We start from the raw sequence: 72,089 nt of genomic DNA on the forward strand, positions 1-72,089 counted from the left end.
CCTTACACCCCCAAACTCACCCCCACCGCAGTGTAACCCTTACACCCCCAAACTCACCTCCACCGCAGTGTAACCCTTACACCCCAAACTCACCCTCACCGCAGTGCAACCCTTACACCCCCAAACTCACCCCCACCGCAGTGTAACCCTTACACCCCCAAACTCACCTCCACCGCAGTGTAACCCTTAGACAGACAAACTCACCTCCACCGCAGTGTATCCCTTACACCCCCAAACTCACCTCCACCGCAGTGTAACCCTTAAACCACCAAACTCACCCCCACCGCAGTGTAACCCTTACACCCCCAAACTCACACTCACCGCAGTGTAACCCTTACATCCCCCAAACTCAACCTCCACCAGCAGTGTAACCCTTACACCCCCAAACTCACCCCCACCAGCAGTGAAACCTTACACCCCAAACTCACCTCCACCGCAGTGTAACCCTTACACCCCCAAACTCACCCCCACCGCAGTGTAACCCTTACACCCCAAACTCACCCCCACAGCAGTGTAACCCTTACACCTCCAAACTCACCCCACCACAGTGTAACCCTTACACCTCCAAACTCACCCCCACCGCCGCACAACCCTTACACCCCCAAACTCACCTCCACCGCAGTGTAACCCTTACTACCCCCAAACTCACCTCCACCGCAGTGTAACCCTTACACCCCAAACTCACCCCCACCGCAGTGTAACCCTTACACCCCCAAACTCACCTCCACTGCAGTGTAACCCTTACACCCCCAAACTCACCCCCACCGCAGTGTAACCCTTACACCCCCAAACTCACCCCACCGCAGTGTAACCCTTACACCCCCAAACTCACCTCCACCGCAGTGTAACCCTTACACCCCCAAACTCACCTCCACCGCAGTGTAACCCTTACACCCCCAAACTCACCCCACCGCAGTGTAACCCTTACACCCCCAAACTCACCCCCACCGCAGTGTAACCTTTATACCCCCAAACTCACCCCACCGCTGTGTAACCCTTACACCCCCAAACTCACCCCCACCGCAGTGTAACCCTTACACCCCCAAACTCACCTCCACCGCAGTGCAACCCTTACACCCCCAAACTCACCCCACCGCAGTGTAACCCTTACACCCCCAAACTCACCCTCCACCGCAGTGTAACCCTTACACCCCAAACTCACCCCACCGCAGTGTAACCCTTACACCCCCAAACTCACCTCCACCGCAGTGTAACCCTTACACCCCCAAACTCACCCCCACCGCAGTGTAACCCTTACACCCCCAAACTCACCTCCACCGCAGTGTAACCCTTACACCCCAAACTCACCTCCACCGCAGTGTAACCCTTACACCCCCAAACTCACCACCACCGCTGGGTAACCCTTACACCCCAAACTCACCTCCACCGCAGTGTAACCCTTACACCCCCAAACTCACCTCCACCGCAGTGTAACCCTTACACCCCAAACTCACCTCCACCGCAGTGTAACCCTTACACCCCCAAACTCACCCCCACCGCAGTGCAACCCTTACACCCCCAAACTCACCCCAACCGCAGTGTAACCCTTACACACCCAAACACACCTCCACCGCAGTGTAACCCTTACACCCCCAAACTCACCCTCCACCGAAGTGTAACCCTTACTCCCCCAAACTCACCCTCCACCGCAGTGTAACCCTTACACCCCCCAACTCACCTCCACCGCTGTGTAACCCTTACACCCCCAAACCCACCCCCACCGCAGTGTAACCTTACACACCCAAATTCAACTTCACCGCAGTGTAACCCTTACACCCCCAAACTCACCCCCACCGCAGTGTAACCCTTACACCCCCAAACTCACCCCCACCGCAGTGTAACCCTTACACCCCCAAACTCACCCCCACCGCAGTGTAACCCTTACACCCCCAAACTCACCCCACCGCAGTGTAACCCTTACACCCCCAAACTCACCCCCACCGCAGTGTAACCCTTACACCCCAAACTCACCCTCACCGCAGTGTAACCCTTACACCCCCAAACTCACCTCCACCGCAGTGTAACCCTTACACCCCCAAACTCACCTCCACCGCAGTGCAACCCTTACCCTCCGAAACTCACCTCCACCGCAGTGTAATCCTGACACCGCCAAACTCACCTCCACCGCAGTGTAACCCTTACACCCCAAACTCACCCTCACCGCAGTGTAACCCTTACACCCCAAACTCACCCCCACCGCAGTGTAACCCTTACACCCCCAAAATCATCCCACCGCAGTGTAACCCTTAAACCCCCCAAACTCACCTCCACCGCAGTGTAAACCTTACACCCCCAAACTCACCTCCACCGCAGTGTAACCCTTACACCCCCAAACTCACCCTCACCGCAGTGTAACCCTTACACCCCCAAACTCACCTCCACCGCAGTGTAACCCTTACACCCCCAAACTCACCTCCACCGCAGTGTAACCCTTACACCCCCAAACTCACCTCCACGCAGTGTAACCCTTACACCCCAAACTCACCTCACCGCAGTGAAACCTTACACCCCCAAACTCAACCCCACCGCAGTGTAACCCTTACACCCCCAAACTCACCCCCACCGCAGTGTAACCCTTACACCCCCAAACTCACCTCCACTGCAGTGTAACCCTTACACCCCCAAACTCACACCCACCACAGCGCAGCCCTTACACCCCCAAACTCACCTCCACCGCAGTGCAAACCTTACACCCCCAAACTCACCTCGACCGCAGTGTAACCCTTACACCCCCAAACTCACCTCCACCGCAGTGTAACCCTTACACCCCCAAACTCACCCCCACCGCAGTGTAACCCTTACACCCCAAACTCACCCCCAACGCAGTGTAACCCTTACACCCCCAAACTCACCCCCACCGCAGTGTAACCCTTACACCAGCAAACTCAACCCCAACGCAGTTTAACCCTTAAACCCCCAAACTCACCCCTACAGCAGTGTAATGACTACACCCCCAAACTCAACCCTTACAATCCCAAACTCACACCTACAGCAGTGTAACCCTTACACCCCCAAACTCACCTCCACCGCAGTGTAACCCTTACACCCCCAAACTCACCCCACCGCAGTGCAACCCTTACACCCCCAAACTCACCTCCACCGCAGTGTAACCCTTACACCCCCAAACTCACCTCCACCGCAGTGCAACCCTTACACCCCCAAACTCACCTCCACCGCAGTGTAACCCTTACACCCCAAACTCACCCCCACCGCAGTGTAACCCTTACACCCCCAAACTCACCTCCACCGCAGTGCAACCCTTACACCCCCAAACTCACCTCCACCGCAGTGTAACCCTTACAACCCCAAACTCACCCCCACCGCAGTGTAACCCTTACACCCCCAAACTCACCTCCACCGCAGTGTAACCCTTACAACCCCCAAACTCACCCGCACCGCAGTGTAACCCTTACACCCCCAAACTCACCTCCACGCAGTGTAACCCTTACACCCCCAAACTCACCCTCCACCGCAGTGTAACCCTTACCCCCCCAAACTCACCCTCACCGCAGTGTAACCCTTACACCCCCAAACACCCCCCACCGCAGTGTAACCCTTACACCCCCAAACTCACCCTCCACCGCAGTGTAACCCTTACACCCCCAAACTCACCCTCCACCGCAGTGTAACCCTTACACCCCAAACTCACCTCCACCGCAGTGTAACCCTTACACCCCCAAACTCACCTCCACCGCAGTGTAACCCTTACACCCCCAAACTCACCCTCACCGCAGTGTAACCCTTACACCCCAAACTCACCTCCACCGCAGTGTAACCCTTACACCCCCAAACTCACCCCCACCGCAGTGTAACCCTTACACCCCCAAACTCACCTCCACCGCAGTGTAACCCTTACACCCCCAAACTCACCTCCACCGCAGTGTAACCCTTACACCCCCAAACTCACCCTCACCGCAGTGTAACCCTTACACCCCCAAACTCACCCTCACCGCAGTGTAACCCTTACACCCCCAAACTCACCTCCTCCGCAGTGTAACCCTTACACCCCCAAACTCACCTCCACCGCAGTGTAACCCTTACACCCCCAAAATCACCTCCACCGCAGTGTAACCCTTACACCCCCAAACTCTCCTCCACTGCAGTGTAACCCTTACACCCCCAAACCCACCCTCACAGCAGTGTAACCCTTACACCCCCAAACTCACCTCCACCGCAGTGCAACCCTTACACCCCCAAACTCACCTCCACCGCAGTGTAACCCTTACACCCCCAAACTCACCCCCACCGCAGTGTAACCCTTACACCCCCAAACTCACCCCACCGCAGTGTAACCCTTACACCCCCAAACTCACCTCCACCGCAGTGTAACCCTTACACCCCCAAACTCACCCTCACCGCAGTGTAACCCTTACACCCCCAAACTCACCCCACCGCAGTGTAACCCTTACACCCCCAAACTCACCCCCACCGCAGTGTAACCCTTACACCCCCAAACTCACCCCCACCGCAGTGTAACCCTTACACCCCAAACTCACCCTCCACCGCAGTGTAACCCTTACACCCCAAACTCACCCCACCGCAGTGTAACCCTTACACCCCAAACTCACCTCCACCGCAGTGTAACCCTTACACCCCCAAACTCACCCCCACCGCAGTGTAACCCTTACACCCCCAAACTCACCCCCACCGCAGCGTAACCCTTACACCCCCAAACTCACCTCCACCGCAGTGTAACCCTTACACCCCCAAACTCACCCCCACGCAGTGTAACCCTTACACTCCCAAACTCACCCCCACCGCAGTGTAACCCTTACACCCCAAACTCACCTCCACTGCAGTGTAACCCTTACACCCCCAAACTCACCCCTCACCGCAGTGTAACCCCTTACACCCCCAAACTCACCCTCACCGCAGTGTAACCCTTACACCCCCAAACTCACCCTCACCGCAGTGTAACCCTTACACCCCCAAACTCACCCCCACCGCAGTGTAACCCTTACACCCGCACACCTACCCCCACCGAAGTGTAACCCTTACACCCCCAAACTCACCCTCTCCGCAGTGTAACCCTTACACCCCCAAACTCACCCCCACCGCAGTGTAACCCTTACACCCCCAAACTCACCCCCACCGCAGTGTAACCCTAACACCCCCAAATACACCTCCACTGCAGTGTAACCCTTACACCCCCAAACTCACTTCTACTGCAGTGTAACCCTGACACCCCCCAAACTCACGCCCACCGCAGTGTAACCCTTAAACCCCCAAACTCACGCCCACCGCAGTGTAACCCTTACACACCCCCAAACTCACCCCCACCGCAGTGTAACCCTTACACCCCCAAACTCACCTCCACCGCAGTGCAACCCTTACACCCCCAAACTCACCCCACCGCAGTGTAACCCTTACACCCCCAAACTCACCCCCACCGCAGTGTAACCCTTACACCCCCAAACTCACCCCCACTGCAGTGTAACCCTTGCACACTCAAATTCAACCTCACCGCAGTGTAACCCTTACACCCCCAAACTCACCCCCACGCAGTGTAACCCTTACACCCCCAAACTCACCTCCACCGCAGTGTAACCCTTACCACCCCAAACTCACCCTCACCGCAGTGTAACCCTTACACCCCCAAACTCACCCCACCACAGTGTAACCCTTACCCCCCAAACTCACCCCACCGCAGTGTAACCCTTACACCCCCAAACTCACCCCCACCGCAGTGTAACCCTTACACCCCCAAACTCACCCTCACCGCAGTGCAGAACTTACACCCCCAAACTCACCCCCACAGCAGTGTAACCCTTACACCCCCAAACTCACCCTCACCGCAGTGTAACCCTTACACCCCCAAACTCACCTCCACCGCAGTGTAACCCTTACACCCCCAAACTCACCTCCACCGCAGTGTAACCCTTACACCCCCAAACTCACCCCCACCGCAGTGTAACCCTTACACCCCAAACTCACCTCCACCGCAGTGTAACCCTTACACCCCCAAACTCACCTCCACCGCAGTGTAACCCTTACACCCCAAACTCACCCCCACCGCAGTGTACACCTTACACCCCCAAACTCACCTCCACCGCAGTGTAACCCTTACACCCCAAACTCACCCTCACCGCAGTGTAACCCTTACACCCCAAACTCACCCCCACCGCAGTGTAACCCTTACACCCCCAAACTCACCCCACCGCAGTGTAACCCTTACACCCCCAAACTCACCCCACCGCAGTGTAACCCTTACACCCCCAAACTCACCCCCACCGCAGTGTAACCCTTACACCCCCAAACTCACCTCCACCGCAGTGCAACCCTTACACCCCCAAACTCACCTCCACCGCAGTGTAACCCTTACACCCCAAACTCACCCCCACCGCAGTGTAACCCTTACACCCCCAAACTCACCCTCACAGCAGTGTAACCCTTACACCCCCAAACTCACCTCCACCGCAGTGTAACCCTTACACCCCCAAACTCACCCCACCGCAGTGTAACCCTTACACCCCCCAGTCAGCCCCACGGCAGTGAAACCCTTACTCCCCCAATTTCACCCCACCGCAGTGTAACCCTTACACCCCCAAACTCACCCCCACCGCAGTGTAACCCTTACACCCCCAAACTCACCCCCACCGCAGTGTAACCCTTACACCCCCAAACTCAACCCCACCGCAGTGTAAGCCTTACACGCCCAAACTCACCCCAACGCAGCGAACCCCTTACACCCCCAAACTCACCTCCACCGCAGTGTAACCCTTACACCCCCAAACTCACCCCTACAGCAGTGTAACCCTTACACCCCCAAACTCACCCCCACCGCAGTGTAACCCTTACACCCCCAAACTCACCTCCACCGCAGTGTAACCCTTACACCCCCAAACTCACCCCCACCGCAGTGTAACCCTTACACCCCCAAACTCACCCTCACCGCAGTGTAACCCTTACACCCCCAAACTCACCCCCACCGCAGTGTAACCCTTACACCCCCAAACTCACCCTCACCGCAGTGTAACCCTTACACCCCCAAACTCACCGCCACCGCAGTGTAACCCTTACACCCCCAAACTCACCTCCACCGCAGTGCACCCCTTACACCCCAAACTCACCCCCACCGCAGTGTAAGCCTTACACCCCCAAACTCACCCTCACCGCAGTTGAACCCTTACACCTCCAAACTCACCTCCACCGCAGTGTAAACCTTACACACCCAAACTCATCTCCACCGCAGTGTAACCCTTACAACCCCAAACCCACCTCCACCGCAGTGCACCCCTTACACCCCCAAACTCACCCCCACCGCAGTGTAACCCTTACACCCCAAAACTCACCTCCACCGCAGTGTAACCCTTACACCCCCAAACTCACCCCCACCGCAGTGTAACCCTTACACCCCCAAACTCACCTCCACCGCAGAGCACCCCTTACACCCCCAAACTCACCTCCACCGCAGTGTAACCCTTACACCCCCAAACTCACCTCCACCGCAGTGTAACCCTTACACCCCCAAACTCACACCCACCGCAGTGTAACCCTTACACCCCCAAACGCATCCCCACCGCAGTGTAACCCTTATACACCCAAACTCACCCCCACCGCAGTGCAGTCCTTACACCCCCAAAATCAACCCAACACAGTGTAACCCTTACGCACCAAACTCACGCCCACCGAAGTGTAAACCTTAAACCCCCAAACTCACCTCCACTGCAGTGTAACCCTTACACCCCCAAACTCACTTCTACTGCAGTGTAACCCTTACACCCCCAAACTCACCCCCACCGCAGTGTAACCCTTACACCCCGAAACTCACCCCCACTGCACTGTAACCCTTACACCCCAAACTGATCCCAAACGCAGTGTAACCCTTACACCCCAAAATCACACCCACCGCAGCGCACCCCTTACACGCCCAAACCAACCCCACCACAGTGTAACCCTTACACCCCCAAACTCACCTCCACCGCAGTGCAGCCCTTAAACCCCAAACTCACCCCACCGCAGTGTAACCCTTACACCCCCAACTCACCCCCACCGCAGTGTAACCCTTACACCCCCAAACTCACCACCCACCGCAGTGCTAAACCCTTACACCCCCAAACTCACCCCCACCGCAGTGTAACCCTTACACCCCCAAACTCACCTCCACCACAGGGTAAACCTTACACCCCCAAACTCACCCTCACCGCAGTGTAAACCTTACACCCCCAAACTCACCCCCACCGCAGTGTAACCCTTACACCCCCAAACTCACCCCCACCGCAGTGTAACCCTTACACCCCCAAACTCACCCCACCGCAGTGTAACCCTTACACCCCCAAACTCACCCCCACCGCAGTGTAACCCTTACACCCCCAAACTCACCTCCACCGCAGTGTAACCCTTACACCCCCAAACTCACCCCACCGCAGTGTAACCCTTACACCCCAAACTCACCCCCACCGCAGTGCAACCCTTACACCCCCAAACTCACCCCACCGCAGTGTAACCCTTACACTCCGAAATTCATCTCCACCACAGTGTAACCCTTAGACTCCCAAACTCACCCCCACCGCAGTGTAACCCTTACACCCCCAAACTCACCTCCACCGCAGTGTAACCCTTACACCCCCAAACTCACCCCCACCGCAGTGTAACCCTTACACCCCCAAACTCACCCTCACCGCAGTGTAACCTTACACCCCAAACTCACCCCCACAGCAGTGTAACCCTTACACCCCCAAACTCACCTCCACAGCAGTGTAACCCTTACACCCCCAAACTCACCCCCACTGCAGTGCAACCCTTACACCCCAAACTCACCCCCACCGCAGTGTAACCCTTACACCCCCAAACTCACCCTCACCGCAGTGCAACCCTTACACCCCCAAACTCACCTCCACCGCAGTGTAACCCTTACACCCCCAAACTCACCCTCACCGCAGTGTAACCCTTACACCCCCAAACTCACCCCACCACAGTGTAACCCTTACACCCCCAAACTCACCCCCACCGCAGTGTAACCCTTACACCCCAAACTCACCTCCACCGCAGTGAAACCCTAACAAGCCCAAACTCACCTCCACCACTGTGTAACCCTTGCACCCCAAACTCACCCTCACGGCAGTGTAACCCTTACACACCCAAATTCACCTTCACCGCAGTGCCACCCCTACCCCCCGAAACTCACCTCCACCGCAGTGTAACCCTTACACCCCCAAACTCACCTCCACCGCAGTGTAACCCTTACACCCCCAAACAAAAACCCACCGCAGTGTAACCCTTACACCCCCAAACTCACCTCCACCGCAGTGTAACCCTTACACCCCCAAACTCACCCCACCGCAGTGTAACCCTTACACCCCCAAACTCACCTCCACCGCAGTGCAACCCTTACACCCCCAAACTCACCTCCACCGCAGTGTAACCCTTACACCCCAAACTCACCCTCACCGCAGTGTAACCCTTACACCCCCAAACTCACCCCCACCGCAGTGTAACCCTTACACCCCAAACTCACCTCCACCGCAGTGTAACCCTTACACCCCCAAACTCACCTCCACCGCAGTGTAACCCTTACACCCCCAAACTCACCTCACCGCAGTGTAACCCTTACACCCCCAAACTCACCTCCACCGCAGTGTAACCCTTACACCCCCAAACTCACCTCCACCGCAGTGTAACCCTTACACCCCCAAACTCACACGCACCGCAGTGTAACCCTTACACCCCCAAACTCACACCCACCGCAGTGTAACCCTTACACCCCCAATGTCACCTCCACTGCATTGTAACCCTTACACACTCAAACTCACCCTCAACCGCAGTGTAACCCTTACACCCCCAAACTCACCCTCACCGCAGTGTAACCCTTACAACCCCAAACTCACCCCCACCGCAGTGTAACCCTTACACCCCCAAACTCAACCCCACCGCAGTGTAACCCTTACACCCCCAAACTCACCTCCACCGCAGTGTAACCCTTACACCCCCAAACTCACCCTCACCGCAGTGTAACCCTTACACCCCCAAAACTCACCCTCACCGCAGTGTAACCCTTACACCCCCAAACTCACCCTCACCGCAGTGTAACCCTTACACCCCCAAACTCACCCCCACCGCAGTGTAACCCTTACACACCAAACTCACCCTCACCGCAGTGTAACCCTTACACCCCAAACTCACCCTCACCCGCAGTGTAACCCTTACACTCCCAAACTCACCTCCACCGCAGTAACCCTTACACCCCCAAACTCACCCCCACCGCAGTGTAACCCTTACACCCCCAAACTCACCCACCGCAGTGTAACCCTTACACCCCAAACTCACCTCCACCGCAGTGTAACCCTTACACCCCCAAACTCACCCCACCGCAGTGTAACCCTTACACCCCCACCCACCAAAACCCTTACCCCCAAACTCACACCGCAGTGTAACCCTTACACCCCCAAACTCACCTCCACCGCAAACCCTTAAACCCCAAACTCACCCCACCGCAGTGTAACCCTTACACCCCCAAACTCACCCCCACCGCAGTGTAACCCTTACACCCCCAAACTCACCCCACCGCAGTGTAACCCTACACCCCCAAACTCACCCCCACCGCAGTGTAACCCTTACAACCCCAAACTCACCTACACCGCAGTGTAACCCTTACACCACCAAACTCTCCCTCACCGCAGTGTAACCCTTACACCACTAAGCTCACCTCCACCGCAGTGTAACCCTTACACCCCCAAACACACCCCCACCGCAGCGCACCCCTTACACCCCCAAACTCACCACCACCGCAGTGTAACCCTTACACCCCCAAACTCACCTCCACCGCAGTGCAACCCTTACACCCCCAAACTCACCCCCAATGCAGTGTAACCCTTACACCCCCAAACTCACCCTCACCGCAGTGTAACCCTTACACCCCCAAACTCACCCACACCGCAGTGTAACCCTTACAACCCCAAACTCACCTCCACCGCAGTGTAACCCTTACACCCCCAAACTCACCTCCACCGCAGTGTAACCCTTACACCCCCAAACTCACCTCCACCGCAGTGTAACCCTTACACCCCAAAAACTCACCCCCACCGCAGTGCAACCCTTACACCCCCAAACTCACCCCCACCGCAGTGTAACCCTTACACCCCAAACTCACCACCACCGCAGTGTAACCCTTACAACCCGCAAACTCACCTCAGCCGCAGTGTAACCCTTACACCCCAAACTCACCTCCACCGCAGTGTAACCCTTACACCCCCAAACTCACCCTCACCGCAGTGTAACCCTTACACCCCCAAACTCACCTCCACCGCAGTGTAACCCTTACACCCCCAAACTCACCTCCACCGCAGTGCAACCCTTACACCCCAAACTCACCCTCACCGCAGTGTAACCCTTACACCCCCAAACTCAAACCCACCGCAGTGTAACCCTTACACCCCCAAACTCACCTCCACCGCAGTGCAGCCCTTACACCCCAAACTCACCCTCACCGCAGTGTGACCCGTACACCCCCAAACTCACCCTCACCGCAGTGCAACCCTTACACCCCCAAACTCAACCCCACCGCAGTGTAACCCTTACAACCCAAATTCACCTCCACCACAGTGTAACCCTTACACCCCCAAACACTCCCTCACCGCAGTGTAACCCTTACACCCCCAAACTCACCCCGACCGCAGTGTAACCCTTACACCCGCAAACTCACCTCCACCGCAGTGCAACCCTTACACGCCCAAACTCACCCCCATCGCATTGTAAACCTTACACCCCCAAACTCACCTCCACTGCAGTGTAACCTTTACACCCCCAAACTCACCCCCACCGAAGTGTAACCCTTACACACCCAAACTCACCCCCACCGCAGTGTAACCCTTACACCCCCAAACTCACCCTCACCGCAGTGCAACACTTACACCCCCAAACTCAACCCCACCGGAGTGTAACCTTTACAACCCCAAACACACCCCCACTGCAGGGTAACCCTTACACCCCCAAACGCACCTCCACCGCTTTGCAACCTTACACCCCCAAACTCACCTCCACGGCAGTGCACTCCTTACCCCCCCAAACTCACCCCCACCGCAGTGTAACCCTTACACCCCCAAACTCACCTCCACCGCAGTGCAACCCTTACACCCCTAAACTCACCTATTCCGCAGTGTAACCCTTACACCCCCAAACTCACCCCCACCGCAGTGTAACCCTTACACCCCCAAACTCACCCCCACCGCAGCGCAGCCCTTACACCCCCAAACTCACCCCCACCGAATTGTAACCCTTACACCCCCAAACTCACCCTCACCGCAGTGCAACCCTTACACCCCCCAAAATCACTTGCACCGCAGTGTAACCCTTATACCCCCAAACTCACCCCCACCGCATTGTAACCCTTACACCCACAAACTCACCCCCACCGCAGTGTAACCCTTACACCCCCAAACACACCCCCACCGCAGCGCACCCCTTACACCCCCAAACTCACCCCCACCGCAGTGCAACCCTTACACCCCCAAACTCACCCCCACCGCAGTGTAACCCTTACACCCCCAAACTCACCTCCACTGCAGTGCAATCCTTACACCCCCAAACTCTCCCCCACCGCAGTGTAACCATTACACCCCCAAACTCACACCCACCGCAGCGTAACCCTTACATCCCTAAACTCACCTCCACCGCAGTGCAACCCTTACACCCCCAAACTCACCTCCACCGCAGTGCAATCCTTACACTCCCAAACTCACCCCCACCGCAGTGTAACCCTTACACCCCCAAACTCACCTCCACCGCAGTGTAACCCTTACACTCCCAAACTCACCCTCACCGCAGTGTGACCCTTACACCAAAAACTCACCCCCACCGCAGTGTAACCCTTACACCCCCAAACTCAACCCCACCACAGTGTAACCCTTACAACCCCAAACTCGCCTCCACCGCAGTGCAACCCTTACACTCCCAAACTCAACCCCACCGCCGTGTAACTTTTACAGCCCCAAACTCACCTCCACCGCAGTGTAACCCTTACACCCCCAAACTCACCCCCACCGCAGTGTAACCCTTACGACCCCAAACTCACCCCCACCACAGTGTAACCCTTACACCCCTAAACTCACCTCCACCGCAGTGCAACCCTTACACCCCCAACTCACCCTCACCGCAGTGTAACCCTTAAACCCCCAAACTCACCTATTCCGCAGTGTAACCCTTACACCCCCCCAAACTCACCTCCACCACAGTGTAACCCTTACACCCCCAAACTCACCTCTACCGCAGTTTAACCCTTACACCCCCAAACTCACACCCACCGCAGTGCTACCCTTACACCCCCAAACTCACCACCACCGCAGTGTAACCCTTACATCCCCAAACTCACCCCCACCGCAGTGTAACCCTTACACCCCCAAAATCACCTCCACCGCAGTGCAACCCTTACACCCCAAACTCACCCTCACCGCAGTGTAACCCTTACACCCCCAATCTCACCCCCACCGCTGTGTAACCCTTACACCCCCAAACTCACCTCCACCACAGTGTAACCCTTACACCCCCAAACTCACCTCCACCGCAGAGTACCCCTTACACCCCCAAACTCACCCTTACCGCAGTGTAACCCTTACACCCCCAAACTCACCTCCACCGCAGTGTAACCCTTACACCCCCAAACTCACCTCCACCGCAGTGTAACCCTTACAACCCCAAACTCACCCCCACCACAGTGTAACCCTTACACCCCTAAACTCACCCCCACCACAGTGTAACCCTTACACCCCCAAACTCACCTCCACCGCAGTGCAACCCTTACACCCCCAAACTCACCTCCACCGCAGTGCAACCCTTACACCCCCAAACTCACCTCCACTGCAGTGTAACCCTTACACTCCCAAACTCACCCTCACCGCAGTGTAACCCTTACACCCCCAAACTCACCCCCACCGCAGTGTAACCCTTACACCCCCAAACTCACCTCCACCACAGTGTAACCCTTGCACCCCCAAACTCGCCTCCAACGCATTTCCTTCCTTTCACCCTCAAACTCACCTCCTCCGCAGTGTAACCCTTACCCCCCCAAACCCACCTCCACTGCAGTGTAACCCTTACACACCCAAACTCACCTGCACCGCGGAGCAACCCTTACACCCCCAAACTCACCCCCACCGCAGTGTAACCCTTACACCCCCAAACTCACCTCCACCACAGTGCAACCCTTACACCCCAAACTCACCCTCACCGCAGTGTAACCCTTACACCCCCAATCTCACCCCCACCGCAGTGTAACCCTTACACCCCCCAACTCACCTCCACCGCAGTGTAACCCTTACAACCCCCAACTCACCCTCACCGCAGTGTAACCCTTAAACCCCCAAACTCACCTATTCCGCAGTGTAACCCTTACACCCCCCCAAACTCACCTCCACCACAGTGTAACCCTTACACCCCCAAACTCACCTCTACCGCAGTTTAACCCTTACACCCCCAAACTCACCCCCACTGCAGTGTAACCCTTACACCCCCAAACGCACCTCCACCGCTTTGCAACCCTTACACCCCCAAACTCACCTCCACCGCAGTGCACTCCTTACCCCCCAAAACTCTCCCCCACCGCAGTGTAACCCTTACACCCCCAAACTCACCTCCACCGCAGTGTAACCCTTACACCCCCAAACTCACCTATTCCGCAGTGTAACCCTTACACCCCCAAACTCACCCCCACCGCAGTGTAACCCTTACACCCCCAAACTCACCCCCACCGCAGCGCAGCCCTTACACCCCCAAACTCACCCCCACCTAAGTGTAACCCTTACACCCCCAAACTCACCCTCACCGCACTGCCACCCTTACACCCCCAAACTCACCTCCACCGCAGTGTAACCCTTACACCCCCAAACTCACCCCCACCGCAGTGTAACCCTTACACCCCCAAACTCACCTCCACCGCAGTGCAACCCTTACACCCCCAAACTCACCCTCACCGCAGTGTACCCCTTACACCCCCAAACTCACCTCCACCGAATTGCAGCCCTTTACCCCCAAACTCACCTGAACCTTGAAGTCCAACATTCGACCCATGCGTTTGCTGTGTAACGTTACAGTGCACACACCTCCAAGTTCCCCTCAAAGTGCAGCTCGCGAATCTCTGCTGTTGTGAAACATTTTGGTTCGGATGTCCCAGTTTAGTTTGGGATGATTCTGGTGAGCTGGGCTTATAGTGATATGCAGATGTATTACATTGAGATTCCCGACATCTGACGGTGGGAACTGCAGCTCACTATTGATATGCCGACTGGACGATTCAACCTGGTTTCACGACATCAAAAAACTAATTTTTGGCCTTCTTGCCATATTGTCCACTCACGCCGCCGAACATGCCCGACGCCAGTGGGCACAGGCAAATTCCCCCACAGTTTATTTTCTATAGAAGTACTAAGGTCATCACATTATGCAGGGTGTACAGCGTAGGAACAAGCCCTTCAACACATGCTGGGGTTTCTGCCGCCCGCGAGCCTACTCTCAATCGACTTCACCTCACCCTAAAAACAGGTTCTTCTGTCAATTTTCTCCTTTATGCGTTTATCTAGAATTCAATTCTCACTCCTACTATGGCTGTAGTGAAATATCTTCTGGTGCAGTGGACTGTCTGTGCCAGAAGCTCGGGGTTTGAGTCCCACCCCAGGACTTGATGGCCAAGGAAGGTGTGTTCATAACATGGCCGCACAGGCTAAATGTCAATCTACAAATCCTCCGAATACACCAATGGCAGTAAGGGTGAGAGATTCCTGGTCAGCCATGTGTTGGAAAGCAAGTTGGAGCCTCTACCATCACTATCCATAGCTCCAGACTACAACATGCATGTAAAAGTGCATGTTGCCACAGCAACCCAGACTCTAAGTGAACAGTAACACACTATCCACTATGGTTAGTGTTGAACTCGTCTAGTTACTAATCGAGTAACACAACCCCTACACTTCTGCGCCCATGAAACTGAAGAATGTGGAGGTAAGCACTTTTCAGTGTTAATGTAGAGATTCTTGGGAAGGTCAACAAATTTCTCATCTGTTCAGTGGGATTCGGTGGTTTCCGTGCAAACTAATGAGACTGCTCCTTCCCCAATAGTTTAGCTGGTTTAGAGAGTAGGTAACTGGGCCAATCAGATGAAGAGGATCCATGATCTGACTCCTTGGTACCTGTTTGAGTTTCTTGTTCTCAGTTACAGTGCTGACAGTAAAAGTACAATTAGCATTTCCTGGATAAGGTAACAGAAAATTGGCCAGAATCTCTGCTTTCGTTTGCCATCCAATGATCTTTTTAGGATCTGCAGCTCAGAAACAGGCCAGTCAGCGCAATTTGTCTTTGCCGGTGTTTATCTCCCACATAAGCCTCCTTCCACCTCAATTCAGGTATTCCTGCCCCATGCTAATTCCCACTCCCACCTTACCCCAGGTCCCTGAGCACCGCTCTCCCTCAACAAAGCACCAAATCTCCCCTTGAATACAGCAATGCTAACCAGCGTGTATTACTGCTGAGTGCAGAAAATGATTGACTTGGATGTGATGTTGAATGGTTTGCCAGCAGTGGTTATTAATATCTAATGGCAGTTCCCTGGAGTCAGTTACAGGCTGGAATCCAATTGAGGATTTCAGCTGGCAATAGGAGGACATATCCTTCGAGCCAGTTTGGCTATTCATTTGGACCATGGCTGATCTGTACATTAATTGTATCCAACCATTTTGGTTCAGTAGCCCTTATTACCCTTATCAAACCAAAAAGTTTTGAAATTGGCAATTGACTCCCCCACCCACAACCACTGCCTCCAACCTCAAAGATTTTAGAGGGAGCGAGTGATTCAATTAATACGGAATAAAAAGTCAACCTCAGTAATGGTGACCATGAAACCACCATATTGTTGTTTAAAAATCCGTCTGGTTCACTTATATCCTTTAGGGAAGGAAATCTGCTGTCATTACCTGGTCTGGCCTTTGTGTGACCCCAGGTTATGTGAAGATGCTCCTCCTGACATCATCCCTGAATGGCCTGGTTCTAATATTGAGGTTCTTCCCCCTTGTTCTGGACCCTCCCACCAGAGGAAAAAATAGTTTCTCCTTCTCGACCCTTTCAAATCCTTAATCATCTTTACAACATTTCGATTAGATCGTCCCTTAATCTTCTACACTCAAGAAAATGGGGAAAAAAATGCTGGTCTATGCAACCCAGCCTCATGAGTTAACACTTCCAATTGCTTTATGCATAGGAGACACCTGGAAGTGGGTTACAGGCTGAAATCTAGCTGAGGGGTTCAGATACATTACATATAGAATAATGGATACAGGAGGAGTGAAAGGCTGGAAGCTAGTCAAGAGGTTCAAAAGGTTCATTCATAGAACATACTTGGAAGTGAAATCATGGACTTTGGCTCTTGTTCAAGCGTAAGCTTTGTTCAACCCATGGCTAAAGCAAAATTTGAAGAGACATTAAAATGTAAGCACATTCCTTGTCTTCCTTCCGCAAGAGTAATGACGAAGACAATGGACACCTGTGGCGAAAGGTAAGTGTCTCAGTATACAGGACAGGAATCTAAAAGTGATAAGATTCAAACACTTCACAAATCTTAACATGGCAAAATTGGAATTTAGAGAATTGGCAGATGTCAATGTCTTATTAATTACACTGTTAAGGTTTAATTGTAATTACACTGTTAAGGTTTAAAGGCAATTACGTTGTTAAACAGGTGATGGGTATTTGTACAGTATAAATAGGGATAGCTGAGGCACTGGTGTATGGGAGCAGTGTTGACTGTGAACTAAGTCAATGAAGCTCTCTCCAGCAAAGAGGGCTGCTGTGTCTTAGTTTTAACTCCACAAACCAGTGTGGATCCAATTAACAGCAGAGACCATGTAGCCAGTTCCAAAGTTAATAAAAAACCTCTATCTCACATGTTCCTCACCAAATATCGATCCAGTTCCCTTTTGAATTGAGAATGTGGCCTAAAAGAATACATTTATTATGGGATTATCCTCATTGTTCAGATCAAAGGATGAGCTGATTGATTGAAGCTAAAGGTCTTTTCCTGTTTGCGTCAGCTGCTGAAGAGAGCATATGTCCTACTTGCACCCCTGGGATGGGGGAGCTCAGAATAGGATTAGGCCTTTAAATACTGGTGCATGGATGAATGTTCTAGTCATAGTCCCTTTCCCCACAGCAAGGGTGCATCTTGGAGGGAGTTCCCAGACTTTTTCAAGCAATTCTTCCCATTATGACCTAGAAAGGCCTCGTAATAACTCATGCTGGTTTAAACATTCTTGAGGCTTATCAGAAGTCTTCATGGTCTTTAAAAGAGTAAGACCAACTACAGCTCTCTGGATCAACGGCATTGTTTATCCAGGGAGATGTAGTTGGACAGCCCTGTGCATTCTTAAAAAATAATCATCTGCTCATTTGGGCCTTAGGTGGCTTCTGTAACAGGAGGGTGATCATTTCTGCCTTCCCTGCCCCATAGTCTCACTCTTGTTCTGAAGGTAGCCATTTTTTTTAATTCATCCAAAGGATGTTGGCATTGTTGGCAAGGCAAGCATTTATTGCCCATCCTTAATTCTCCTTGGGAAGACAGTGGTGAACCGCCTCTTGACAACTGAGTGACTTGCTAGGCCACTTCAGAGGGCAGGTAAGTGTCAACCACATTGCTGTGGGTCTGGAGTCACATGTAGGCCAGACCAAGTAAGAACAGTTAAGTTTCCTTCCCTAAAGGACATTAGTGAACCAGATGGGTTTTTAAACACCAACTTGGTGGTTTCATAGTCACCATTACTGAGGTTGGCTTTTTATTCCATATTGATCGAATTACCCAAGTTTAAATTTCCCAGCTAGTGAGGTGGGGTTGGAACTCTATCAATAGATTATTAGCCCAAATCTCTGAATTACTAGTCTAGTAATACATAACCACCCCATCCCATTTTGCATATGGCAAAGTCCTACAAACTACAATGAGATGAATAACCAACTTATGTATTTTTGAAGCTGTTGGCTGTATGTAAAAGAAGCTGGAGATAATAAGAAAGGAGGAGTTGCATTTATATAGCAACTTTCACATCCTTGGCTGATAACCAAATGACCACAGCCAACAGCATACTTTTTTCTGTTGAAGGGTCATGAGGACTCAAAACATCAACTCTTTTCTTCTCCGCCGATGCTGCCAAACCTGCTGAGTTCTTCCAGGTAATTTTTTTTTTGTTTAACATACTCTTAAAGTGTGGCCACTTGTTTTTTAGGTGGGTGCAGCAGCCAATTTATGTGCAGCAAGGTCCCAGCAAATGAAATAAATGACCAGTTATTCTGTTTTTACAGTTTTAGGTTCAAGGATAAGTGTTGACCAGCACACGAGGCAAACTGCCTCCACTTTTCTTTCAGCAACAATAGTGGAATCTTTTACATCAAGCTGAGAACTGGGCCTTGGCTTGATGTCTGATCTGAGAAACGGCACCTCTGGCAATGTAGCACCCTGGGGTGACAGAATGGGCTGTGCAAAATAAATGGCCAAAGATTTTGAAAGGCCCTTTGTTTTGATGGTTCATCTTCATCAGATAAATAAATAATCCCAAGAACAATTTGTTTATAGACATAGATACTTTAATAACAATTTCAAATAGGAATTACAAATATCTGTCTTAATAAAACAAGTACAACAGGAAAAAAAAAATAAGGATTTGTACAAAAAAGATAGGTTTGGATAATGAAGGATCTGCTCGCTTTCTGATTGGCTGTGCAAGGTTGGAGCACTGTAAGGTTAGACATGTTGGGTGGTCAAAGGTGGGGCAGGGCTGCTGGCAGTGGTTCATGAGACACCACCTCCAGGAACTCGTCCCTGTAGAATTCGCAACCCCATATTATCTGAAGACACATCTAGCAGCGGATTAAGTAAGCAGTAAATGAGAGAATAAACTCAGCCAACGATGAAACCAGTGGTTTCATAGTTGTTACTGGCTTTCCCTTAAACTCAGGATGTTGTTTCTAGTGGTGACATTTAGTTCGGAAAAATTCCATTTAAAAATGAAAATTTCCCCTTTGTTAAACACTTTGATTCTCAGTCAGACCCTTCCCAGCGAGGGGTCTTGAGAAGGGATGCCTTAGAGAGATCCATCCTTTGATGCTCATAGCCTTTGTGGACAGTGCCCTCTCCCTGATCCCTGCCTCCCCCCCCTAGCTCGATGCCCACCTGCCCAAGGAGAAGATTTGAGGAGCACATCACCCAGGAAGGGTAGGCAGTGTGGGTGATGCAATTAAGGCCAGCGCCCATGTCGATCGAGAAACATCGCCACAAGATTCAAGTTCGTGCCCTTGACTACTGAGATGGGCTTTTTATTCCATGTTGATCGAGTTACCCGAATTTGGCTGCGTTGTTGGGTGATGAGCAGAAGGTAGGGCAAGCTCGTGAGGTTTTACACCGGTGCAGCTACACCATAGCAAGGACCATCGGTGTTCAGATTCTGCCCAGAGTTAGCAACTTTGGTAAAGATGAGGGGTGTCACCAAGCAACACAATTCTGGTATTAAGGGTTTAAAGAAAGACTTGCATTTATATAGCGACTTTCACAACCCCAGAAAATCCCAAAGCGCTTTGGGGAAAATGAAGCACTTTTTTGAAATTGCAATTTAGGAAATGTTTTGCAGTCCTTCTCCTCCCAAGCGGTTTCAGCTTCTGCTAAACTCCCCTGTGTTTCCCGCAGAGGCATTATCAGCGATTTAAGAAGGCATGCACTTTACACCAAGGTGGTTTTCTTCCACCGTCTTGGCTCCTACCTCCGTCTCTGCCCTTTCATCGTTGGCTGAGTTTATTCTCTCATTAACTGCTTACTTAATCCGCTGCTAGATGTGTCTTCAGATAATATGGGATTGCGAATTCTACAGGGATGGGTTCCTGGAGGTGGTGTCTCATGAACCAATGCCAGCAGCCCTGCCCCACCTTTGGCCACCCAACATGTCTAACCTTACAGTGCTCCAACTTTGCACAGCCAATCAGAAAGCGAGCAGATCCTTCATTATCCAATTGGATGATACCTGTCTGTCAGTGAAACAGCCTTTTTCCCCCCCAAGTTCAATATTTTTAGGATTACTAAACTAAAGCATTCAAAGAAAATTTGAAAAAAACACAATATTGTTGGTGGGATTTCTTTTTTTTTTTTTGCCTTGGGTCTGCCCACAGCAGTTTCCTTGGAGATTTAATTAAGACTCCAAGGAGGTGAGGGCAATTTCGGGCTACAAGCGTATCCTGGGATAAAAACAGGAAACGCCGGAAAAACACAGCAGGCCTGTCAGCATCTGTGGAGAGACAAATAGAATTAACATTTCAAGTCCGTATGACTCTGCTTCCGAGTTGGGGTCTCTGAGGCCTGTGCTCTCACCTCAACCTCTCTGAGGGCTGGATGTCAAACATATCCCCAAACCAGGGAGCAAGGTGGCCAGTCTAGGCTTCCCGCCTTCAAACATTTCAACTCCCCCCCGACCCCCCCAACCTCATGCTCCCACCATCGGTAGCCCAACACATCTACTATCCTCATCCTCTTCCAGCTGCTGAATGGAAACCAACAGGCTTTTCAATCTCTGAATCCAATGGCCTTTCCTGCGTGTCCATTTCCAACAGTAATAAATGAAAGTGCTCAGCGGCCCCTACGATACTTCTCCCAGACGATGTTCGTAGCAGTGTCCAGAAGATAACTCTTTCATCCCTGGACGCCTCAAGACAATCCGGGAACTAATTATGCAACCACTAATTATGCAACAATACAAGTTTGAGCCAGATGGAGATACTCAGCCTGCCACACTGGGGAGAGCTGATAGATTCCTGTATTCAATTTAATGCTGTTTGTACCTGGGATTATAACTGCAGCCAGGATAGGGCAGACTCACCCAACCCAATCAATGCTAGAGGCCGAGTTTAACATGAATGGTTTTTTAACAAGGCGAGGGGCAAAAGAGTGACAGAAATTTTCTTTAAAGGCGTAACATAATCTTTCTTGCAAAAGCTTTTAGTCAGTAGCATTCTTCAGTATGTTAACTAAGCCACATTTATTCTACAACATTGTGGTGCTGTAGCTCTTCAATTATTTATATGGGTTCCTCGAACTGAAAGATCTTGCAAGAAGCTTCACGATCACAGCCGGAACACAGTTCAAAACGATCTGCTCACAGCATGGTGTTTCATGCAACTTCAAACCCGCTTTACAGAGTGACAAAGAGATTTTCTTTATGCTTTCTCTTTATTCATTAGTGGGGGTGTGACCATCACTGGCTGGGCCAGCATGTATTTGCCCTTTCCTAATTGCCCTTGAGAGGGTGGTGGCAAGCCGCCTTTTGCAGTCCGTCCGGTGTAGATACGCCCACCAGACTGTTATGGAGGAAGTTCCAGGATTTTTGACCCAAAGGCAGTGAAAGATATAGTTCCAGGTCAGGGTGGTGCATGGCTTTGGAAGGGGAATTTCAGGTTCTTCCGAGCGTGTTAGCCACAGCTTTGAGACGTGACAAATGCAAAGTGACATGCACCCGCTATTTAAAGCAATACTGCCCCCCCCCCTCCTCCTCTCGTAACCCCAACAACTTCAATTAATTTGACAAGCAGTGATGAAATTAGTTGATGTGATTATGGTATTTTGTGGTAGCACAGTGTGGACTGGTATGACATTCAGGCAACTGTGAGTGAAGAAGATACAGGTTCCTGCCTGGGATCCCCCAACAACATCACCACCACCAGCACCACCACCACCACCACTTCAATGCCAGTCTCAGACAGGCCTCTGTGAGCGGGCGATATTCACAAACCAGGAACCTCCGTGTGGGGGCAGACATTAAAGAGGGGAAAGAAAAACCCATGATACCAAAAGTTACCCATCTGCGCAACTTATTTGGGGAGGGAGGTGCTGCCAAATTAGAAATGAGCATCAGAATTGAGACTCCAACTGTAAGCATGGATAGACAGCAATGACATCTCGATTTTATGTCGTGCCTTTAACTTAGTAAAACGCCCCCAAGGAGGTTGACAGGAGCTTTGTCAGACTAAATTTGACACAAGGTGTCAGGTGACCGATAGCTTGGCCAAAGACATAGGTTTTAAGGCGTGTCAAAGGAGGAGAGAGGGAAGTAGAGAGGTGGAGGGGTTCAGGAAAGAGGTTACAGAGCTTAAGGCCCGGAGAGCTGAAGGCACGGCTGCCAGTTGGAGGGTTGTTCCCCCCCCACCCCGCCCAATGCTTTACCCCTCCCCCAGATTGCCATTCCCCCATCGCCTCTGAGGCCCCAGACCCTCGCCCCACTGCGCTCCCCCTCCCTCCCAGCACCCCCCACCCCCCCTTACCAGAGCCTGCCACCTTGGCAGCCGGTGAGACTCCCAGCCACATCCAAATGATCCAACACTGCCACACCCAAGGCCCTGGAAAGATACAAAAAACCAGCTTGGACCAGTACACTAAGTTCCCAGTTTTTCAGAGTTGGGGCCCCAAACATCGCCTGTGCTCTCACCTCAACCTCTCTGAGGGCTGGATGTCAAACATATCCCCAAACCAGGGAGAAAGGTGCCCATTATAAAGTATACATGACCAGTTCGGACCAATTTCCTTATTTCCCAACTTTCACTGGGTTTTTTTTTGGTTCTGGACTCTGATTGGCCGGCAGCTTTCTGAGGTGGGACGTCCTGATCCAGAAGCGCGGAAGCCCCATCTCCAGCCTATGAACGGCCAACTGGCCACCAGATGGGTGCAGGGCGGCTGGTGTTCCCCTCGGTGAGCTCCCTCTGCCCACTGACCTGTCAGGTGGCAGGGGTGAGGAGTCCGGCCCCTCTCGTAGAATTCAACCCCTGGAAAAGAGAGAAATGGCTCCCATCTTAGACTGCAGATGATTCATCATAAATGGTTGGTTGGTTCAATCATGTATGACCCCCTCCTCCTCCTCCTCCTCTTCCTCCTCCTCCTGTCAGTCGTTTTATGTGTGGGGTGGGTGTGGTTTGCTGGTTCCCCAAATCATCGCCACAGCAACCACTTGTTAAAGACCTTAAAGGGGCACCGCGTTCATTGAAAGATTTCGGCAAATTCCCCTTTGGCCTTTGGGTGGGGGTGAGATAAGAATGTGGCTCAACATGATATACATCATCGATTTCATGCACGTCCAAGAGTCCATTCCTCACCAAATAATTTTATAAACCTATACAAAAGCAAAATACTGCAGATGCTGGAAATCTGAGACAAATACAGAAAATGCTGGAAAAACTCAGAAGGTTACATACCTGGTGCCTATTAGTTTTACACCATGTCATATTCACAGTCGTCATGTTGTGCTGTGAAGCCCTTAACTTGTTTCGGCGTTGTACTGAGTTTGCTGTGTAGTCCATTGGCAGCATCCAAAATAAGTATCTAACCATAATGTTCTGGTGTGGAGTAGTGCGTCTTTAATAATGCCTTTCCATTTCTGGCAGTTATTATTGCTGTGTCTTCTCTCAAATGCCATCCATGGGACACTGGAGAGATATGTCTGTCCAAACAGGAGGGGCAGGAGGGTGGGGCGGAGAAGGGGTATCTCCGACGCCTGAGGCACATCCCTTGTGCTGCCCCTTCGGCCTGAAATACCCCTGCCCCCGCCACCACCCCCCACCCCACCCCCCCAACCCCAGTTCTTTCCACTTGCCACGTTGCTTCTCCTTTAGCTTTCCAACTCTCGCAAGGCACCTTTCAGGCCATCCTCATTTGGCACTCTCCGCGTCCGCTTCCCTGCCGCTTTCCGGGACATTCCGACGCTCGCGTTCCCGGTACGTCTGCAACAACAACAACAGCAACAATAACTTGCATTGCCTTTGGTTGCTGAAGCAGGATACATAAATGCAAGCCTTTATCTTTTTCTCTTTATAGTGCCGTTAACCTCGAAAAATATTCCAAGGCGCAACACAGGAGTGTATCAAATATGAAGGTGCGTAAGGAATTTTGAAAGGGAGAGAGTGGTAGAGGAGAGGGGAGGTTTGGGGAAGGAATTCCAGAAGCCTTGGCAATTGGAAGGCACGGCCACCAATTGTGGAGCAATTAAAATTGGGGATGAGCAGAAAGGCCAGAATTGGAGGAGTGCAGAGTTCTTGGTGAGTTGTATGGCTGGAGGTGGTTACAACGATAGGGAGTGATTAAATCATACAGGCATTAGAATACATGTAAATTTTAAAATTGAGGCTTTGCCAGACCAGTAGCCAGTGTAGGCCAGCAAACTGAAGGATGTTGGCAGAACAGGACTTGGTGCAAATTAGGGTAGGGGGCAGAAGGGTTTTAGATGACCCATGTTAGACTGGTGTTAGAGAGAGCGCAGAAAAGATTCAAGAGAATGGCTCCAGGGGCATAATTTTGCAAGTCGGCGAGTGGGGGGCTGGGACCACTCACCGACGCGTAAGCGGTGATGTCGGAGGGATCTCCCAATGTCACCGCACCCAATTTAAACTTTCAGAAAGGCAGGGGGGGCAGCAAAATCAACTGCGGGCCTGCCAAACTGTCAATGGCCAATTGAGGCCATTGACGGGGTCAATTAAGTAATTGAAGGACCTGCCCGTCCAACCTTAAGGTCGTCGGACAGGCCAGGAGCCTGGGAGTGAACTAGAAAAAACGTGAAACCTCATCCACCAGCGAGATGAGGTTTCATGTAGGGTTTAAAAAAATTTTAATGAAGATTTCGTAAAAATTATGGGCATGTCCCAACTCATGTGACATTGTCACCTGAGGGGACATGTAAGGGAAATTTTATTTTTCTATTTTTGTCTTTTTTACATTTCCAGCTGATCTCCCTGAGGCTGCACTTAGCCTCAGGGAGATGAATGCGTTCTGTCGTGCGCGTGCGCAAAAGTACACACTCTCAATTTTGGGATTTCCCCTCCCCCCACCACCCCCCCCTGCCTGCACAGGGAGCGTATAGCGCTTCCATGCAGACGTCACGCTGGGCGGACCTTAATTAGCCCGCCCACATAAAATGGCGGCACGCCTCCGATCGGGGGCACCGATCGGAAGCGCACTCGTACACGCCCACCCATCAACTAACCCCCCGAAGGGGGTGGTGGGGGGGGGATTTCAGCCCTAGGAGTGAGGAACTTAAGTCATGTAGACAGGTTGGAGAAGTTGGGACTCTTTTCTTGGAGGACAGGGTTGATAGGATGATTTGATAGAGATATTTAAAGTAATGAGGGACCTGGACAGAGTAGATAGGGAGAAACTGTTCCCATTGGTGGAAGGATGGAGAACCAGAGGGCACAGGCTTAAGGTGATTGGCAAAAGAAACAATGGAGACATGAGGGAAAACATTTTCACCAGCAAGTGGTTAAGATCTGGAATGCACCGCCTGACAGTGTTGCGGAGGTAGGTTCAACTGAGGCATTTAAGAGGGAATTGGGTTATTATCTTTAAAAAAAAAGGCATGTGCAGGATGACGGAGAAAAGGCAGGGGGAGGCACAATGGGCTGAATGGCCTCCTTCTGTGCTGCTACAGTTATGTGACTACTCTGTGAAGTTTATGAGGCTTGGAAGGTGGAAGGTGTGCCAAGAATGGATTGGGATAATCAAGTCTGGAGTTAAGGACATGACAAAGCGCAGCCAAACCCCTTGTGGCTGGGAGACAGGGCCATATGGTCATATTATCTCTAGATTTTTGTGGTGGAATGTGACTAACTTAGAATTTACAGGGTAACTCCCATCTATGCCCCAGTACCAGGGAACATATTTATTTGAATAATTTGTATTCATTTAGGTAAATTTTCCCACTGCTCCTTCCAGCATGGAGCCTTGTCATCGGGAGCACACAACAAAGTATTGCATAGGAACTCTCCACCTACTGAAAATAACCCAGGAAGGAGAAGGAGGGCCTCATAGAGACCCCCTTAAGATCATGAGCAGGTTTTGTTGAGCTGGGTGTAGTATAAGATAAGTCGCTAACAAATCCAGTTGGAAATTCAGGAGAAAATCCTTTAGCCAGAGAGTGATGAGAATGAGGGAAACTATTTCCTTGGTTGGAAGAATCCAGGACAGGGGGGACACAAATTTACAATTTGAGCTAAGCCTTTCAGGAATGCAATTAGGAAGCACTCTTTCCTGTAAAGGGTCGTGGGAATGCGGAACTCGCTTTCCCCAAGAGCTGTGGATGCCGAGGATCAACTGAATGGTGCAAGAGGTTCGGGGGGCTGAATGGCCTATTCCTGTTCCCAAGCCCCCTGTGTTGGCTTGGATGGGTGCACATTTGTGCGTGTATGCATTCTGTTTGAAATGACTCCATGCTCCCCCAGCAAGTTCCCAACAAGTGTGGCGGTGGTGATGTGAGAGCATTAAGGCTGCACCATTTCAGGCAGCTCATTCAGTGCAGAGCCCATTACGGCCGAACCAGTTTGACCGGTCTGGCTTTCAAAACATACCGAAGCACTCTGATTGGGGACTGGCAGAATGTCCGGCACTTCGCGTCGCTGCCCTTGACGCATGAACATCGACTCGGTTCTCGTTTCCGACGCTTCAGAGGGTTCCCCAGTCCATATGGAACAACTTGCCTGTGAGGACAAAAATAACAGTTAGATATCCAAGCGGCACCAGTGAACAACGGGGCATTCCTAGATTGAGAATATCGTCTATGGAGTGTAACTATGGTTCAGTGGGCAGCTGCCTCTCACCTGAGTTAGAAGGTTTAGTGGGTTTGAGTCCCTCTGTAGAGACTTGAGTGCACAATCCACGCTGACACTCCGAGCGCAGTCCTGAGGGACTGCTGCGCAGTCGGAGGTGCTGCCTTTCAGATGGGACCAAGTCTGCCTTCCCAGGTGCATATAAGAGATCCCATGACATTATTCTGAAGAACAGATGGGTTCAGCCCAGTGTCCGGGCCAATACTTCTCCATCAACCCGCATCACTGGAATAACTCATCTGCTCTTTGGTCACATTGCTGTTTGTGGGAGCTTGCTGTGCATTAACTGGCTGCCAAATTTTCTACATCACAACTGTGAATATGCTTCACGACTACCCCGTGTTGGCTTTATTGACGGAGCATTTTGAAACATCAAAAGGTCATGAAAGACTCTCCATAAATGCAAGACTTTCTTATTCTTTTCACAAGGATCTTTGTAGAAGGTAGTGCGTGTTGGAACATGAAAGTATGTACACAATACATTGTGGTCTTAAGATTCCTGAGCTTGCAAAACCTGAAAGTTGGGTAAAGGAAAGAATTTGGACCTTCACCAGTTTTCTGCACGGTGAGAAATGTCTGATGGGGTGGGGTGGAGCTTTATCTGTCTGCCTGCATGCCCCTCCCCCCATGCCAATACCAGAGATGGAAGCAGAACTGGGCTGATATCTTCAGGCATCTTGAATTCTCTCACCTCCTCCTCAGTTGGCAATGCTGGGCCTTTAAAGGGGCACTGCCACCTTGGACTGAGTTGGGATCATTGCTGTTTGGATAATCCATGGGCTAATGCTTCAGGGTTGTGAAGATAGAAGCTGACAGAGCTGAAACCCATCGTCAATTGGACGAAGCAAAGGAACATGGGATTTCTAGTTGCTACATAGACCACAGGCCATCTAATTCACCTTTTACCGTTCTGGATAGTCACACAATCCAACAATAATGGAGTTGTTGACCAATCACATTGATCAATCCCTATCAATGACTCTACAACAAACTCTGGTATGAGGTGAGGAAATGGCCAGTGATGGAGAGCTTTGGGAACCATAAACCCAGAGTCACTTGTTCGTCCCAAGGGTACACTCACTGCACATTACTTCTCACTATCACTCAAATACCATATCCCAAAACGGTCCTTTCTGAAAGAAATCAGCCTAATTTACTTTGGAATAAATCAACGGGGGTCCCTGTTTCATTAGGATAAAGACAGAAAATGCTGGAAAAGCTCGGCAGGTCTGGCAGTGTCCCTGGAGCGAGGAACGGAGTTAACGTTTCGAGTCTGTTTGACTCTTCTTCAGGACAGAAGAAGAACTCTGAGGAAGAGTCATACGGACTCGAAACGTGGGGCGGGGTTTCTCGCACCCACCCACCACCAGGATCTTCCGGTCCCGCCGCAAGTCAATAGACCTCGGGCTGGAGCGCCGCCTCCCCCACCCCCCCCGGCGGGTCCCACCCCACGACAGGGCCGGAAAACACCAGCCGTTTAACTCCGTTTCCCTCTCCACAGAGGCTGCCAGACCTGCTGAGTCCTTCCAGCATTTTCTGTTCTTATTTGTGATTTCCAGCATCCCCAGTGTTTCGCTTTTGTTCCTGTTTCACTGTTTCCCTAACAAGCCTGTTCCATGGGATGGGAGCATCGCTGGGCAAGGCCAGCATTTGTTGCCCATCCCTAATTGCCCTTGAACTGAGCGGCTTGCTAGGCCACTTTAGAGGGCAGTTAAGAGTCAACCACATCGCTGTGACTCTGAAGTCACACGTAGGCCAGAGCAGGTGAGGATGGCAGAATTCCTTCACTACTGGACATTAGTGAACCGGATGGGTTTTTACGACAATCGCCAATAGTTTCATGGTCACCGTCACTGAGACGAGTTTCACGTTGTGGATTTATTCATTGAATTTAAATTCCAGCGGCTGCCTGTGGTGGGATTTGGACCTGCGCCCCCAGAGCCATTGGCCTGGGCCTCTGGATGACCAGTCCAGTGACGCTCACTCAGTGACACCGATTACTCCCTCGCTGAAATAATGGCCAGGGTTTTTGCGGCCCCGCCACAGCGAGTCTCTCCCCACCCCGGCGGATACGCTGAACCACTTAAATCTCCACTCATTTCGGCGGGACCACAATATCCTGCCAGGTGGGAGAGGCCGTAAAATCCTGGCCAGTGTTTCAGGATAAAGAAGGTGGAGCTGAGGGCACGGGGAAAGGTGTGGACAATGCATACGCCAACAGATTATTTCACCTAGACCGTGACTGCAGAAAGGGGACACTGTTAACAGCCTAACACTCGTGGTTTACATTATGTTTCCTCCAGAGAAGTACATCCTTGTTTCAGTCCCTCCGCTGTGATTAAGGTTCTACAATGTACTGCGCCTTCAACTAGCTGGATTCAAACATTCTTATGAGCCCCTATCAAGCAAGATGGAAGGTATATTTTTTTTTTATATACATGTGGTGTTATTTTGGCAGATTGGCCTGAATTTACTCTCTGACTCTGTGCCCAGAGTGCAATTCCATTTTCAAACGCGCTACGTTAACCCTAGGAAATGAAAGCCATGTGTGACCACTGCACGCAGTGCTGATCAACGTTCTTAAAGGAGCATTTTCTGGGATGCATACACTGAGATGCTAAGAGTAGACCTGGCACTTGCTTGTAATTAGAAGGGGAAAACTCAGACACGATGTTGCTTTAATTTACCCCACCTGCTTTTTAAGTGGAACGATGTCCCCCCCTTCTCTAAAATTCCTACATTGCAATAGTGACTACACTTCAAAAGTACTTTGTTGGCTGTAACATGCTTTGGAACATCCTGAAGCCTTGAAAAGCACTGTATAATTACATTTTCTTTTTAACAATGTTTCCCCCTTCCAAGTATTTATTCACTTCATTTGAAAAGGCTATTAGGGATTATGAATCCGCTGCTGTTTCTAATGAGAAACTCCAGGTTCTAACAGCCCTACAAGCAATGTTTCTCCTCCTCCCCATTCCCAGCCTTCTTTGGATGATGAGTTTAAACTGATGTCCTCTAGTTACTGCTTCATAGGAGGTCCTGTGGCATAATGGGCAGCGTCCCTACCTCTGAGACAAAAGGTCCAGGTTTGAGTCCCACTCCAGGTTCCGATTCCTGAGCAAGTGTTGTGGTGAAACAGGTTGAGTATCAACCTACAAATCCACACCCCAGTGGTAAGAATGGGAAGGATTCCTGGTCAGCCATGCGATGGACAGGATGTTGGAGCCTCTACCATCACTATCCACAACTCCAGACTACAACGTGCATGTGGAAATGTGTGTTGCTATGGTAACTCAGACTCACTAAGTGAACTGTAACACACCATGGCTAGTTACCAACTGACAGAAAATATATTTCCTCATTTACTTTGTTAAACCCCTCATCATTCTGAAGACATTTATCAGTTATCCTATTAGCCTTTCTATTCCAGTAATAGCAAAACCACTGGTTTTAATTATCTAAACTGTTACAGGGGTTTAGCAGGTTAAGTTAGGGCTAGGCTTCATGTACTAGGCTTGTAGTCCCTTGACAATTGATAATTGACATCTTTAAGCTGATTTTGTTCCTATCGCACATTTTCCTTATTTTAAACATTGGAACATAGAAACATAGGAAATAGGAGCAGGGGTAGGTCATTCAGCCCCTCGAGCCTGCTCTGCCATTCAATATGATCATGGCTGACCTTCTAACTGAGAACCATTTTCCCACAATATCCCCCATATCTCTTGATGTCTTTACTAACTAGAAACCTGTCAATCTCTGTCTTGAAAATACTCAATGACTGAGCCTCCACAGACCTCGAGGGTGGAAAATTCCAAAGATTAACCACCTTCTGAGTGAAGAAATTCCTCCTCAACTCAGTCCTGAATAGCCTACCCTTTATTCTGAGACCGTCTGCCTTGGTTCTAGACCGCCTTCCCCCTCCCAGGAGAGGAAACATCCTTCCTGCATTTACCCTGGCGAACCCTGTAAGAATTTTGTATGTTTCAATGAGATCACCTCTCATTCTTCTAAACTCCAGAGATTACAGGCCCAGACTCTTTAATCTCTCCTCATAGGACAATTCCACCATCCCAGGAATCAGTCTGGTCGACCTTTGTTTTGCTACCTCCATGGCAAGTATATCCTCCCTTAGGTAAGGAGACTAAAGCTGTACGCAATATTCCAGGTGCGGTCTCACCAAGGCTCAAAATAATTGCAGCAAGACATCTTTACTCCTGTACTCAAATCCTCTTGCAATTAAGGCCAACATACCCACTGACAAGGGTGGTGTTGTTGTTGTCTGGCGCACTGACCTCTACCTCATGGAGGCTGAGCGTCAACTCGCAGACACTTCCTCCTACCTTTCCCTGGACCATGACCCCACCACTGAACATCAAGCCATTGTTTCCAGGACTGCTACTGACCTCATCTCCTCTGGGGATCTTCTTCCCACAGCTTCCAACCTGATAGTCTCCCAACCTCAGACGGCCCGCTTCTACCTCCTACCCAAAATCCACAAACAGGACCGGCCTGGTAGACCGATCATGTCAACCTGATCCTGCCCCACGGAACTCATTTCTCGCTATCTTGACTCCCTTCTCTCTCCCCTTGTCCAGTCCCTTCCCACCTACATCCGTGATTCCTCTGACACCCTACATCATATCAACAATTTCCAGTTCCCTGGCCCCAACTGCCTCCTCTTCACCATGGACGTCCAATCCCTCTACACCTCCATCCCCCACCAGAATGGTCTGATGGCCCTTAGCTTCTTCCTCGAACAGAGGCCCGAACAATCCCCATCCACCACTACCCTCCTCCGTCTGGCTGAACTTGTTCTCACACTGAACAATTTCTCCTTAAACTCCTCTCACTTCCTCCAGATAAAAGGTGTGGCTATGGGTACCCACATGGGCCCCAGCTATGCCTGTCTGTTTATGGGGTATGTGGAACATTCCTTGTTCCAGTCCTACTCCAGGCCCCTCCCACAACTCTTTCTCCGGTACATCGATGATTACTTCGGTGCTGCTTCATGCTCTCGTCTGGACCTGGAAAAATTTATTAATTTTGCTTCCAATTTCCACCCCTCCATCATTTTCACATGGTCCATCTCTGACACTTCCCTTCCTTTCCTTGACCTCTTTGTCTCAATTTCTGGTGATAGACTGTCCACCAATATTCATTACAAGCCTACCGACTCCCACAGCTACCTCGACTACAGCTCCTCATACCCCGCTTCCTGTAAGGACTCCATCCCATTCTCTCAGTTCCTTTGCCTCCGTCGCATCTGTTCTGATGATGCCACTTTCAAAAACAGTTCTTCTGACATGTTCTCCTTCTTCTTTAACCGAGGTTTTCCACCCACGGTGGTTGACAGGGCCCTCAGCCGTGTCCGGCCCAACTCCCGCGCATCCGCCCTCACGCCTTCTCCTCCCTCCCAGAAACATGATAGGGTCCCCCTTGTCCTCACTTATCGCCCCACCAGCCTCCACATTCAAAGGATCATCCTCTGCCATTTCTGCCAACTCCAGCATGATGCCACCACCAAACACATCTTCCCTTCACCCTCCCGGCGGCATTCCGCAGGGATTGTTCCCTCTGTAACACCCTGGTCTACTCCTCCATCACCACCTACACCTCAACCCCTCCCACGGCACCTTCCTATGCAACCGCAGAAGATGCAACACCTGCACCTTTACTTCCCCCCTCCTTACCATCCAAGGGCCCAAACACTCCTTTCAAGTGAAGCGGCATTTCACTTGCACTTCCCTCAGCTTAGTCTACTGCATTTGTTGCTCCCAATGCGGTTTCCCCTACGTTGGAGAGACCAAACGTAAACTGGGTGACCGCTTTGCAGAACACCTTCGGTCTGTCCGCAAGAATGACCCAAACCTCCCTGTCGCTTGCCATTTTAACACTCCACCCTGCTCTCATGCCCACATGTCCATCCTTGGCCTGCTGCATTGTTCCAGTGAAGCCCAACGCAAACTGGAGGAACAGCACCTCATCTTCCGACCAGGCACTTTACAGCCTTCTGGACTGAATATTGATTTCAACAATTTTAGATCATGAACTCTCTCCTCCATCCCCACCCCCTTTCTGATTTTTCCCCCTCCTTTTTGTTTTTTCCAATAATTTATATAGATTTTTCTTTTCCCACCTATTTCCATTACTTTTAAATGTATTTCCATCCATTGTTTTATCTCTTCCTTTTAGCCTATTTCAATCCCTTCCCCCCACCCCACCCCCACTAGGGCTATCTGTACCTCGCTTGTCCTGCTTTCTACCCTTAATTAGCACATTCCTTTAGATAATATCACCACCTGCAACACCTCTTTGTCCTTTTGTCTGGGACATCTTTTGGTTATTTCCACCTATCACTGGCCCTCTAACCAGCTCTACTTGTCCCCCCCCCCCCGCCTCCTTAAACCAGCTTATATTTCACCCCTTTTCTATTTTTCATTAGTTCTGTTGAAGAGTCATGCGGACCCGAAACGTTAACTGTATTCCTCTCCGCAGATGCTGTCAGACCTGCTGAGTTTTTCCAGGTATTTTTGTTTTTGTATACCATTTGCCTTCCTAATTTCCTGCTGCACCTGCATGTTAGCTTTCAGTGACTCTTGGACAAGGACACCCAGGTCCCTTTGTACATCAGCACTTCCCAATCCCTCACCATTTAAGAAATATTCTGCAATTTTGTTTTTCCTACCAAAATGGATAACTTCATAGTCTTTCAGGTTATATTCCACCTGCCACGCTCTTGCCCACTCACTCAGCCTGTTTAAATCCCCTTGAAGCCTCCTTGCATCCTCCTCACTTTCCCACCTGGTTTTTGTGCTGCCAGCAAACTTGGAAATATCACATTTGGTCCCCACATCCAAATCATTGGTATAGATTGTGAATAGCTGGGGCCCAAGCACTGATCCTTGTGGTACCCCACTCATCACAGCCTGCCAACCTGAGAACGACCTGTTTACTCCTACTCAAACTTCAATCAGTTACCCCTTAATCTTCCATCGACAAAGAAATACAAGGTTAATCTATGCAATCTATCCTCATAATTTAGTGCTTTTAGAAATAAGCAATGGGTGAAATGTCAACACGCAGTGCGGCAAATGAAATCATAGCCGCACAGTTGGGATTCCTTGGTGACGAAATAGTGTAATAATGTAAAATGCAGAAATTATACAGTCCTGGTGGGCTGCTTTTCTTAAGGTGGTAATTACTTTAGTCAGGCAGCAGTCAGCCGGGTCATTGAAGCTTTGCAGAGTGACCCCCTGCTCAAAGTGTGGAATTAACCTCGGATTTCACATCAGAAACTGTTGAAGCAAAGGGAGGGATGAATTTCAATTACGTCTGCGATTTGGCCACAGTTGTTGAGGATTTGGGATTTCTCAACAACAGCCCGGAGACAATTGCAACTGAACTTTACAGGAATGCGCAGGAAGGCCCGTGAGTTGCATGTGGATTTGCTGATCTTATGTAAGCAGCATTAGAGACCCTACTGCGCGGTGCAGCTCTTGCTCTCAAGGTGGACCTGGGTTGGGTGTACAGCTGACGCACGATAGGCACTAGCCCCACTTTAGAGCACCATGGATTGTCACCATCATTGCCATGGCCACCATCATCACCATAGCCAAAATCATCACCTTGGCATATGACATTGGGTTGCTGAGCATATTCTGTCTTTTGATTAGTGCTGGAGAATCAGGGCAACAATAGTCAAAATTATTGCAACTCCTTTGCTTCGAATTCTAATTGGGGTTTAACTGATAGCCTACAGCGATTTAAAGTTTGGCTGGATATTCAACGTTCTATTCATCAGCTTATCTTCCCACTTTCAAAAGTGTGTGTTCCTAAATCTCTCTGCTCCTTTCATTATTTTAACTTTCAGCATACATCTGTCATTCCTCTATTACTTTCTCAATCTTTAAATCCCATTGGTTATAGGGATAGACTGTTGACCCAGTTGTTCACCAAGGTCCAAGTGCCCTATTGTTCCCATTATTGGCTTTCACTGTGAGCAACTTTCAGGCATCAATATTTTCGACCTGAGGCTCCAGCAATTTTTGGGCCAATGTCTCTCCTTATTCTTCCTGTCAAAATCAACTCACATGTCTTCATATTAAATGTCATCAGATATCTGCCTGAAGTTGCTTACAGCTGTCCTGATAGTCAACCAGCTTGCCTAAGTCCAGTCTTCAGCTACTATTTCTCCCCTATTCCATTGTGAGGTGTGATGACCCCACAAACACTGACCCTTTGGGACACCACAGTTCAGATTATCCAAGTCCCTTCCATCAACCGTCACTCTCCAATGATTCCGGTAGATTGGTGAGGGATCTCCTATTGCCACTAGGTCAAATGTTGCTTTCAGGTAGGTGTTAAATCAAGGCCACATCTGCCCTCTGAGATGGATATAAAAGATCCCATGGCGCTATTTCAAAGAAGAGCAGAGGAGTTCTCCCAGGTGCCCTGGTGAACACTTATCCCTCTACATGCCTAAAAATAATCTGATTATCTCACTGGTCACCTAACTCACTGCTCTTCTACTCTTTTTGGGAGCCTGCAGTACTCAATTTAGCACCCATACTTATCTACATAACAACAGTGATTGCACTTTAAAACATACTCAATCAACTTTGGGGTCTCCTAAGATTGTAAAATTCTCTATATAAATTCTTTGTTTTCAATCATTTCTATGGAAGGAAAATTGATAAAGGGTCTGGGAGTCTTTCTCTCCAGACTTCACACTCTCACTCCACCCAAATGATGTTGGGCCACAAACACTCTCCTCCATCTTTACCCCTTTTTAAATCCAACTTTTTAAAAACTTATTTTTATTTATTTGCTCATCTTTTTTATCCTCTTTCTCCAACCACCTCCCCCCTCAACCCTCCCTCCCCCACCCCACCCCCCACCCACCCTCCGTCCCTGCCCCCCCCCACACACACACACACACACACACACACACACACACAGGGCCGTCTGACACTTGTTTCTACGTTGTACTTTCACAGAGCGCTGACTCTTGTTCTGCTATTGACACCTTCTGCTATTTTACTGTTATGGCACTATTAGCACATTCTTTAGTCTTTACCATTACCATTAACACTTCCTTTGTCCTGTACCCATGACATCTTTGTCAATCTCTCCTCAGCTCCCACCTATCCCTGAGCTTTTATCTGGCTCCACCTGCTCCACCCCATCTTAAACAGAATAAAATCCATCACATTTCTAGTCTTTAGCTCTGAAGCAGAGTTGGGCAGAATCGAATTGTTAACTCTGCTTCTCTCTCCACAGGTGCTAACAGACCTGCTGAGTTTTTACAGCATTTTTGGTTTTCATTTCACATTTCCAGCATCTGCAGTATTTTACTTCCATCGTGATGATGTAGAGCACCAGCTTTGACAATTTGCTGAAACCTCATGGATAGAATGAATGAATGAATGAACAAATGAATGAATTGCTACTCAGAGCATTTGCTGTCTCTCTCTCTTTCTCTCTCTCCGCTAATCATACTGACCCATTGTACAATTTGTTGCAATTGCAGCAATACTTCTGTGTTCGTCCACAGATGCCTGACGGCTGAAGGGATATAATTACAGCACCACAAAAATACCTCAATATAATGAAAGCTGATCTATGAAGTTAAATATAGTATACAGACAAAAAGTCCCACCCTGCACAATAAATTATTGTTGCAAGCAGTTCTAGAGTACGTTGGTGTGTGTGAGTTTGTCTACGTGTGTGTGTATTTGTGTGTGCATGTATTTTTGTAAATGCATGTGTAGATGAGCCTATAAATAAAAGAGGTGAGATGCAGAAGCTCAGTAGTTTTTATAAACCTATAAATCCATGTAGGTTATCTGTGACCTGTCTTGCAAAGAAGCAAAGAATAATAATTTCTATTGCACCTTTCATGTACTCGGAACATCACAAAGCACTTCACAACCCATTAAGTATTTTTGAAGTGCAGCCACCGTGGTAATGTAGATAACACTGCAACTAATTTGTGCACAGCAAGCTCCCACAAACAGCAATGAGATTAATGGTGAGATAATCTGTTTCAGTGATGTTGGTTGAGGGATAAATATTGGCCAGGGCACCAGGGAGAACTCCCCACCCCTCTTTCAAAAGTACCGAGATCTCTTTCAGCCACAAGAATGGCTGACAGCGCCTTTGTTTAATGTTGAAGCTAAAAGACAGCACCTCTGGCAATGCAGCACTCTCCTATGCATCAGTCCACATTTAATGCTGAAATCTCTGGAGCATGGAGTGAATCCGTCACCTTCTGACTCAAGAGGCAAGATTGCTACTTACTGAACTGTTGCTGAAAAAGCTCAACTGATGTGGAGAATGCTGGATCGTAAAGAGGAGGTAGAGAACAGGAAGAAATGGGAGGGTGAAAGAGGGGGGTAAAGAGAGAGTGGGAAACCAGGTAGAACAGGCCAAGAGAGAGAGTCGGCCTGTAGCATGTCAGCTGTGATGGTGGTGTAGTGACACTACCAATATTACGTGTCGATCTTCTCATGTATTGTATCCACTTGACTTTCAATTACCTAATTTAGAGATTAGGGCTGAGGTTACTGAGATCATAGATACTGGAAGAGACGCCAACGGGCCACTTCTCCAGGGCAAGCACAGAACCTCTGGCTGCCCCTAAGGAAAGGACACAGGCTTCTTCCTACTTCACAGAATCACAGAATTGTTGCAGCACAGGAGGCCATTCAGCCCATTGTGTCTGAACCAGCTCTCTGAATGAGCAATAGTGCCATTCCCCTGTCTTCTCCCTGTAACCCTGCACATTCTTCCTTTTCAGATAATTTTGAATGCTTCAATTGACCTTGCTTCCACCACACTCTCAGGCAATGCATTTCAGACTATAACTGCAAGAAAAAGATTTTCCTCATATTGTCCTTGCTTCTTCGCCAATTGCTTTAAACCTGTGCTGTTTCGCTCTTGATCCTTTCACAAGTGGGAACAATCTCTCCCCATCTACTCTGTCCAGACCCCTCATGATTTTGAATACTTCTATCAGATCTCCTCTCAGCCTTCACTTCTCCAAGGAAAACAGTCCCAACTTCTCCAATCTATCATCTTAACAGAAGTTCCACATCCTTGGAACCATTTTCATGAACCTTTTCCACAATCTCTCCAATGCATTCACATCTTTCCTAAAGATCGGCACCCAAAACTGGTGGGAATAGCTGATTTACACAGTCAAAATGGGCTACCCACTGCTCTGAGATACTCAAACCAATCCAATAGTGGATGGCAGAACTGCCCATGTGTTTTGATCTGGCAAAGCATTTGATGGTTGAGGAGTTGGGAGTGATAAGTTCATTAGGCTCATCCATGGCCGAAAGCTATCTTGGGAACCCAGTTGGCGTAGGTTCTGTTGGGTCCATTGGTTGGTGTGTAATGGGTTATCAACTAACAAGGCAGCCACGAAGCTAGGTCAAGATGTAGGAGAGGAAGTGTGACTGTGTGCAAATTTGGCTGCCATGTTTTCTACTTTTCAGCATCAACGACACCAAAAACAATGTCCTTCAATGGCTATGAAGCACTTAGGGAAGTTGTGAAAAGTGCTACATAAATGCAAGTTCTTTCTTTCCAACTTGACCCTCTTTTGAGTTAGGAGCCCACACCTATTCCATGTTTGACCACAAAAAAGTCTTTAATAAATAATTTTTGTACCACAATATTTAACAAAATTAAACTTTTTCACATAAAGCCCAAAGATTTACATGATCGTTTTAAAATTTAAGCCACAATTTTTCATTTCTTACAATAGAATTTTTTCATCAGTTTTTCTAAGATGAACCAGGACAGTGTGATGATCAAAGGTGTGTCCACACCTGGAAACTTCACACCTGGAAACATCACACCTAGAAATGTCACACCTAGAAATGTCACAGCTGGAAATATCACACCTGGAAATGTCACACCTGAATGTGTCACACCTGTATGTGTCACACCTGGAAATGTCAGACCTGGAAATATCACACCTGGAAACATCACACCTAGAAATGTCACTCCTAGAAATGTCACATCTGGAAATGTTACACCTGGAAATGTCACACTTGAATGTGTCACACATAGAAATGTCACACCTGAATGTGTCACACCTGAAACTGTTACACCTGGAAATATCAACACCTGGAAATGTCACACCTGAATGTGTCACACCTGGAAATGTCAACATCTGGAAATGTCACACCTAGAAATGTCACATCTGGAAATGTTATACCTGGAAATGTCACACCTGAATGTGTCACACCTGGAAATATCAACACCTGGAAATGTCACACCTGAATTTAACACACCTGGAAATGTCACACCTGGAACTGTCACACCTGAAAATGTCACACCTGCAAGTCTATGACTTCAAACTTCTAGACTCAAACATTCCATTCATAAAGCAGCACAATTCATAACTGAGCTGATAAGATACCAATGAACAAGTATTACATATTTTAAAACCGAAGAAAAAGATGGAAGATTGTGATTAGCCTCCAACTGACCTGAAAATGGGCCATTTCATAACTAATGGTTTTAGGTATTTCACTACTTAGAGTTTCAGACACTGGTAGAAATCTGAGGAATATATTTGCAGATGTGACGCTGGGTCAGCAATGTGTTAGGTATGAGAAGTTTGATGAGTATTATGTACATGTAGGTTTATTAAAACCTTATCCAAATCATAGCGTGCAGAAAGAAGCCATTCAGCCCACTGTTTCTGTGTCAGCTCCTTGAGAGACCTTTCCAATGCACTTCTCTGCTCTTCCCTCATAGCCCAGCCATTTGTTCTTTTCAATTCTCTTTGAAAATTATGTTTGAAAAGTGCTTCCACCGCCCTTTCAGACAGTGCATTCCAGATCACAAATCACTGCACAAAAAAAAGTAAATTCTCCTCATCTTGCCTCTGGTCCTTTTTCCAATTATCTAAATCTGTGTCCTCTGGTTACCACCAGTCAGCCCTGTGGAAACAACTTCTCTGTCTAAACCCCTCATAATTTACAGCACTTCTATTAGTTTTCCCCTTAACTTTCTCTGCTCCAAGGAGAACAATCCCAGCTTCTCCAGTTTCTCCACATAACAGAAGTCCATCACCCCTGGTCCCATTCCCGTTAATCTCCCCTACACCCACTCCAAAGCCTTGACATCCTCCCTAAAACGTGGGGCCAAGAATTGAACACAATTTACTTCTGCTAGAGCCTAATTAGTGCTTTATAAAGGAGGGAAACAGAGTTATCGTTTCGAGTCTGTATGATCCTTCTTCAGAGCTAAAGAGAAGTAGAAATGTGATGGAATTTATACTGTTTAAGAGTTGGGGGGGATCAGGCAAAGCTAGATAGAAGGTCAGGGATAGGTGGGGGCTAAGGAGAGATTGACAAAGATGTCGTGGGCACGAAATAAAGGGAGTGTTAATGGTAGTGGTGAAGACTAAAGAAGGTGCTGATAGCCGCAGAAAGGTAAGAAAGCAGAATGTGTTAATAGCAGAACAAGGGTCAGCACTCCATGAAAGAACAACATGGAGCAAGTGACATAGCCCTTTATGGGGGTGGGGGGAGGGGACAGTGGTTGGGGAAAAGGATTATAAAAGAGATTTAAAAAGGGGGGGATGAAAAGGGATAAAACATTGAATAAAAATGAAAATAAGTAAATAAAAAAATGAAGAATTTTTTTAAAAAGGGATTTAAAAACAGGTGAAGACAGAGGAGAGAGTTCATGGCCCCTGCTTTGTGAATTGTTTACATAAAGGTGTGTGTCAATGTATCCGTTTGAAGCAAAACAGAATCAAAGTGGAACTAGATCTGTTACTGTTACAACTCACATTTATATAGCGCCTTTTATTCATGTTGCAAATGCTGTGACAACTCAGTGCATGGTCTAGTTGTGATTAAGAGCAGCGGATACTAATCGAGGAAAGGTTAGGGCACATATATAAGAACCAGTTCCTACCTGTGTGTAGGGGGGACTGTGGGAAAGGGAAAAGTAGTCTGCCGATGCTGCCAGACCTGCTGAGTTTTTCCAGGTAATTCTGTTTTTGTTTTGCGTTTATACTAGGTTTTGTGAATGGACCTATGTTGAAGGCACACTGGTTCCAGCTTCTTCCTTTGCCAGATGGATGTTCACCTGAATAACACCTTTCATGTGTTAAAAACATTACAAGGTGCGCTCAGCCAATTATGAGGAAATATTAGGGCAGCTGACCCAAAACTTGGTCAAAGAGGTGGGTTTTAAGGAGAAACTTAAACAAGTTGAGAGAGGTGGAGAGGTTTAGGGAGGGAATTCAGGCAGCTGAAGACACGGCCGCCAATGGTGGAGCGATGGAAATCGGAGATACGCAGGAAACCAGAATTGGAGGAGTGTAGAGCTCTTGGAGGGTTGTGGGGGGGGGGGGGGGGGGTGGGTGGGGGTTGGGGGGGGGGGCGGTGGGGGTGTTGGAGGAGTTTACAGAGATAAGGAGGAGTGAGGCCATAGAGAGATTTGAAAGTAGAGCTTAGAATTTGAAAATTGAGGTGTTTTGGACAGGGAGCCTATGTAGATCACCAAACATAGAGGGGTGAATGAGGTGAACTTGGTGCAAGTCAAAAACAAAAAAACTGCGGACGCTGGAAATCCAAAACAAAAATAGAATTACCTGGAAAAACTCAGCAGGTCTGGCAGCATCGGCGGAGAAGAAAAGAGTTGACGTTTCGAGTCCTCATGACCCTTCGACAGAACTTGAGTTCGAGTCCAAGAAAGAGTCGAACTCAAGTTCTGTGGAAAGGTCATGAGGACTCGAAACGTCAACTCTTTTCTTCTCCGCCGATGCTGCCAGACCTTCTGAGTTTTTCCAGGTAATTCTGTTTTTGTTTTGGTGCAAGTCAAGATGTGGGCAGAAGAGTTCTGGATGGTTGGGAGGCCAGCTGGGGAGGCATCGGAGTATTCAAGTTACGTGGTCCCAAAGCTTTCTGGAATAGCTGGATCTGACTGAAAATAATTCCTGCTCAATTAATCCGCTGCAGAGACCACTTACCCTGGTGTGTTGACCCAGACAATGCCTACATGGCAGAAATAAACGCACTCTGTGTCTTGCATGTTGCTGCAGGAGCAGCGCTTCTCCCTATGTCGAATCGAATGGACCTCCCCCAGTCCCTGATCGCCGGTTGTCTCTGAATTGGCTAAGTCTCCAGCAGGAGGCGCCGAACTCCCTGTGGCAACAGAAAAAATATGAAGTACTGGGGAGGCACTTAAAATGGCGTTGGGCACTTTCACTCCATTTCCTTTGGTACTCATTCACAGGACACTGGTATTGATGGTAAGACCAGAATTTATTGTTCATCCCGATACAGCTGAGTGGCTTGCTAGACCATTTCAGAGGGCACTTAAGAGTCCAGCCACATTGCTGTGGGCCTGGAGTCACGTGTAGGCCAGACCAGGTAAGGATGACAGATTTCCTTCCCCAAAGGGCCTTAGTGGACCAGATGGGTTTTTACAAACAGTCCAGTAGTTTCATGGTCACCATTATTGGTATTAGCTTTTTATTTCAAACGTAATTAACTGAATGAATTTGAGTTCCATGGTGAGATTTGAACTCATGACTCCAAATCAGTAGTGCAGGCTTCCGAACTATTAGCCCAGTAAGATAACCATACCGTACCATACCAATAGGACAATTTTAGTGCTTTAATTATGAATAATATCATTTGGGCCACAGAACGTTGTGTATCACATCAAAGATTCAACGTCTCCCTGAGAGACAAAGAGGGAAGAAGATTACAAAGTTACAGATTCTGCAAAAACGATTTGCAAGACTGATGGTTCTAACCTCTCAATTATGCTATCATGAAGGACTGAGCAGGCTGTGGCTCTTTTCTCTAGGAAAGAGAAGGTTGGCAGGCAAACTGATTGATGTGTTTAAGACTATGAACGGGTTTGACAGGATAGGGATGTTTTCACCTGTGGGTGAGTTCAAACCTCAGCTTCACAGAAAAAGGACCGTTGGCTCAACTGGTCCATGTTGGTAGTTATGCTCCATATGAGCCTCCTCTCACCCCTACCTACCTAAGAAGAAAAACCTTCCATTCCTTTCTCGCTCATGTTTATTTAGCTTCTCCCTAAATGCATCTATGTGAGTCGCTTCAGTTACTCCTTATGGTAGCAAGTTCTTGGTGCTCACCACTCTCTGGGTAAAGAAGTTTCTCCTGAATTCTTATTGGGTTTAATAGCGACTAGCGTATATTTATGGCAGCTATCTGGCCTTCCCACAAGTGGAAACATCTCCTCTGCATCTACCTTATCAAAGCTTTGCTCAGACTTGCATCAGATCATCCCTCGTCCTTCTCTTTTCTAGTGACGCCTCCTCCGCTGGAAGTAAGATATGGCGAAGGATTCTGAGGCCAGAGAAGCAGTCTGTCACAGGCCCAGGATAGGTGAGAACATCCAAGATATTTGTAGCTGTATAAGGCAGCCATCCACCCTGTACCCTCTAGTTTTGGCCTCCCTATTTAAGGAAGGACAAACTTGCATTGGAGGCAGTACAGCGAAGGTTCACTAAATTGCTCCCTGGTCTTGCTCCTATTTCTTGTGTCCTCATGCACCCTCAGGTGTGATGTTCACGATGTATTAGAACCGAGCTGAGGAAAAGTGTGCTATCTTGGCTCATTTGGTAGCACGCTCACCTCTGGATTACAAGACTCCTGGTTCAAATCCCACTTCAGGGACTGAGCACAAAAATCCAAGGCTGACACTCCCAGGGCAGTACTGAGGGCATGCTGCACTGTTGGAGGTACTGTTGGTGAGGACGAGGTGTTCAACTGAAGCCCTGACAGCCTGCTTGGGTGGGCATGGTGCTAACTTGAAGAAAATTGGGGGAGTTATCCCCAGTTTCCTGGCCAATATTTATCCCTCAAGCAACATCACACAAAGGAAGACGATGAGCTGGTTAATGTCACGCTGCTGCTTGTAGCAGTTTGCTGAATGAAAATTAGCTGTCGTTTGTCCTTCCAGCCTTCAAGAAGTAACTCATTGACTGCATTGCCAGAAGCCAACTTAATGTCTTGTGGTCATGAAAAGTGATATATAAATGCAAATCTTTCTTTCAGAGAGAGAAAAAAACAATTGCCAAGGTTACAGCTCAGCAATGAATTGAACTGATTCACAATTAGGAAGGTCCAGAAATCTTATGCTGCTGTTGTCGGTTATGGTCACTGCGATTTTTCAAGACAGGGAATGGGAGTGGGAGTGGGGGGTAAAGGGTAGTTACTCAGAGGGCAGCTTTTTGAGGTCGTCGGGCGAGCGCAGCGGGTGGGCCCAGGAACAGCCGGGCAACAGCCCACCACCCACAGTCGGCCCCCCGAACGCGAACTCACACTGCCGGGCACTGAAAACTCCCCGGAGGCAGAGAGCTGCGTCAGGCGGCTGAAGAATTTTAAATCCTTAAATAAAGATTTTAAAACCCCCGGAAAAATTTTCCACACGTAAGAATCACTCAGCTGAACACGTCGACGATAAAAATTCCGCTCAAACAATTTTGAAAAAAATTATCATCGGAAGCCTCACCCCCCCCCACCTCAAAAATCCAAAGGCTGCCTGGCCGATTCGCCCGCCCACCAACCATAACGTTGGACAGTCAGTGAAAAATGGCAGTCAATTAGTTGATTAATGACCTTATTAGGCCTCTTAATTGTCGGAGGATACGCCGCCGACTCTCGCATGTGGCCGCCGACCGAAATATCGCGCGCCATTTTACTCCCGATCGGGTCAGGCACACGCCCAGCCGCCCGTGGGACATAAAGTTCTGCCCAGGGTGGCAGAGGTTGAGAAGTGGTGCTCCACGAGGATCAGCGGGACCACCGCTGTTCACAATTTACACCGGCGATTCGGGCTTTGAAACCAAATACACAATTTCTCAACTCACGGATGGCACCAAGTTTGGGGGCAGAGTGGGTCAATGCTGCGGAGGACTGCAACAAGTCACAGGAAACTTGCAGAACGGGTAAATGGTTGGCAAATGGAAGTTCACCTCCGATAAATGTGAGGTTGCACGTTTTGGGAGGAAGGGTAGGGAGGTCACTTATGACCTGGAAGGTGTGAGTCGAGGTGGGGTAGATGGACAAATGGATCTCAGAGTACAAATATACCCATGGCTCTAAGTTGGGCCGCAGGTTAGCAAGATCATTAAAAGAAAGCAAACCAAGCCCCAGGCTTTTATTTCTACAGGGATAGAGTTGGAAAGTGGGACAGTTATACTAAACCAGTATAAAACCTTGGTGGGATCGCTCTGAGTACTGTGTGCACATCTGGTTGCCATTTAATAAAAAGGATATAGTGACACTGAAGAGGGTGCAGAGGAGATTTACAAGGATACTACCTGAAATGGGTGGGTATGCATGATCAGGAAATAATTGACAGGCTGGGTCTCTTCTCCTGAAAAAGGGCAGCTGAGTGGTGGCTTTGTAGAGGTATTAAAAATTCTGAAAGGTTTTGATTGAGTGGATACAGAGAGAACGTTCTCTCCTGTCGGGAAGAGCATAACTAGAGGCCGGCGATAGAAGATGGTCACAAGAAATCCAACAGGGAATTCAGGAGAAACTTATTTTCCCTAAGATTGTTAAGAATGTGGAGCTCATTAGCATAGGAGGCGGTTGAAATGAATAGAAAAGATGGACTGAGGGGAAGCTAGACGAGCTTATGAGGGACAGAGGAATAGAGGGTTACGATGGTAGATTTCAACAAGGAAGGATTCAAGGAGGCTCGAGTGGACTAGCATGGACTGGTTAGGCCGAAAGGCCACATTCTGCACCTTGTATCCTTTGTACGAGTCTCACTGTGATAGTCCTCTGTTTCATTGGTCCTGCTTCTCGATGGAGTCAGAAACCACATTAATATGGACACCACCTTTATCTGCCAGAAGTCAGGACATTGAGCTGCCAAAAGATGAATGGTAATCAGGGGCAGAATCCATTCTGGTGGACATAAACGTATGGATTGATAGTGCGAGCCACATGACAATCACCCATTCCCTCCTATCATTGTGGACATTCAGGAATCTAATGAAAATTCGTTGCCTGCTCAAATCAATTGCAATCCCTCGTCCCACAAACGATGATACACCCCAGAACATGTGCTCAGTTTGTGTAGGTGTTGTGGGAACCCAGACACCCTCCCAGTGTTTAGGAATAAACATTCTATTGACTGGGTATAAAGGTTACAAAAGGCTTCCAGCACAGAAACAGACCACTCAGCCCAAACAATCCCTGCTGGTGTTTGTGCTCCACACCAGCCTCCTTCTGCCTTAAACTACATCAGCATATCTTTCTATTCCTTTCTCTCTCATGTACTTATCTAGCTTCCCTTAAAATGGATCTATACAATTCACCTCAATTACTCCTTATGTTGGGGAGTTCTGCATTGTTTGGTTATGGCCACAGACTGTCATTGCAAAACAGGAATGTCCTAGAACTGGAATGTACAAGCACTGGAGATTATGGTTAGGTGGTTATGGGCATGGAAGGAATGTTCGTGTTGTAGCCTGTCAGTCTGTGAATCTCCAAGGGAAGAGTACAAAGATACAAAAATAACAATCACCATCTGCGGAAAGTGATTAAGCTGAAACTGTCCTATCGTCTTCTGAATTTGAACTTTCCCCTCACCCCACAGCACCACCCACTGCACCACCGCAGCACCCACACCACCCCCCCAAACCTTTCTCTCTTGTAAATCTGTGATTTCATCAAAACCTTGGCAGCTATTTGATCCAGTTAGAGAGTTAAACAATATGCTGAAGCATACCTATTCACTGAGCTTTGCTCTGTTTAGAACAAAATTATGCTTCTATCATTCTGGAGCAATTAACTCTGACACATCGCAACAGCAATAGAACAAAGAAAATATATCGGGCTGTCCAAGGTGAAAGCTGAGACAGAATACATTGTTTGCAGCTCTCTTCGATAAACTCCTCACATTAAGCTTTCCCAGTGTAGCTCCACAACACACAACCATCCACGTTGCGAAGGTTGCTCATGGCTCTCTCCTAGAGGTACTGGGACAACAAAAGAATTCATATTTGCACAGGCCCTTTCATGACCTCAGGACATCCCAAAGTGCTTTACAGCCAACGGCATCCATGGGAAGTCTACAGTCACTGGTTGCGATGTCATGGAGGCCAAGTGGTGCGTCGCAAGCTCCCACAAACAGCAATGTGATAACCACAATCTGTAACAGTGTGTGGGGGGGGGGTGACACCTTGGAGCGCCCTCCTGATCCACAGCAGTGAGCCATGAGTTTTTCTAAGTCCGCCTGAGAGAGTTTAACGTCTTCTCCAAAAGACTGCGCCTCCGGCGTGCAGTGACCCCCTCGGTAGGTCAGCGAAGACCAGAATTTTACGCCGTTCGTGCGGGGAGCGTGCCCGACCCGGAATTGCGTGAAATTGCGCGGGAAGGCATCGGGCACATGCGTCCCGATGTCACGGCGCTCACACCCGACAAAACGGTCAGCGGGCCAGTGCGGGAGCCGGCAGCAACGCCCGCCGACAATTAAACGGTCAGTTAATCCACTTGTCAGCGATTTTACATGGCCCGTCCACGTTTGCGATTGGCGGACAGGCCAAATGGCCAGGCTGCCTTCCCGTTTTCAATACAAAAATGCATCCAAATCCACCCCATCAGTCGACGCTCGGTAATCAGCAGAGTGATAGAAGGTGCCATTGAAGGTTCTATCAAGCGGCATTTACTTAGTAATAACCTGCTCACTGATGCTCAGTTTGGATTCTGTCAGTTACACTCAGCTCCTGACCTCATTACATCCTTAGTCCAAACATGGACAAAAGAGCTGAACTCCCAAGGTGAGGTGGGAGTGACTGCCCTTGGCATCAAGGCTTCATTTGACTGAGTGTGGCATCAAGGAGCCCTGGCAAAACTGGAGTCAATGGGGATCAGGGGGGAAAACTCTCTGTCGCTTGGAGGCATTTCTCACACAAAGGAAGATGGTTGTGGTTGTTGGGAGGTCAGTCATCTCAGTCCCAGGACTTCACTTCAGGAGTTCCTCAGGGTAGAGTCTGAGGTGCAATCATCTTCAGCTGTTTCATCAATGAACTTCCCTCCATCATAAGGTCAGAAGTGGGGATGTTCGCTGATGATTGCACAATGTTCAGTACCATTCACGACTCCTCAGATACTGAAACAGTCCATGTCCAAATGCAGCAAGACCCTGGACAATATTCAGGCTTGGGCAAGTAACAATCATTGCCACACAAGTGCCAGGCAATGACCATCTCCAACAAGAGAGAATCTAACCATCTCCCCTTGACATTCAATGGCATTACCATCACTGAATCCCCCAGTATCAATATCCTGGGGGTTATCATTGACCAGAAACTGAACTGGACTAGCCATATAAATACAGTGGCTACAAGAGCAGGTCAGAGGCTGGGAATTCTGTGATGAGTAGCTCACCTCCTGACTCCCAAAAGCCTGTCCACCATCTACAAGGCACAAGTCAGGAGTGTGATGGAATACTCCCCACTTGTCTGGATGAGTGCAGCCCTAATAACATTCATGAAGCTTCACACCCTTCAGGACAAAGCAGCCCAATTGATGGGTACCCAGTCATCACCTCAAACACTCACTCCCCCCACCACTGTTGCACAGTGATAGCAGTGTTATCATCTCTACAAGATGCCCTGCAGCAACTCACCAAGGCTCCTTTCACAGCACCTCCCAACCCACAACCACTACCTCATAAAAGTACAAGGACAGCAGACATGTGGGAAAATTACCACCTGCAAGTTCCCCTCCAAGCCACTCACCATCCTAACTTAGAAATATTTTTTTCTTAATACCTTCACAGGATGTAGGCATCGCTGGCCAGGCCAGAATCTGTTGCCCATCCCTAATTGCCCTTGAGCTGAGTGGCTTGCCAGACCATTTCAGGGGGCAGTTAAGAGTCAACCACATTGCTGTGGGTCTGGAGTCACCTGTAGGCCACACTGGGTAAGGATGGCAGATTTCCTTCCTTGAAGGACATTGGTGAAGCAGCTGGGTTTTTATAGCAATTGATTATGGTTGTCATGGTCACCACTGCTGTTTATATCAACGTTCCTTCACTGTCGCTGGGTCAAAGTCCTGCAACTCCCTCCCTAAGCAGCACTGTGGGTGTACCCACACCACATGGACTGCAGCGGCTCAAGAAGGCAGCTCACCCACCACCTTCTCCAGGGCAACTAGGGATGGATATTAATTTCTGGTCTTAGCAGTGACACTCACACCTTGTGAAGGAATAAAAAGAGGGGGGGGGGGTGGTGGTGGTGGGGGGAGCGGGGGGGTGCAGAGAGACGTGCCTCACAGCAAGTGCACTCTTGATGGGACACTGCAGACAGTGGCTCAGCACTGGTCTCTCAAACACACGCTCCCATCCCAGCCCTTCCATCATAGCAGGCTATTTTGGTATGACCGGCAGTCACTCTATCATTCGGACAGTTAAGAGAGTTGTGTCGTCGTCGTCGGAGGAGGAGGATGCCTGCAATGACCCTGAGCAACCACTCCATGACAGGAGCAGTCTCTGCCGGCTACATTCCTGAGGTTATGTGGAATGGTAATGAAGGAGGTTCACCTGTCGCAGAAACACGATCAGCTTTTCATCTTGGATGTGTGACGGCTTTGAAAGCTTCTACCACACCCCCCCCCCCCCCATCACCCCCCACCCCTCTCCAACTCCAGCTGCCTGCTGTTTGAGATATATCTTGTTCCTGTGGGGGCGTGGGGAAGGGGAGAATTCTTTTTATTCCTGAGTTCAAGGGAGCCACAAGGCAAAAGGAAAACGCAAATAGACCAAAAGTTACACAGAACCTGCAAGGATTCCAAAAGATGCATTAAAAAAATACATATATATATATACAGTGGATTGGGGGAAAGAAACACTGTTTTGAAAGGGCACTATTTAAACAAAATAACACCTGAATTCTGACCTCTACAGACAAGGGTAAGCAGCAAAAAACTGGACTCAGAACCCCAGCACCTATCACCCCAATGTTTTTCTTTTAAACGTTTTGAACGTTTTAAACGTTTTGAAAGGGTGCTGTTTAAACAAAATAACACCTGAAATCTGACCTCTACAGACAAGGGTAAGCAGCAAAAAATTGGACCCAGAACCCCAGCACCTATAAATATATATATATTTAATATATACTGTGGACTGGGGGAAAGAAACACTGTTTTGAAAGGGCACTATTTAAACAAAATAACACCTGAATTCTGACCTCTACAGACAAGGGTAAGCAGCAAAAAACTGGACTCAGAACCCCAGCACCTATCACCCCAATTTTTTTCTTTTAAACCTGATTATTTTTCATGAGATTCGTATTTAGCATTATGGGCAGTCTCTCAGTCAATGATGCAGGATTCGTGCTCCCTTGACGTATAGCCCCATTGGTATGCCTCTCATCTGGTGGCTTAGAAGGGGAGCTGGTTCATCAGTATAATCTCGATTCAGTCATGAATGCGATACCTCCCCCCCCACCAACCCCCCCAACCTCCCCCCCACCCCCCCTTCCCCCGCCACCTTCAGGGATTGGAGAAAGCCCAGGCTGTAACACTCACCTCCTGAAGTCAGATACGGGGTGAGTGATATCGCCAGAACGCAGTGGATGAAGAAATTCATCTCCGCGAGTTGCACGGACAAAGGCACCAGTATATTGTTCCAGGGTACAGGGTAAATCGTCTCTGCAGAAGATTCCTTCGGGTACCTTTAACACATCTGCATCTTATGAAGGAATGCAGGCTTGACTGGGGTTTTTGAATCCAGGCAATGCACACAAACAGGAAACTCTGTCTCTCTGTCTCTCCCTCCCTCCCTCTCTCTCTCTCACACACACACACACTCGCTCCCCAGTCCCTCCCTCTGTAGTAATCCTATCTGGAAATATCTCTATCACCCTCCCACATTGAATACCGACCGAGAGAGCTGCAAGCCTCACGTTGTTAGCTACCTGCCAGTGCCAGGTTAAACCTCATCTGGAGAGAGAGAGAGAGAGAGAGAGGGAGGGAGGGAGGGAGGGAGGGGGAAATGGAGCTTGGGGGTCAGTTCATGGGTGGAGGGGTGAATCTGAGGGAAGCTGAGCGCACTTGTATCTGGACGGTGGGTAGGCGGGGGTGAGTTGACAGTAACATTGCTAACGCCGGGTTTCAGCGTGTGGAACAAAGAGAAACTACCGTCAACTTTTAATATCCTACTCCACCAACCTTCATCCTATTCGTGGATCAAAACGCGACCCTATTCTTCCTCCTCAATTTAACTGTTAATTCATTTATGGTCAGCACTTTCCTTCAGATAAGCGAGCAATCAGTTGTTGCTCATGCATTAATGGCTTTTACTCAATTACCCCCCCCCCCCACCCCCCCCAGAGGAGCATTTCAAGGGCGTTTGGGGTTTTGTGTGTCTGTGTGTGTGTATTATTCTCGTCTTATTTATTGGTTTTTAGCAGGCAGACAGTCTGGAGGGAGAGAGAGAGAGAAAGAGAGGGGGAGAAGAGAGGGAGAGCAGGAGAGAGGAAGATTGGGGGGGAAGAGATAGAGGGAGATAAAAGTAAACAGAGTTAGAGAGGGGAGAAAGAGAAATAGAGGAAGAGAGATGGAGAAAGATGAAGAGATATAAGGAGATAGAGAGAGAGATAGAGAGAGAAATAGAGAGGGGCAAGACAGAAAGGGAGAGAGAGGGAGAGATCAGTCAGTTCCTGCCCAGATCATCAAATTTTACTGCATAGCGGAGTGGTAATGTTACTGGCCTGGTAATCCAGAGGAATGCTCTGGGGACATGAGGTCAAATCCCACCATGGGCCTTTCTATTAATAACAAAAAATCAATTAATAAAATAAATCTGGAAATTACTCAAGTGTCCTTCAGGGAAAGAAATCTGCCATCCTTACCTGTCTGGCCAAATGTGGTTGACTCTTAACTGCCCCCTGAGTAAGGGAAATTAGGGATAGACAGCAAATATTGCCTGTGATGCCACATCCATAAAAGACTTTTAAAAGGTGGCCATTCAGCCCATGTATGCCAGTTCTTTAAAATTAGTCCTACTATCCCCTCTGTCCCCATAGCCCTACAAGTTTCCTATTTTTGAGAGACCCAATTCCATTTTGTGTCCCTGCCTGAAGACATTATGTGTGATGGGCAGGACCCTGGTTCACATGTGGCCAGGCAGCACCCCTGTTCCACCACCCTCTCACCCGACCCCACTCCTCCACCCCCCAAACCCACCCCCGCCAACCAGCTTCCCAATGGTCCTGCGGCGTCCCTGGTCTGGTCTGGTCTGGTCTGGTTCAGGCTGTGTGGCTATTTGTGAGGGCTCCTGCGTGGAGAGCAGAGGCTGGAGGAACAGCTAAAAACCTCAGCCTCATTCAGGGGGAAAAAAAGTGAGAAAAAATGAACTGGAAGCCAAAGGAAGCAGAAAAAAAAACTGTTGAAGAGGGAAAGGTGGATGGGTGGAGGGGAGAATGGGAAGAGCACAGCAAAGAAATTGAGACAAACCAACATACATGGTCAAAGAAGCAATCCAGGCCATGTCTGTGGAACTAATTGAGAAATCTGAGAAGATTGGTTTAGAAGATTGAGAGGTGATCATAGAAGATCCTGAAGGGACTTGACAGGGTAGCTGCTGAGGGAATACTTCACCTTGTGGGAGAGGCTAGAACTAAGGGACATAGTTTAAAAATAAGGCGTCTCCCGTTTAAGTCGGAGATGAGGAGAATTTTTTTTTCCCTGAGGGGGCCATGCATCTTTGGAACTCTCTTCCCCAGAGCGTGGTAGAGGCAGGGTCAATGAATATTTAGGGCTGAATTAGGCACATTCTTGTTTAACAAGGGAGACAAAGGGTATTGGGGGACAGGCAGGCAGGAGAGTGGAGCTGAGGCCACAATCAGATCAGCCATGATCTTATTGAATGGCAGGAGCAGGCTCGAGGGGCTGAGTGGCCTACTCCTGCTCCTAATTTGTACGTTTGCATGGTAACCAACATGTGCCAGACAAGCCTCTAAAGATGCATAATGCCATCTTTTATCACCAATAAAAAGCGTTCTCTTGTTTGGTAGGACATGTGCCCATGTTGCCTGTGGCCGTAAGTGCCTTAAATTTCAACTGTCCTGAGCTAGGGCCCCCAAGAACAGTTGGGAACATGCCACAGTTATTGTTTCAACAAAAGGAAATGAATCCCTGTGGTGAAGGGAGTGAAGAGGGGATTTGACAGAAAGCTCAGTATTTATCAGAGGCCTGTTAATAATGAATGCCACTTTCCAGTATGAATCCTTCAATTCAAGTTCCCTCCCAGAAGCTTTAAGGATCAAGAGTCTGAATTTCTGTAATTTTGGAACTTATTGAACTCACAATGTTTAACGTCAAGGCTATAAAGCAATAAAGGAAATCAGACCATTTGGTCCAACTAACCTATCACAGTGTCTATGGATCAGGAGAAATTTGCTCCTATTAAATCTTGGGAAGACTGGAACCATCGTCTTCAGTCCTTGCCACAATCTCTCTTCCCTAACCACTGATTTCATCCCTCTCCTTGGCAAACATTCGAGACCATCCAAAGCCTTGGTGTTGTATTTGGCCCTGTAGTGAGTTTCCAACCACATATCCAAGCCATCAGCAGGACCATGTAGCTCCACTTCTGAAACAATGACTCCACCCCAGCCTCAGCTTATCTGCTGCTGAAGCCCTCATCCATCCTTTAGCCTTGACTATTCCAATGCTCCCCTGGACCACCTCGCATTTTCCACCCCACGTAAACTTAAGCTCATCCTAAATTCTGCTGCCCATATCCTAACTCATGCCAGGTCACATTCACTCATCACCCCTGTGCTTGCTTACCTCCTGGCTCCTCGTCTGCTGAGGTAGCAATTTTAAAATTCCCACCAATTTTTTCCAATCCCTCCACGGTCTCACCCCACCTCCCAATCCCTGTAACCACCTCTCTGTTATCGTTGGGTTGTCTCGGAAGACATTGCGTGTCTTCCTCTAATGAGAGAGCTTATGGAGGCAAAGATCATTCATTAAAAGTATTTTTATTAACATTACTAACTGCATACGAGATTGCAGAATGTCAGGACAAAGCTACTGCTCCTCTCTTAGGTTGTTCTCACTCATCTTTCTCTGAGTGACATCATTATGACATAGCTCCTTGTGAACATACTCGGTAGCTATTATTAGAGTAGTGTTAGAGTTAACCCCTTATCCTATATCCTCCAGCCTTACAACCCTCTGAGATATTTAGTCCCTAATTCTGGCCACTTCTTTATACCCAATTTCAATTGCTCCACCATTGGCAGCCATGCCTTCAACTGCCTAGGCCCTGTGGCTGGGAATTAATTCCTAAAACCTCTCTGCCTCTATATCTACCTTCCGTCCTTTAAGACGTTCTTGAAAATGTGTTGTTGTAATATGCCTTTAAGGGATATCAACATGACATCACTGGGAGAGAAGTGTTTCATGTGATCCAGTCTCAGTTTCACTTTTGCTTTGAACAGAGCATGCACGCACAGCTCTGCTTTATACCCATGTATAACTGTTCTCATGTGCCTAGTCTTAATAAGTGAACCCACAATATGTTTACCCAATCCCTTATGAGTGATTGGTGCCTGATATATCATTATAATAACACGACACATATTCAGCAGTGGTCAAACAGCCTGGTAGCAAGATTAAGTACAGGTACGACATGGTGAATAGCCTTAGATCATTCTACATGGCATGAGAAGATCCTCCATGTTTTGGTCAGATGACATCGAAATCGCAGCATCATAGAGTGCTGGAATCGCAGTGTGGTGACAGTGAAGGAAAGTTTTGAGAATACAGTGCCGGGATGCTGCTCAGATAAAAAGCTGGTAAGCAGATGGATCCCTCATGGTGAGGTTGCTGCATGTAGCCTGTCAGTTCTGAGAGTGAGACAGTGCATCGAGAGGACCAGCACTGGGTTAGCTCTGTCAGGAAAGGTGAGTGAGGTGTGGGCTGGATCAATAGTGAGCGAGCAAGAGTCAAACAAAAGAACAAAAGAAATCATAAAAATCCGGCTTCGGGAGTTGCTGAACAATAAATTGACTAAAAGGAAAAGACATCATTACTCTGTGGTGCGTTTATACAACAACTCGACTTTGTGGGTGGAGTTTGAGAAAAGTGTGTGAAAGCGGCTCCAGCGACATTCATCCCAGGTACCATAGGAGAAGAGAGGTCAAAGTGTTATTGTCAGAAAGTCCACAACATTCTCAAAGTTTGACTTGGGAGGCAGCTGACCCACTATCTGAATTCAAATTGTTTAAACTGCATACAGAATTCTTAATTCAGGTGTGTCTGAACCAGGCAAGCAAACCATAAAAAATCAATTCAGTTGGGAATGAAGGTCTACACAGGGTGAACACATCAGGATTAATAGCAGAAGAGCTAAAGGATCCCTAAAAGGTAGGGACTACATTGGAAGACCAGTTCAGAATCAGGTTAAACTTCTGTATTCATCGACTAGAGTTCATATCATTCTGACAACAGCCTAAAGGATCCATAGACCACTTCACCAGCAGATTTTTCAGATGCAGAGCTAGCAGGCAGAATCATTGATTCGGTGAACACATCCACTCCCATGGAAGCAATACAGAAAGATCTGCTAGACACGGCAAAAACATACAGCATTGAAGCACTGCTTAAGGATAAACAAAGTATAAAGTGATAAAAACAAAAAAATTGCGGTTGCTGGAAATCCAAAACAAAAACAGAATTACCTGGAAAAACTCAGCAGGTCTGGCAGCATCGGCGGAGAAGAAAAGAGTTGACATTTCGAGTCCTCATGACCCTTCGACAGAACTACAGTTCTGTCGAAGGGTCATGAGGACTCGAAATGTCAACTCTTTTCTTCTCCGCCGATGCTGCCAGACCTGCTGAGTTTTTTCAAAGTATAAAGTGATCCTTGCAGGTTGACAAAGCTTGCAGGTCCTAAGTACAAATCCAATTGTCGACACACTTACTCAAACACCCAAACCTAGTGAGACGTGTGGAATTTGCCTTCTGTGTGCACCAAGGAAATGCCCAGATTTCCAGCAATTCTGCAAGGCATGTGGCATAAAGGACCATTGGCAGCAGCAGCTACAAAGAGCCGCGCGCTGATCCAAACAGACTGTACGTAATGAGTACCTTCAAGCAACAAGAATGGCCATCCGGTATCGCGTCAGAAGCATATACATGAGGCGAATGACAAACCAGGAAATAACAATGATGTACACGATGAGACGAGGAGCGTTGGGCATGTCTAACACTGCCAATCTCATGGAAAACATAGAAGCCATCACACTGTCCAAAGTATTTGCTCAGTTTTGAATTATCTGTCCTAATAAAGTTGGTAACTATTTGTTGTTGACTAAAATTGACATGGGAACAAGTGCTAACATACAACCTCCACGGATTCTAAAAGACATGTATCCTCAAACATGGAAGGCCACAGTGAAACTTCCAGATGCACCAGTTCACAAATTCCATGTTCAGGATCCATGGTCCCAGAGTGCAAGTATAATTAACCCTCCTGGGTGTCAGAGACGATTTACGTGATGGCAACTAACAGCCCAGCGACTGTAGGTCTACTAGCATGTTGGGACCTCATGCTAGTAACAACCCATGGAATCAAACAGACAGCACAAGGCAGATCAACCTCAGAAACTACTCTTATCACTTCAGTTCATGATCTAGCATCGAAATATCCAGAAGGTTTTGTCAAAATTGGCAGTTTAAAGGGAGCTGCAACATTACGCTTGCAGGAGATTGCAAGTCCATCAATTGACCCACCACATAAGTGCAGCATCCACTGAAGAGAAACAGAAGGTTGAACTAGACAAAATAGAGAAAGACAGAATCATTAGAAGAGGACAGAGACTGGTGCAGCTCAATCACATGTCATAAACAAGGACAAATTATTGAGAGTATGCTTTGATCTATGACATTTAAATGCAGCTTTGAAACATTGTTCTTACAAAATACCCAGATTAGAAGAGTTAAATCTGAGGTTTACATGTGCAAAGTTCTTCTCAAAGCTTGATGCCAAGCATGGTTACTGGTCAGTACATCTCATGGAGAAACCCCAAGAACCTACTACATTTTGTACCCCATTTGGACGATACTGTTCTTAACGAGTTCCTTTGGTGATCTTTGCAGGTCGCCAGGATCTCTTCCAAACTCACATGGATCGCATTTCATGCACTAGAGCAGGATGCATCTGTATTGCAGGTGACATTGCTGTTGTGGGAAGAACAAAGCAAGAACGTGCACATGAGCAGGGAGGCAATGGCACAGTGGTATTGTGGCTTGTCTAGTCCACAGAAACAGGGTAATGCTCTGGGGACTGTGGTTTGATTCTCACTACAGCAGATGCTATTAAGTTGAATTCAATAAAAATCTGGAATTAAAAGTCTAATGGTGGCCACAAAACCATTGTTGATTGTTGTAAAAACCCATCTGGTTCACTAATGTCCTTTAGCAAAGGAAACCTGCCGTCCTAACCTGCTCTGGCCTACGTGTGACTCCAGACCCACATCTATGTGGTTGACACTTAAATGACCGATTAGTAATCCACTCAGTTGTATCAAACCACTACAAAATCTCAAAAAAAGAATGAAAGTGGACAGACCACCTAGCACCAGAAACGACAACAACAAACTCAGCCCTGTCGAGCCTGCAAAGTCCTCATTACTAACATCTGGGGGCTGGTGCCAAAATGGGGAGAGCTGTCTCACAGACTAGTCAAGCAATAGCCTGACATAGTCATCCTCATGGAATCATGCCTTACAGATAATGTCCCAGGCACCACCATCACCATCCCTGTCCCACTGGCAGGACAGACCCATGAAGGTGGCGACACAGTGGTATACAGTCGGGAAGGAGTTGTCCTGAGAGTCATCAACATTGACTCCCAACCCCATGGCATCAGGTCAAACATGGACAAGGAAACCTCCACGTACAGCTCTTCCTCAGCTCATGAATCGGTGCTCACCCATGTTGAACACCACTTGGAGGAAGCACTGAGGGTGGCAAGGGCACAGAATGTACTCTAGTTGGGGGACTTCAATGTCTCTCACCAAGAGTGGCTCGGTAGCACCACTGTTGGCCAAGTCCTAAAGGACATAACTGCCAGACTGGGTCTGCGGCAGGTGGTGAGGGGACCAACTTGAGGGAAAAACATACTTGGCCTCATCCTCACCAACCTGCCTGTTGCAGATGTATCTGTCTATGACAGTATCAGGAGGAGTGACCACTGTACAGTCCTTGTGGAGATGAAGTCCCGTCTTCACATTGAGGATATGCTCTATCGTGTTGTGTGGCACTACCGCTGTGCTAAATGGGATAGATTTAGAACAGATCTAGCAACTCAACTGAACTGGATTAGCCATATAAATACTACGACCACAAGACCAGGTCAGAGGCTAGGAATTGTGCGAGGAGTAACTCGCCTCCTGATTCCCAAAAGCCTGTTCACCATCTACAGGGCACAAGTCAGGAGTGTGATGGAATACTCTCCACTTGCCTGGATGAGTGCAGCTCCTACAGTACTGAAGAAGCTGGACACTGTCCAGGACAAAGCAGCCCGCTTGATTGGCACCACATCCACAAATATTCACTCCCCCCACCACCGATGCACAGCCGCAGCAGTGTGTACCATCTACAAGATGCACTGCAGGGATTCACCAAGGCTCCTTAGACAGCACCTTCCAAACCCACTACCACTACCTGCTAGAAGGACATGGGCAGCAAATAGATGGGAACAACACCACCTGGAGGCTCCCCTCCAAGTCACTCACCATCCTGACTTGGAAATATATCGCCGTTCCTTTACTACCACTGGGTCAAAATCCTGGAACTCCCTAATAACACTGTGGGTGTACCTACACCACATGGACTGCAGCGGTTCAAGAAGGCAGTTCACCACCACCTTCTCACGGGCAATTAAGGATGGGCACTAAATGTTGGACCAGCCAGTGAAGCCCACATCCTGTGAATGAATAATAAAAAACACAAGACTGGGCATTCACGAGGTGCTGTGGGCCATCAGCAGCAGCAGAATTGTACTCGAACACAATCTGTAACCTCATGGCCCAGCATATCCCCCACTCTACCATTACCATCAAGGGGATCAACACTGGTTCAATGAAGAGTGCAGGAGGGCATGCCAGGAGCAGCACCAGGCATACCTAAAAATGAGATGTCAACCTGGTGAAACTATAACACAGGACTACTTGCATGTCAAACAGTATAAGCAGCAAGTGATAGACAGAGCTAATCAATCCCACAAACAATGGATCAGATCTAAGCTCTGTAATCCTGTCACATCCAATTGTGAAAGCTGGTGGACAATTAAACAACTCATTGGAGGAGGAGGTTCCACAAATATCCCCAAACCCAATGATGGAGGAACCCAGCACATCAATGCAAAAGGTAAGGCTGAAGCATTTACTACAATCTGGATGATCCATCTCGGCCCCCTCTGGAGGTCCCTAGTGTCACAGGTGCCAGTCTTCAGCCAATTTACTCCATGTGATATCAAGAAATGATAAGGCATTGGATACTGCAAAAGCTATGGGCCCTGACAATATTCCGACAATAGCACTGAAGACTTGTGCCCCAGCCAAGCTGTCCCAGTACAGCGACAACACTGGCAGCTACCCGGCTATGTGGAAAATTGTACTCAAAAAGCAGGACAAATCTAACCCGGACAATTACCGCCTCATCAGCCTACTCTCCATCATCAACAAAGTAATGAAAGGGGTCATCAACAGTGCTATCAAGCGGCACTTGCTTAGCAAGAACCTGCTCACTGACACTCAGTTTGGGTTCCATCAGGGCCACTCAGCTCTTGACCTCGTTACAGCCTTGGTTCAAACATGGACAAAAGAGCTGAACTCCTGAAGTGAGGAGAGAGTGACTGCCCTTGACATCAAGGCAGCATTTGTCCGAGTATAACATCAAGGAGCCCTAGTAAAACTGGGAACCAGGGGAAATACTCTCCAATGGTTGGAGTCATACCTAGCACAAAGGAAGATGGTTGTGGTTGTTGGAGGTCAATCATCTCAGTCCCAGGACTTCACTTCAGGAGTTCCTCAGGGTAGTGTCCTAGGCCCAACCATCTTCAGCTGCTTCATCAATGACCTTCCTTCCATCATAAGATCAGAAGTGGGGATGTTCGCTGATGATTACACAATGTTCAGCACCATTCGCGACTCCTCAGACACTGAAGCAGTCCATGTCCAAATGTAGAATGACATGGACACTATCCAGGCTTGGGCTGACAAGTGGCAAGTAACATTTGCACCACACAAGTGCCAGATAATGAGCACCTCCAACAAGAGAGAATCTAGCCATCGCCCCTTGACTTTCACTGGCATTACCATCACTGAATCCCCCAGTATCAACATCCTGGGAGTTACCATTGATCAGAAATTAAACTGGACTAGCCATATAAATACAATGGCTACAAGAGCTGGTCAAAGGCTAAGAATCCTGTGATGGGTAACTCACCTCCTGACTCCCCAGTGGCCTGTCCACCATCTACAAGGCACAAGTCAGGAGTGTGATGGAATCATCCATTTGCCTGGATGGGTGCAGCTCCCACAACACTCAAGAAGCTTGACACTGTCCAGGACAAAGCAGCCCACTTGATTGACACCACATCCGCAAACATTTACTCCCTCCACCAGTGACGCACAGTAGCAGCAGTGTGTACCATCTCCAAGATGCACTGCAGGAACCCACCAAGGCTCCTTAGACAGCACCTTCCAAACCCACAACTGCTACATCTAGAATGCCAAGGCAGCAAATAGATGGGAACACCACCAACCGGAAGTTTCCCTCCAAGTCACTCACCATCCTGACTTGGAAATATATCACCGTTCCTTCACTGTACTGGGTCAAAATCCTGGAATTCCTGTTCTAATAGCACTGAGGTTGTACCTACACCACGTGGACTGCAGCGGTTCAAGAAGGCAGCTCACCACCACCTTCTCAAGGGGCAACTAAGGATGGGTAAAAAATACTGGCCCAGCCAGTGAAGACCACACTCCTTGAATGAATAAAAAAAATCTTCACTTGTTGATGCAAGTGGCATGTATTAAACGATTGGCGTCCAACGGTCTGAAATGTACCATCAACGCGCAGCAGATCAATTTCTTCAGTTCTATTTATTCCAGTGCTGGTATATGTCCAGATCCAAATCAAATTGAGGATATTAAAGCCATGCCAGCTCCTCAAGATAAGGACCATCTTCGAAGATGTCTGGATCTCTTTAATTTCTTGTCCCCATACTTTCCCAATTTCGCTCAAAAATCGTCCTCACTAAGGGAATTGTTGAGAAAGGATGTGCCTTTCCTGTGACACGAAGACCACCGATACCTCTTCAAAGCACTGAAACCATCATTATCAGAAACATCGACAATGCAACTTTCTGAGCCCAGGGAGGCAACTACCCTGGAGATAGATGCCTCACAGAAAGATCTGGGAACATGCATTTTGATACCTACCAATTTGACAAAAGATTTGTATTAGATACCAACCACAAGTCACTGAAGATCACCACATGGTTGCAACGTCTCTTGATAATGATTCAAGGTTACGACTGTGAGATCAGGCACAAGCAGGTAACTTGATGATCACATCAGATACACTTAGCAGATTGCTTAGTCCAGAGAAAACAGGACATGTATCCTTGGATCTGCAAGTTGACTTCATTGACAATGAACTTGAAGATGTTCTTCAAATTGATCTTGTACATTTTGCACATACAAATGCCAGCAGCTACAAGGAGAAATAGTGAAAGATTCCACACTAACAGAAACTGTGGAAAACCATCACTGAAGGATGGCCTGCTTCAATTCAGCATGTCCACGAACACATGAGACCGCTTTAGCATTACCGGGATGATCTAGGCATCTCCTGGGAGGTCATTTTTAAAGGCAGCAGGTCATCATACTGGAATCTTTGCAACCTGATATTCTTCAGCAACATCATTATGCGCACACAGACTTAGATTGGATGAGATAGCTCACAAGAGAGACAGTCTATTGACTGGGTCTGAACAATGACATTGAAGTTATCGTCAAGAAGTGTGAGTCATGGCAAGAGCATAATCCAAGTCAGCGCAAAGCACCACTGATTTCACATGGAGTTCCTGCCCATCCTTGGTCCTAAATCACATCTAACCTCTTTCATGTCCACGGCACTGGCTTCATCGTCATTGTCGACTACTTTACCAACTACCCCATTTATTCGACATTGCACACACTCGAAGTGCTATTTTCATTTTATTTGGTGTGCTTAGTGAGATCATTACAGATAACAGTCTGCAATGTTCTGGTAAGCCATTTCAGGATATGTGTGAGAAGTGGTATATTGATCACACCACTTCTTCTCCTCATTACCCCAGATCTAACAGCTCAGCTGAATGAATAATTTGCATCATGAAATCCCTAATTCTCAAATGTAGACAGACCAAGCAAGATCAACACATTGCAAAGTCATACCTGAGAGTGACATTTTTAAGTGCAACTATTCCATCATCGGCAGAGCTCACGTTTGGCAGATCAGTGCGTACCAATTTCCTATTTTACTACCCATTCCATTCTCCTAGAAAGTAGAGAGCAGTTTTTAAAGCTGCAAGAGAAGGTGACCAATGTGCGTGATAAAAATGCAGGCATAGAGTTGCCAAGTTTACAGTTGGGACAATAAGTTCACATCCAGGATACACACAAGGTATGTGATAAGGATTTGTTCAGAATCAAGGTCCTATGAAGTCCTTACACACAAAGGCACAACAGTGACTTGCAACTGAGGACAAATCAGATCCATTCCAGCTCCTCAACCACTATACAGTCCTATTGCATCTAGGACAAGATCCTAAATGCAACCAGGAACAGCATCCAAGAATGGAAATCCCACAGATCACCGTGAGCAATTAAAGAAACCTATAGACAAGGTTACCATCACAAGACCTGTGTGTACCAGCAGATTACCTTTATACTTTAGAGACTCATGGATTCATCAGCTCTATACACTTAGGTAAAGGTAACTAAACCTGAACATGTATTGTAAGTAGCTATACTTCTTTGGAAATGGCAAAAGTATAGTTAAAGAGAAATGGGGATGTTATAATATGCCTTTAAGGAATATTAGCATGACAGCACTAGAAAGGAAATGTGTCATGTGATCCAGTCTTACTTTGACCAGAGCACACATACACACAGCTCCGATGTCTTCAAACTTTATTCCTATGTAGAACTGTTCTCATGTGCCTAGTCTTAACAAATGAACCCACAATATGTTTACCCAATCCCTTATGAGTGATTGCTGCCTTTATATCATTATAATTACATGCCACCTACCTCTTTAACCAAGCTTTTGGTACCTATCTCATCACCTTATGTGGCCGGTATCAAATTTTGTTTGATAACTCTCCTGTTGAGCATTTTGGGATGTTTTACTATGTTAAAGGCACTATATAAATGCAAATTGTTGTTGTTGGTGTTTATACTCCACATGAGCCTCCTCCCACTCTAATTACTTCTTTCCACTCTGCCTCCCTATTCCCTTTCACCTTCACACATAAATCAAGCCTCCCTTTAAATGCACTAAGGCTTCAAGCATGCCTATGTAGCAGTGAGTTCCACATTCTCACCATTCTCTGTATAACGATGTTCCCCCTTGTAGCAATTATGGCTTTATTTAGTGCGTAATGTACCTTTAAGAATAGTGCTTGTTAGGAAAGGTCACATGATCTGTAGTGACCAATAGAAGTATAGTGCGGGTTACCTCAGCAGACAATGTAAAGATAGAGTTGGAGTTGAAAGCACACTTGTAGTTACTGCTGAGTATGTTGTAAATAAACTTAATGTTTCCATCCAAGAAGTGTCTGCAGATCAACTCTATTGCAAATAGAACAACTCAGCCACCCTCCGATACCCCTGAATTATTTAGTTGCTCTGTTAGCGACTATCTTATATCGATGCTCCCCAAGTCCTGGACTCAGCCACAACCAGAAATGGTTTCTCAGTACACACCATTCAGGGAGGTGTGGCATATTTTTTGGGTGCTATATGGCCAGCTAAGGTTCCAAAAGAGTAGGCAGAGAAAGCGTGCATTCAATTCTGTTAGGAAGTGCACCATCTGCCATATTAGATATGGACAAACCTGAGGCAGGCTTTACCAGCCCAAGTACAGGCCCTGCATTCTCTTGCCCATCCTTGACTGAACCCTGAACCTATTTACCTGAGGGCCTCTGTGGTGCTAGCCGTATCGCCAGTGGAGAGTGTGAGAGGAGGACTCCGAGCCAGGCAGTCAGCAGCACCTAGAGGATAGAGCGAGAGGAGGACCCTGGGCCAGGCAGTCAGCAGCACCTAGAGGAGAGAGCGAGAGGAGGACCCTGGGCCAGGCTGTCAGCAGCACCTAGAGGAGAGTGTGAGAGGAGGACCCTGGGCCAGGAGGTCAGCAGCACCTAGAGGAGAGAGCGAGAGGAGGACCCTGGGCCAGGCAGTCAGCAGCACCGAGAAGAGACCCTGGGACTTGAGCACACGGAGAGTGGGCCTGCATGAGAAGGGCAACAGAGGTAGGAGATAAAAACAGGTGGCACAGGGCCCCTTCAAGCTGTTTCTACCTATCAGAGCTGAAGAGTGACATCTGAGAAAAACAGGTAGGTGATTGGTGGGTATCTCTTCCGTGTCTCTTTTTATTGACCAAGTGGTTTGGATCAGGAGATGATATTACAGCTGAAGAGTGCAGTTAATAAATTCACTTTTAAAATATTTAACATCCAAATTAATTAATTAAATAGAATAGAGATGGCTGGGCAGGTGATGTGTTGCAGCTGTAGTATGTGGGAACTGGTGGGTGCAAGTACGATCCACGGTGACCACATCTGCAGCAAGTGTTGGCTGCTCAAGGAACTTTGGCTCAGAGTTGATGAGCTGGAGTTCGAGCTGCTGACACTGTGACACATCAGGGAGGGGGAGAGTTACCTGGCACTGTGTTTCAGAAGAAAGTCACACCCCTTAGATTCATTACATCAAATTTGGATGTGGTCAGGGACAGGAGGGTGTGACTGCAAGTGATGCAGGTACGGGGATCCAAAATTTAGCTTTGGAGGAGCCTCAGCCGGTGCCCTTGCCCGAGAGTTATGAGGTTCTTGCTCCCGGTGTAAATGAGGGCACAGACTGCTGGGAGTATGAGCGAGCTGACGACAGCACTGTGGTACAGAGCACCATTCAGGTGGGGGGAGAAAAGAGAAATGTAGTAGTGATAGGAGATAGCATATTTAGGGGATTAGACACTGTTCTCTGCAGCAAAGACAGAGAGTCCCGAAGGCTGTGCTGCCTAACTGGTACCAAGGATAAGGACATCTCTTCTAGGCTGGAGATGAACTTGGAGTGAGAGGGGAAAGGCCCAGTTGTCGTGGTCCATGTAGGTACCAATGACATAGGTAGGACTAGGAAAGAGGTTCTGCTGAGGCACTATGAGCAGGTTGGGGCTAAAGTAGAAAACAGAGCCACTAAGGGAATAATCTTCAGATTATTACCAGAGCCACGTGCAAATTGGTATAGGGTAAATAAGACTAGAGAGGTAAATGCATGGCTCAAAAATTGGTGGGTTCTAATTCATGGGGCACTGGCACCAGTACTGGGGAAGGAGAGAGTTATTCCATTAGGAGGGGCTTCATTTAAACCATGCTGGGACCAGTGTCCTGGCAAATCGTATAACTAAGGTTGTAGACAGGACTTTAAGCTAATTAGTGGGATGGGAGGGTTCAACTGAAGGGAAGTTTAAAAAAATCAAAAAGAAACGAGAGAGCAAAGGTGCAGGGTAGTGAAGAGGCGAATGATAATCAAAGTGTGACATGAAGGGGCAGAAAATATAAGCAGAAGAGTGCCAGAATGAGTAATAATGGCAAAGGTTAAGGCTTTTTTTCTGAATGAACGCAGCATTTGTAACAAGATAGATGAGTTGGTGACACAAATAGAAATAAATGAATATGACTTGATTGCTGTTACAGATGCGTGGTTGCAGGGTGACCAGGACTGGGAACTCAATATTCAAGGGCGTTCGACATTCCGGAACAATAAGTGAAAAGGAAAAGGTGGGGTAGCTTGTTAACGAAGGAAAGTATCAGTGCGGTGGTGCATAGTGATATAGGTGCAATAGATCGTGATGTAGAATCATTTTGGGCGGAAATAAGGAATATCAAGGGGAAGAAGTCACGGTGGGAGTTATCTATAGGCCCCCAAAGAGTTGCTTCACTGTAGGATAATGTATAAATCAGGAAATAATGGAGACGTGTAATAAGGGTGCTACAAATGTCATGGGTGATTTTAATCTGCATATTGACTGATCAAACCAAATTGGCAAGGATAACATACAATTTGTATGAGTGCATCAGGCATTGTTTCTTAGAGCAATACAATGCAGCACCTACCTGGAAACAGGCTATTTTAGACCTGGTAATGTGTAAAGAGATGGGATTAATAAGAGAAATCGTAGTTAAGGATCCTCTAGGGACTAGTGATCACAACATGGTAGAATTTCAAAGTCAGTTTGAGGGTGAGCAACTCGGGTCTCAAACCTGTGTCCTCAACTTAAATAAGGGCAATATCAGAGGTTTGAAGAAAAAGTTGTTTAAAGTGGGCTGGGAAAATAGACTAAGGGGAAGGTGAGTGGATGAACAGTGGCAGATATTTAAGTAGATATTTCATAACACTCAGCAAAAACTTATCCCGTCAAAAAGAAGGACTCAATGAGAAGGATGAACCACCCATGGTTAACAAAGGTGGTCAAGGAGAGTATCCAATCAAAAACTAAGGCATTGAGGGGTTGACTTATCAATAATGACTAACTAGGTTATGCATTTATTCATTAGAGTTTAGAAGAATGAGGGATGATCATATTGAAATGTACAAGATTTCGAGGGGGCTTGACTAGGTAGATGTTAAGAAGATATTTCCACTCAAATTAGGGGACATAGTTACAGAATATAACACTGAGATGCAAAGAAATTTCTTCTCTCTGAGGATAGTGAATGCCTGGAAGAGAGTACTGTGGAGATGAGATCACTGAAAGTGTTTATTCACTTTTGCTTTGAGCTGAGCACACACAAATACTCACAGCTCTGATGTCTTCAGGCTTCCTCGAACAGAGGCCGGAACAATCCCCATGCACCACTACTCTCGTCTGTCTGGCTGAACTTGTTCTCACACTAAACAATTTCTCCTTAAACTCCTCTCACTTCCTCCAAATAAAAGGTGTGGCTATGGGTACCCACATGGGCCCCAGCTATGCCTGTCTCTTTATGGGGTATGTGGAACATTCCTTGTTCCAGTCCTACTCCGGCCCCCTCCCACAACTCTTTCTCCGATACATCGATGATTACTTCAGTGCTGCTTCATACTTTCATCTGGACCTGGAAAAATTTATTAATTTTGCTTCCAATTTCCACCCTTCCATCATTGTCACATGGTCCATCTCTGACACTTTCCTTCCCTTCCTTGACCTCTCTGTCTCAATTTCTGGTGATAGACTGTCCACCAATATCCATTACAAGCCTACCGATTCCCACAGCTACCTCGACTACAGCTCCTCATACCCCTCTTCCTGTAAGGACTCCATCCCATTCTCTCAGTTCCTTCGTCTCCGTCGCATCTGTTCTGATGTTGCCACTTTCAAAAACAGTTCCTCTGACATGTCTTCCTTCTTCCTTAACCAAGGTTTTCCACCCACGGTGGTTGACAGGGCCCTCAACCGTGTCCGGCCCATCTCCCGCGCATCCGCCCTCACACCTTCCTCTCCCTCCCAGAACCATGATAGGGTCCCCCTTGTCCTCACTTGTCACCCCACCAGCCTTCGCATTCAAAGGATCATCCTCTGCCATTTCCGCCAACTCCAGCATGATGCCACCACCAAACACATTTTCCTTTCACCACCCCCCCCCCACCCCCGGTGGCATTCCACAGGGATCGTTCCCTCAGGGACACCCTGTTCCACTCCTCCATCACCTCAACGCCCTCCCACAGCACCTTCCCATGCAACCGCAGAAGATGCAACACCTGCCCCTTTACTTCCCCTCTCCTCACCGTTCAAGGTCCCAAACACTCCTTTCAAGTGAAGCAGCATTTCGCTTGCACTTCCCTCAATTTAGTCTACTGCATTCGCTGCTCCCATTGAGGTTTCCTCTACATTAGAGAGACCAAACGCAGACTGGGTGACCGCTTTGCAGAACACCTTCGATCTGTCCGCAAGCATGACCCAGACCTCCCCCCTTAAACCAGCTTATATTTCATCTCTTTTCTATTTTTCCTTAGTTCTGTTGAAGGGTCATACGGACTCGAAACGTTAATTGTATTCCTCTCTGCAGATGCTGTCAGACCTGCTGAGTTTTTCCAGGTATTTTTGTTTATGTTTTGGACTTTCAGCATCTGCAGTTTTTTGCTTTTAATTTTTTATTCATTGGATGTGGCCAACATCATGCTCAGAATGCATTTCAGAGTTAACCACATTACTGTGGGCTTGGAGTAACATGTAGGTACCAGGTAAAGGGGCATGAGTGAACCAGATTGGTTTTTAAGAACAGTTGGCAATAGTTTCATGGTCATCATCAGACTTATAATTCCAAATTTTTATTGCATTCAAATTTCACCATCTGCCATGGTGGGATTCAAACCTGGGTCCCCAGAGCATTACCCTGTATTTACTGGAATGCTTGACTAGTGACAATACCACTATACCACCACTTCCCACCTCTGTATAGCTGTCTCTCAATAAATGAATCCATAATGTGTTTACCCAGTCTCTTATGAGTGATTGTTGCCTGATATATCATTATAATAACATGGCACCTACTTCTTTAACCAAAGCATTAACAGGGCAACTAAATAATTGAGGGGGAACAGCTTTATACAGAGAGTGGTGAGAATGAGGAACTCACTGCTACATGGCATGGTCGAAGTCATGAACATGGACTGAAGCGGGCCATGTTCAAATGCAGCAAGACCTGGACAATATCCAGGCTTGGGCTGACAAGTGGCAAGTAACATTTGAGCCACACAAGTGCCAGGCAATGATCATCTCCAACAAGAGAGAATCTAACCATCACCCTGTGACATTCAAAGGCATTCCCATCGCTGAATCCCCCACTATCAACATACTGGGAGTTACCATTGACCAGAAATTGAACTGGATTAGCCATATAAATATAGTGGCTACAAGACCATGTCAGAGGCTAGGAATCCTGCAATGAGTAAATCACCTCCTGGCTCCTGAGTGGCCTGACCACCATCTACAAGGCACAAGTCAGGAGTGTGATGGAATACTCCCCATTTGCCTGGAGGAGTGCAGCTCCCACAACACTCAAGAAGCTTGACACCATCCAGGACAAATCAGCCACTTGATTGGCACCACATCCACAAACATTCACTCCCTCCACCACCAACACAGAGTAGCTGTGCACTACAAGAACTCACCAAGCCTCCTTAGACAGCACCTTCCAAACCCACAACCACTACCATCTAGAAGGATAAGGGTAGCAGATGCATTGGAACACCACCATCTGAAAGTTCCCCTCCAAGCCACTCACCATCCTGATTTGGAAATATATTGGCTGTTCCTTCACTGTCGCTGGGTCAAAATCCTGGAACTCCCTCCCTAACAGCACTGTGGATGTACCTACACCACATGGACTGCAGCAGTTCAAGAAGGCAGCTCACCACCATCTTCTCAAGGGCAACAAGGGATGGGCAATAAATGCTGGCCCAGCCAGCGAAGCCCACACCCCATGAATAAATTTTTAAAACCGTCTCCTGTCCCTTGAAAGATTGTCAACTGACAAAAAAGTACAACTAAAAGAACACCTCAAATTATGGTACATGTTCAACACCACTGCATCAAGCAGGCTAAATTAGTTTCAATTGCTTTCTATTATTACACTAGATGTTGGGATCATCTTTCACAGAGCTCTTTATTTCATTTGTGGTAAAATGCAACCAAATGACCCCATGCATGACAATGTGAAAGGAGATATTAAAATGGGAGTGAGTGGGCGCAGGTGTGTGATGACAGCTATCCCCAAGATTCCGTCAATTCATTTAAAAAACATGAAAGGTGCAAAATGGAAGCTTTTGCAGTTGTGGAGGTGACAGGCTAGGGGCGTGTGTGGAATTGGTAATATTTTAAAGAAGGGACTGAGCTCAAATGATGCCCCTCCCACAGAAAGTGTTAATTTTTGATGCATTTTTCAAGTGTTTTCCAGCACTTTGAAGTGTTCCAGACGTTAATAGTCAATGAGTATAACACAAGTGCCATAACTCAATCAGATAGAATGGCAAATATCAATAGCTTGTATGCTTCCTCGCAACGTTTTTAAGATGAATTGCATAGATATATTTAAAGGGAAACTCGTTAAATACATGAACGAGAAATGAATAGAAAGAAAAACTGTTAGAAAACTTCCTCCTTTAAGATACTTCGTAAAACCAACCTCTCTGACCTAGTTTTAAGTCATTTGTTCTAATCTATCCTTATGAGGCTCAAAATCATTTTGTTTAATCCTGTGAAGCGCCTTAGCGCATCTTATTAATTTAAAAGTGCTACATAAATAGAAGTCATCGTTAAATAGATGAAGATTGGTGGGACAAGACTAGTGTGGAGTGCAAACACCAAGATGGGTTTGTTGGGCAAATGTCCAGCTTCAGTGCTGCACATTCAGGTACAATGGAAACACTTGACCAATCAGACACTGGATCAATTGGACACAGTAGAAACACTGGTCTAATCAGACACAACAGAAACGCTAGACCAATCAGACACAACAGAAACACTGGACCAATCAGACACAATAGAAACACTGGATCAATCAGATACAATGGAAACACTGGATCATTCAGGCACGGGAGAAACACTGGACCAACGGGACACAATAGAAACACCAAACCAATCAGAACAATATAGTCATTTGACCAGTCGGACACAGTTGAAATGCTGGACCAATCAGACACAATAGAAACACTGGACCAATCAGAACAATAGAGTCACTGGACCGATTGGACACAATAGAAACACTGGGGCAATCTGAAACATGAGACCAATCAGAAAGCCAATACATGAGCCTAAACCTTTTAAACAGGCAATGCAAATAAAATAAAAACTGGTCTTTGTGACACTTTCTGGTGTGAAGAGCATGTTGAAGTTATATGCTATATGTTGACACCAGTTGGTCTTCTTGTAAAGGACTGTAGCAAAGGACAGGAAACCAAAATTCATTCAGGGTTCAAGCCAACTGCACCTTACCAAAGGATTACAACATGTCCAGTGAATAGAAGTTTTGTGGGAAACAAAAACAGAAATACCTGGAAAAACTCAGCAGGTCTGGCAACATCGGCGGAGAAGAACAAAGTTGATGTTTCGAGTCCTCATGACCCTTCAACAGAACCAAGTAAAAATAGGAGAGGGATGAAATATAAGCTGGTTTAAGGTGGTGGAGTGGGGAGG

General features: G+C 48.0%; 1 protein-coding gene across 1 annotated transcript; it reads right to left on the bottom strand.

Annotated features, from left to right (window-relative positions):
* Nucleotides 1-24,574: 24,574 nt before the first annotated feature.
* Nucleotides 24,575-51,416, bottom strand: si:ch211-202p1.5 (uncharacterized protein LOC103909337 homolog). The gene is made up of 4 exons (XM_041182846.1): nt 51,156-51,416; nt 42,596-42,770; nt 27,331-27,459; nt 24,575-24,714 (listed from the first exon to the last, which is right to left on the bottom strand). The coding sequence occupies exons 1-4, from the start codon at nt 51,214-51,216 to the stop codon at nt 24,603-24,605; spliced, it is 477 nt and encodes a 158-aa protein (XP_041038780.1). The 5' UTR covers nt 51,217-51,416; the 3' UTR covers nt 24,575-24,602.
* Between the last annotated feature and the right edge of the window lie 20,673 nt (nt 51,417-72,089).

This window comes from Carcharodon carcharias, chromosome 2 (assembly GCF_017639515.1).
Source record: "Carcharodon carcharias isolate sCarCar2 chromosome 2, sCarCar2.pri, whole genome shotgun sequence".
Taxonomy (NCBI): domain Eukaryota; kingdom Metazoa; phylum Chordata; class Chondrichthyes; order Lamniformes; family Lamnidae; genus Carcharodon; species Carcharodon carcharias.

What these genes read in the sequence shown, in the direction of transcription:
- si:ch211-202p1.5 (XM_041182846.1), bottom strand. Translation starts at nt 51,216, where the DNA reads ATGAATTTCTTCATCCACTGCGTTCTGGCGATATCACTCACCCCGTAT. An exon ending in GTCTGGGTCAACACACCAGG is followed by an intron (nt 27,460 to 42,595) that starts GTAAGTGGTCTC and finishes TTGTCCTCACAG; the next exon opens with GCAAGTTGTTCCATATGGAC. An exon ending in TCCCCAATCAGAGTGCTTCG is followed by an intron (nt 24,715 to 27,330) that starts GTATGTTTTGAA and finishes TTGTTGTTGCAG; the next exon opens with ACGTACCGGGAACGCGAGCG.